The 72,089-nt window shown below is 36.6% G+C and overlaps 3 protein-coding genes and 1 non-coding gene across 4 annotated transcripts; 2 read left to right on the forward strand and 2 right to left on the reverse strand.

Moving 5' to 3' along the window:
• Positions 1-19,109: 19,109 nt before the first annotated feature.
• On the reverse strand, positions 19,110-19,193 carry Trnal-cag (transfer RNA leucine (anticodon CAG)). Its single transcript has one exon. It is a non-coding gene; the product is annotated as a tRNA-Leu (tRNA).
• A 10,261-nt stretch (positions 19,194-29,454) lies between these two features.
• On the reverse strand, positions 29,455-31,965 carry LOC128198489 (uncharacterized). The gene is made up of 3 exons (XM_052884240.1): positions 31,547-31,965; positions 31,300-31,437; positions 29,455-30,315 (listed from the first exon to the last, which is right to left on the reverse strand). The coding sequence occupies exons 1-3, from the start codon at positions 31,775-31,777 to the stop codon at positions 29,986-29,988; spliced, it is 699 nt and encodes a 232-aa protein (XP_052740200.1). The 5' UTR covers positions 31,778-31,965; the 3' UTR covers positions 29,455-29,985.
• A 7,523-nt stretch (positions 31,966-39,488) lies between these two features.
• On the forward strand, positions 39,489-52,296 carry LOC112053930 (uncharacterized). Its single transcript, XM_024093549.2, has 4 exons — positions 39,489-39,644; positions 49,891-49,968; positions 50,053-50,130; positions 51,496-52,296. The coding sequence occupies exons 2-4, from the start codon at positions 49,911-49,913 to the stop codon at positions 51,990-51,992; spliced, it is 633 nt and encodes a 210-aa protein (XP_023949317.2). The 5' UTR covers positions 39,489-39,644; positions 49,891-49,910; the 3' UTR covers positions 51,993-52,296.
• Positions 52,297-53,260: 964 nt separating this feature from the next.
• Positions 53,261-54,994, forward strand: LOC112053929 (dynein intermediate chain 3, ciliary-like). The gene has a single exon (XM_024093548.2). The coding sequence runs from the start codon at positions 53,261-53,263 to the stop codon at positions 54,992-54,994; it is 1,734 nt and encodes a 577-aa protein (XP_023949316.2).
• The last annotated feature ends 17,095 nt before the right edge of the window (positions 54,995-72,089 follow it).

Consider the following 72,089-nt stretch of genomic DNA (forward strand, 5'->3'; position numbering starts at 1 on the left):
GAGTGTTACACTATACTTTTCACTACGATTGCGAGAAAAATAATAATTCAGTACAGTATTCAATGTTAAATATCTTTTTGCAGACGCAGCTCGCAACTCAATAAAATCAAATAAAAAAAATACGCATTCCACAGACAAGAACGCTGGATTTCGTTCCAATTTCAATTTTTTATCAAACAATCAGGGCCTTACATATTATGTACTCGTAGCCAGTGGCGTGTACAACGTTTTTTAACTAGGGTTTTCGCTACAGGTACAAATTGTACAAAATGGAAAATTCCTCCTACAATACAGGTAGTTATCAATTTTCAGGGCATGCATTGCGTTTATACATCTATAAACTGCTCGTACCCATCTATGATGATTCTATTTACGAATAAAACCTGCTTCGTTTTATAGAGGTCATTATTTTAGTATCATTAAAGTATTTACGAATTAAACCTCTTTCGTTTTATAGTAAGCTAGTAACAGATAAAAATTAAAAAAGAATACTTTAGCCCCTAGAGGCTGGAATACTTGTTTGCTGTGGAGTAGTAATTTGACAGTGATTTTGAGCAAGAGTTGTGAAAAAATATAAATATTATAGAAATAATGAAGGATTTCAAAAATCGCAAATATGAGAAACTAATGATTTTAAACTTATTTCGTGGTTGTTCATTATGAATGTTATTAAAACGGGTACATACCACGATAAAACGACGAGATTTTTGAGAAAGAGACTATGAGAAACTATTCCAATAATAGATACTATTCATAATGTAATACAGTTATAATCAATTCGATGGCAGGAAATGAGTTCGTTATCACGTCCAAGCTAAGAATAGCTATTTAGTTAACAGAGAGGAGGCCTTATCAGTTTTCCTCCACATTGATTGAATAATAAATCACGAAAATAGTTCATGTAATGTGGAACGATGATCTCTGCCATTCAGTGGCATAAATTATTTACGTTAATTTATACTGTGATTGCTTCACAAGTCGAACCAAAATAAATACTATAATATAAACTTGATCGCTCTGTTCAGCACTCTCTACCATTTACGTGCTATTTTTCACTATTTCTTGCCCTGTCAACAAAGTGAATGGCCCCGATATTTTTAAACTTTGTCCTCAACCACTTTTACGGTTGGTTTTTAGAGCTTTTCTAATAAAACAACTGTAAAACTATTTTGGTATTTTTGGGGAAAAACAAATTTATGCATTCGCAGATTTGTCAGAATTTTTCTGGCATCGAAACGAAAATTGTATGTCTGCGTGTAATTTGTTTTTTTTTTAGCTAAAAACTCTTATTTCAAATTATGTTAAAACAAAGTTTTTTTACTAAAATTTATCTACTTGTGGAAACCGCATACAAACCGTTTAATAATTTCATTGGTTTAGGACGAAAAAGTTCTATCACTAGCGGACGCTCGCGACTTCGTCCGTAAATTTGGAGTATTGCTTAATAACCTCTTCTATCTTCCAGTTAGAGTCTCATTAAAATTGGTTAAGCTGTTTTAGAGATTAGCCTGGAGAAACAGACAGGCAGACAAAAAATTCAATTCAATTTAAAGAGAATATGTGTGTGAACCGTGATAGCCCAGTGGATATGACCTCTGTCTGGAGGGTGTAGGTTTGAATCCGGTACGGTACATGTATCTCCAACTTCTTAGTTAAGAATGTGCATTTTTAAAAAATAAATTTCACGTGCCTCAAACGATGAAGGAAAAACAACGTGAGGAAATCTGCATTCCTGAAAGTTTTTGTTTTTGAACTCTGCTAATCCGCATTAGGCTATCGTGATGGATTATAAGTCTAACTCCTCTCATTCTGAGAGGAGACTCTTGCCTAGCAGTGAGCCGAATATGGGTTGTTAATGATGATGAAACTTTTGAATGCTGATAGGTATTGTTCAATATCAAGTTTATAATCTATGACGTAGCTATTCAAAACAAATTGTAAAGACCGCAAACAATTTCCTCCATTCAATTAACTAAACAATTATCCGCATTCGGCTCGTTCAAGGTAATTTATCTATTGAAACAAAATATTTTCAGAATTATATAGAAACGGCCGAGAGTACAAAATATCTACCCTTTTGTTTTACTTCCATTATAATATTATTGCTGTAAGAATATTTTCTTTGTTATAGGAATATTTTTGCGGTCCAATAATTCTGCGAAACTGGAAACTTGATGTGAACGAGTTTTCCTAGTTTTCATTATACTGAATTTAATAGGGCGGGGATTAAGTGAACTAGTTTGAATTTTGGTTACAGTTTGGGAGCTTAGGGTTGGCAGGCTTTTGTTAACTTGGGGATAGCGGCAAACTGCACCACAGGAAGATACTCGTTGAAATTATAACATCCATAATAGTTTTGGTTAATATCAACTTTGTTCTTATTTAATATTTTGAGCAAATAAAAACAAAATTATCAGTTGTTACGAGTAGTTAAAGTTATTGTTTACGAAACTTTGCGATTGAGCTTTGTTCATTTGACATTACAGCCAGGCTGATCCTTTTCGCAAAAAATGAGCACACTTAGCCTGAAATGAAAGTTACTAGGGTTCCATACGCGCTTTGTTCTGAGAAGATCCCACAACAAACTCAGCTAGGGATATTTTTAATGAGATAATCGTTGACTCAAATATAGGGTAAGCATTATTTAGGGGTATAAAAATATTATTTTTTTATTCTTTACAAGTTAGCCCTTGACTACAATCTCACCTGATGATGATGAGCAATCTAAGATGGAATCGGGCCAACTTGTTAGGAGGATGAAAATTCACACCCCTTTCGGTTTCTACACGACATCGTACCGGAACGCTAAATCGTTTGGCGGTACGTCTTTGTCGGTAGGTAACTAGCCACGGCTGAAGCCTCCCACCAGCCAGACCTGGACCAATTTAGAAAACCTCAATCGGCCCAGCCGCGGATCGAACCCAGGACCTCCGTCTTGTAAATCCACTGTGCATACTGCGCCACGGAGGCCGTAAAAATGCCGAAATCCTCTCTTCGGCTTCCCAGCTCACTACTTAGCTACTAAATGATTCTTGGAAATTTTCAATTTTATAAACATTGTAAGAAATAGAAGGGAAACTTTTAAAAAAAAAATGTATATTTGCCATATCTTTTTAAATATAGTCTAGTCGGAAAAGACTGTATTAGGAGAGGGTACGACAAAAGACAAACGGGGCGGGGATCGAATCACCACCCCTCGGTGATGAATCCGACCGCTCTTACCTTTGAGCTATTGAGGCTCTTACTTTGATTTTGGGTTTTGGTCTTCTTGGAAAATTTATTACTGTAAACCTCTAATTCAAAGTAAACTGTCAAATATTTTAGTTTTACATTTAAAGTAAAGTACTCGATTATTCTCGAAATAAATTAAGTTTGAGCTTGCAAGGTGAAATGGAGATTTTAAAAGCTTATCACTGTAACGTTATTAAGTAAATAGCGAAGCGGCTAAATCAGAATAAATCTCAGAGGATTTCGTCTATACTGCCGAAATTATCAATCCCAAATTAACACTACCCTGGGAGGAGGCCCTTTAATAAGGTTCAGAAGTAAAACAAAATCGGAGGCCAATTATATCTATACTAATATTATAAAACTAAAGAGTTTGTTTGTTTGTTTGATTGAACGCGCTAATCTCAGGAACTACTGGTCCGATTTGAAAAATCTTTCAGTTTTGGATAGCCCATTTATCGAGAAAAGCTGTAGGCTATTATCCCCGTATTCCTACGGGAACGGAAAACACGCGGGTGAAACCGCGTGGCGTCAGCTAGTTAGTTATAAATAGTTTGATATACTTACATCTTACACGTACAATATAATATTTTAATGTGTTCTACAATTTAATAATGTGGATGATAATGAAAATTATTCCTTTAAAACCCTTTTCAGTTAAATAAATAAAACTAAAATGGTCGTAAAACAATTTTTTGGTAAATGATCAGAAAAAGTTAGTGGTTTTTTTTTTCTAACATTGTAACATGATGGTATATTTTATTTAGAAATCATGCTATAGTTTTATTCTGGTAAATGGTTTTATCACGACAGGGACCAACAAACATACCGTGTGACTCGAGCACTTGCGTCGGTGGGATGTTTTGTCCCACCGTGCGTCGCTTCTTAACCCTACATCCTGTAGTCACAAGTTCTGTACTCTGCTCGGAGTTCTGTCTCTACCACGCGATAGACCCGGCACCCGCACGGTGAATCATGGAATGGTAAAATATTCGTCTCATATTTACAATAGTTACCTAATATCTCAATATTTTTATGGCCGTGAAACAAGGGGTGTAACCTCATTAACTTGCATTTAAATTTTACTCTACTACTCTTTGATAAATAATTAAAAAAATAATTTGCGTCCTCTGATAAACGGCATGGTAAGCCCAAAATATGTGATACTAGCGGACGCCTGAATTGAAAAATTCAAAAAGTTAAATAAGGGTATTGAAGCAACCTTGAATCTGAAGTAGTTTATTTTGATAAGCAATAATAGCAAGATACAAATAAAGAGCCTTTTTTTAAGGCGGCAGTTCTATTATTTTTTTAAAATAAAAGAACACTCACAAGTGTCATTACTATAATAGTTGGGCATATGCTTACGCAATATTTTTTGTAGAAAATGATGTGTTTTACAAAGTTGTAGTAGGTACATTTACATAAACAATTATTTGGATTTTTTTTACATCTCGGGTTACATTATTGAAGTTTCAGGAAAAAGAAGAAAAATCCTGTTTTAAAATAATAGTTTTATTTTGTTTAATCCTTTTAATATTTTTGGACATACTTACAAACATGGCCATAGATTTTTTTAAGAGTCGGTTAAAACATATCCGACAAAAACATGTTCGACACTAGTGTTCAAAACAAAGCTATTCGACTGAAAAGAGAGATTTATCCTATCCCAACGTGGAATGACGACTTGATGGAGAGCTCAGGTGTCCCATAAACTGGACAATATTGGCCATTAGCGGGAAGCTATTGAGTTTCAGCGTGAATCCATCAGTAACACAAAAGGCCTCCATCGGGGAATCGACGCTTAATTCAACGTAAAGTTGACGTGAACAATTAAGCCCGTTAAATTGAATACAGATTAAAATTGAAAACCTGAACCGTGAGCTATTCGTGAAATGGAAATATAGTATATATTTAATAGTATATGATTTACATAAAACAGTTTTAGTCCGGTCAAATTAAACCAAAAAATAAGAGTAAAGTTACCTAAATTCCCACCAAGCTGAAAATCGGTAAGATTGTTTAAAATATCATTAAAAATAAAATCTGAAAGTTCCCCATCTTTCCCCTTTAAGGAAAAAAAATTATTCAAGGTTAAAGGTCAAAAAAATTAGTTTTTTGCGATTTTCAGCAAAACAGTAAGTTTTATCATAAAAATACCTTAGACAAAATTGTAGATCATAAAATTATCTACAAAAAAATTATTAATACTTTTTTTTCTACGAGCCACCGTTTTTGAGATATAACGAAAGTTGTAAAAGTTGTAATCGTCATAATATTTTGGAACTTGCATAAATTTAAACAATGAATTACTTAAATGTTTTTAATACCAAAGACAAGTGGACGCCCGCAGACTTGTACTAGGTATATCTACTATATCTGGGGTCTGTTTTTCATGAAAAGCGATTCTATGACTGGGTATCTTCTCTATTATCATCTATTATTTGTAATCCTTCCGGAGATTCGTCGTCGTCGTTATCAACCCATATACGGCTCACTGCTGAGCTCGAGTCTCCTTTCAGAATGAGAGGGTTTAGGCCAATAGTCCACCACGCTGGCCCAATGCGGATTGGCAGACTTCACACACGCAGAGAATTAAGAAATTTTCTGGTGTGCAGGTTTCCTCACGATGTTTTCCTTCACCGTTTGAGACACGTGATATTTAATTTCTTAAAATGCACACAACTGAAAAGTTGGAGGTGTATGCCCCGGACCGGATTCGAACCCACACCCTCCGGAATCGGAGGCAGAGGTCATATCCACTGGGCTATCACGGTTTTACTTTATTTTACTTGTCCGGAGATTCACTCAAATATAAATACAAAACTTCATCAAAATTGGCCCCGTCGTTTACTAAAAGTTAGGTAACAAGCACGCTTAAAGAAGAATTATAAAAAAAGTTACGGCGAATTGATTATAGCACATTTTTAACCGACTTCAAAAAAAGCAGGATGTTCTCAATTTGACGGGTATCGTTCTTTTTAATGTTTGTTACCTCATAACTTCTTTATTTATATACCAATTTTGAAAATTATTTTTTTGTTTGAGAAGAGTATACTTCCAGATTGGTACCATTTTATTTTCATGAAAAAAATTTCTGTTAAAATTAAAATAACTGAAATACTTACGTCTTTCAAATCGGTTCCATTTTCATGTCAAAAATAGTAGGTAAGTTAAGATGCACTACTTGTGCAATTTAAATACTTTCGCTTAAATTGTTTTAACTTAGATATGTATGTTTGATTAGCCGTGATAGCCCAGTGGATATGACCTCTGCCTCCAATTCCGGAGGGTGTGGGTTCGAATCGGGTCCAGGGCATGCACCTCCAACTTTTCAGTTGTGTGCATTTTAAGAAATTAAATATCACGTATCTCTAACGGTGAAGGAAAACATCGTGAGGAAACTTGCACGCCAGAGAATTTCTTAATTCTCTGCGTGTGTGAAGTCTGCCAATCCGCATTGGGCCAGCGTGGTGGACCATTGGCCTAACCCCTCTCATTCTGAGAGGACACTCGAGCTCAGCCGTGAGCCGAATATGGATTGGTAATAATGATGTTTGATTTTAAACTCTTAGGATTCAAAAGTAAGATTATCTTTTCACAGTTATACGCCTTATAAGTCAATGAATATTCAATCGATCGCAGAAGTTCCAGCATATTTCGATTTAAGGTAATAATTATTCTGTCACAACAATAACTGGCGCATCTATTAGCATTGCAGATACCTACTTACTCGCTCCTGCCTGAACACCTACTGTATCGCAATCCCAGTGTTTCTCAAACTTGTCAGCAGCGATAAGAATAAGTATCCTACTTCCTACTAATAGTATAAACACGAACAGATAGTTTGTATGTTTGGATGTTTGTTACTCTTTAACGCCGCAACTACTGAACCAATTTTTCTGAAATTTGGAATGAAAATAGATTTTACTCTGGATTAACACATACACTCTTTGTCCCGAAAAAATCTATGGTTTACCGAGATTTGCAAAATACTGCTGATTTTGATGGTATGAATGTTTGTTACTCTTTCACGCCGCAACTATTAAACCGAATACAGAAGTAAATGAATAGCTTTAAAAATAAGAATAAATTAATCTTTTTCTTAGAAGAGGAATTTAAATACAAAAATTATGTCAACGCTGCAATGTTACTCAAGGCAATAATTTCTGGATAATTTGGACAGGCGTTTACTTTATCGTATAATATCTCATTTATCTACGTACCTGCGAATATTTTTACATTGTTATATGAAGTCATTCACTTGTGTTCCATCTTCCATTACAAAGCAATACACGCATTCAATATCAAAAGGCCTTTTAATTAACAAAACCACGAAGATAGAGTCCGACAGCAAACAAATTATATTTTAAAATAAGTAAATCAATGCCAAAAAAATCCTTCGAATCATTTTGCCTCGACAAATTGCCTCAACTGGTGACAGTAGGGCTGGCTTATTTTTTGCGCAAAGGATCCTGGCCGTCCAGTGCGGAAATGTAGCCAGTATTCTTGCCACCATTCCACGTAGGCGTGATTTGTATAGTTTTGAGGATAAGATAGCTTAAGTTTCTTATTGTACTTATTCTTTCTCAATAAAAAAGATTATCATAAACTATCCAGAAGTAACAATACAGCTATATATATTTTTTTAAGTAAACCACTTAATTCCATTGAAACCATCATACAGTGAGCCTACGCCTAGGTTAAATATTCAAGAACTAATAGGCTAAAACTAAGAAGAGTAAATCGCGTATACCTTGACAAGTTTGTTGATGATACTCCCATGATATGCGGGCGACGGGAGGAAAGGGCGGGTACAAGGTCGTGCGCGTGGGGGATCGCTACCCCCCACCCGGCCCGCGCAGACCATCGAGAGTGTTACGAACGAATTTGCCAAGCTATACGTGATTTGCTCTTCTTATTTTGTAGTACAATTGTGGGTGGTAAAATTATCATTTGAGAAACGCTGTCCCAGCTGATTGCCAAAGTAAATTAGCCTCGAAACTAATGCTCTTAGAGAAGTTCCGTTGTTATAATATTACCTATTTGCATCAGACTATAAATTCAAGTAATAACTTAGTTTATGTCTTACCTTTAAGATTAATTGATTAATCTACTGTATAAAAAATATATAGCATATGCTCATAGTCTCTATTGTTTGGGTTAGTTAGTTACTAACTAACTTTAATTAACTATATTAACTAAACTAACTAACGTTAATATAAAAAGTGTCTAACTCAAATATCAAACCATAGCCTGCTTTTTATACAGTAGACATAGTAGTAAAAAAAAATTCCAGGATTTTTCAAAAATGTAACCCCTAAATATAAATGAGAAATTTTGTATGAAAATGCATTATTTTCAAAGAAAATGAAATCCTTTGCGCTACAATGTTATAAATACTTTAAAAGCAATGTAACTATTCTATTTTGCGATGGTTATTACGATATTAGAAAACTTGTTATACGCATATTTTCATCAATAAGTCTTTTATTTAGTCACTCACTGTAATAAAATAAATAAAAAAATAACTGTAATAAAAAAATAAAAATCCTCTAGACAGTCCTTAAATTTTCACAAAAAAGTATAAGAGCAATTGAAACTAAATTGTGTAACCATGAAAATTATTCAAGTTCTCCACTTTGGCTTTTCGCGTAATTGACTCAGTCGGTAACCTCGCTCTAAAATCTTTGTTTAGATTGTCGGGAAACTGCCTGGGACTTATAAGGCAAATATTATGAATTACATGACTAAGGAAATATCGTATCATCAATCCTACTAATATTATAAACGCGAAAGTTTGTTTGTTTGTATGGATGTTTGTTTGGATGTTTGTTACTCTATAAAGCCGCTACTGAAGCAATTTGGCTAAAATTTTAAATAGAAATAAATTTTACTCTGGATTAACATATAGGCTACTTTTTATCCCGGAAAATTGTTAAAAAAATTTCGTGTCATTTTAATTGAATATTTGATAATTTCATTTTAATTATAGAAACCCAATAATATGTACTTATTTATTGAGATACAAGCAGACGCCGCGACTTCGTCTGCGTGAATCTCGTAAACTTTCAACTAGCCCTACCCTACCCTTATCCTACCCCTACCCTATCCTACCCAGCCCCTACCCTACCCCTACCCCGTTTTCTAATTATTCTTAATATCAACTTTAAACAATTATTCTTAATATGAACTTTAAATAAAGTTCAAATTGACTACGTTTTAGTTAGAAAACATTTGTATGGGAAAAAAGGGTTTTTTTTTGGTTTTCCCGGCAATTTTAAAAAAGAATTGGCAAAAATGGTCCAGGCGTTGTTGAGTTATGCGCTTACCAACGCATTTTGCGATTCATTTTTTATATTATAGATTGTAGAATACTTGCGTAATACACAGATTGTTGTCAATATACAATATTCATATTGTAGACTACAAAGTCTACTAAGCATAAAGTAGTTTCGTTTTAAAAAATAAGACATCAAATATCTCATTTTAATCCATCTTGTTCTGTACATTTATTTTGCAGTTAAAAAAATTCATTGCTGTGCCTTTGCGCTTGTTAAAACTGTTTACTTCTTGGAAATGTTTTCCAGGTTTTTACAATTCTTTCCAACTCCCCAAGGACGTTGGTTTCCTAAGAAAATTTTCTGCAATATCTTTTTATCTTTTAACGAAGAGCGGGTGACATTTCCTTTGGTATTTTATGTACATCATTTTGCAACTGTATAACGAGACTGCACCTATATATTTCTGTTGTAGATAGAAAGTATAACAAAGACGTTTATACTATTGTGTTTCTACGCAATTGCCTCTTTGACCTAATAGTTGTATTTGACTATGTGAATTCTTTTCATGAGATTTTGTATCGCCATCGCCCGGTTAATGAGTTATTCGTTTTAGTACGAGAACCGGTATAAGGAATATATACCCTCATCTGTTATTTATTTGGGATAAGAAATAAATGATAGAAAATATTTACATTGACAAACTGCAAATAGGTTGCCTAGCGAAATAGTGGCTATTAAATGATATTTTTTTTAATCTACTTCCCTCTTTGCTTAATTAATCGTAAATCATACTCTAGTTAAAAAAATATACCCTACACAATTGAAAACGTAAAGGTTGCCTGCTTTACACTACATCTGTGGGGTTGCCAGATATAAACAGTTAATTAATTTTATGCAAATACCCATCAGTTATTATTTTATTATCAATATTACCGTATTAAGTTGCTTTTGATTTCATGGTTTCCTAGATTTTGTATGAAAATGTATTTAGTCGCAATTTAACTAGGCAACCTATTTGCAATGTGTCAATTTTAATATTTCCTATCATTTATCTCTTACTTATAATAAATCTGTAAAGAGGTCAATTCTGTACATGAAATATATTTCCAAAATAACTATCAAGGGGTGATTAGTCTGATGCCAAAAATGCAATCAGTAAAATTTTTGTCTGTCTGTCTGTCTGTCTGTCTGTACCTTCGATATAGAAACAAAAATTACTCGACGGATTTTAACAAAACCTAATAAAATTGTGCTTCATAGTCCTGGGTAGATTATAGTAAGTATAAGTATACTTTTCATCACGCTACGATCAATAGGAGCAGAGCAGTGAAGGGAAATATTACAGGGAAAGTTTACATCGACTTTTAAGCGGACGAAGTCGCGGGCGTTCGCTAGTCCTAAATAAATAACAGATGAGGGTATATATTCCTTATATCGGATCTTAGACCATCATATTAGTTACAACCCGTAAGTCGTAAATACATGAGAAATGTCCTTTAGTTATACAAAAGAAAGCTATAGTTTAAGAGCGAGTGACCTATATTTGTTCGTTATGCTACTTTAATAATGAGAACAAAACAAGTAACAATGAAAAGCAAATAAAGGAACTCATGTTCCGAGCCAACTCCATTGTTATATTGTAATCCGTCGAGCTTAAACACTAAACAATAAAAGACTCAGTTACCAACAGTCTATGACTTTTAGCATAATGCTAATTTTCTTTTTACGTAATATGACAGAATATTCAACAAATATTTTTTGCAATCTTCGTTTTTATGCGGTTTTACAGCTTCGTTTTTTAAAAAATGGCCATCAACAAAGGAACAAAGAGGTTGGATGTAAATAATTTAAACGATAATAGCTTAAATGAAAATTCAACGTTTATGTAAAACAGGCACATTACTTTTTATTATTATACGTCCATCAGTTGAGATGTAATTTTACATAATTGCTGAACAGACATCGCTTAAAGCTAACGCTTTCATCGCCATCTTTAGACTATTTTTTATTAGACCATTGCAGGGCTGATCTCTCATTAAACAGCAAAATGGAATTGGAGCTTAGACCCACTACGCTATAATCACTCATCATTCATCATCATTATCAACCGATATTCGGCTCACTGCTGAGCTCGAGTCTCCTCTCAGAATAAGAGGGGTTAGGTCAATAGTCCACCACGCTGGCCCAATGCGGATTAGCAGACTTCACACACACAGAGAATTTTCTTAATTCTCTGGTATGCAGGTTTCCTCATGATGTTTTTCTTCACCGTTTGAGACACGTGATATATATTTTTTTAAAATGCACACAACAGAAAAGTTGGAGGTGCATGCCCCGGATCGGATTCGAACCTACACCCTCCGGAATCGGAGGCAGAGGTCATATCCACTAGGCTGTCACGGCTCATAATGACTCGCTATTCACGCTATTTTTATTCAAATACAACACGTCACGTAAATTAAATTAAATTAAAATAAATTAAATTAATTAAATTTCTGACGACCTTTCTGGCACAGCTGGTAGTGCTGTGCTGATCTCAAGTAAGTGGTCCTGGGTTCGATTCTCAGCTCAGTCAGTTTTTTTAAAGAATATTTGCTATATCTTTTAATATTCCCGTTCCCCTCCAACTAGTCGGAATAGATTGTTTTATAAGTGGGAATGTCAATAGAATAGCGGGAGGAAGTCGAATCACGACCTTTCGGTAATGAGTTCGGCTTCTTTATCGCTGAGCTATTGACTTATTGAAGCCTAATGCCGGCTCCACATTAGTGCCCTGAATCTCCGTCATAACAGGCGTGAACATGAATATGGACGGTTTTCGCGGGGTTCACGCACGTTCACATCTGTTTCCCGATCAGAGTCGATATTTTGTCCCCCGACTAAGGCGTTCACGCATGCACATCCACATTCACGGCCTATCTAAATAGTGATATAGTGATACAGCAAGCAAAGTTATTACTACAACAGATTCTACGTCTATTTCGCGGCGGGTTTCAAACGATTGTCAGCATCCCGTGAATGTGGAGGGCATGGACTCGTGCCGTGAATTCATAGCGAGAATTCGCGCGTGAATACACGGCACTAATGTGGAGCAGGCATTAAAGTTTAGGATTTTATATGTGCTTAGACGTACCGCTAAGCGATTTAGCAGTCAGAGGATATGGATAAAATAAACTTGTACCTCTTCCAAGAGGTACAAGTTAGCTTTATCTCGCTTTGTTCTTAGACTGGATGAAGATGCAGTTGATTACACATGATGTTAGTGACGACTTAACATCATGTGTAATCGCAATTAAGGGCTAACTTGTCATTGAATTAAAACAATAAGCGTTTAAAAAACAATCGAAGACTCGAATTAGGAACCGCCTTTTATTTTGAAGTCGGTTAAAAGTAACGGGCAATCGTGCAAGATTCTAATTGCGCAAGTATGACTTGCACATTCCCGTTTCCAATCTATGTCAAGGACGGCAAAAGAATCCCTATTACGTTAATTGGGGTAAGACCTTATCAGTTTTCGGCCTCAGCAACTAATTAACGATTCACCAGAAGTTACTTTTCGGGATGTTAGATAAATATTTTTTTTCTGTGATTGGCTGACATCTCACCGCAATTTCCGTACCAAATATTTTAGTGTACTTAAAATCCTAAATCTTTTAAAGGAAAATATAATTGTCCTTAAAAAGGGTAAGGACAATTAAGGAGCTAATTTCATAAAAAAATCACCGTTCTCATGAAGATTGCGAAAAACTCATTTTTTAACTTCTGACTTTGAGTATTTCTTTTCAGGTATCGAAATAGGTTTCTAACTCACGATCTCGGGGGCGTCCGGACTGATTCACTCAGGTCACGGTTACACCCTCCCGAATGGTCCTCTAAGCCGAGGCCCGAGTCTCATAGACGCCCGTAGAGAGCTGTTCCGTCCTCTATCTTTATTTCAGCCTTCGTGCACAGGCGATACTTCTGCGCCCCCCCCCTTACTTACTCAACAAGAAAAAAAAAAGAGTAAACTCCATTCGTGGGTTGGAGCTGACACACACTTTTTTTTCAATAACATTCGATAAGCCGATCATGCTCGTTGAGAGTAAATATATCGTAAATTGACACGTCAATTTCAGTTTCATGTTAATGAACAGAGTAATGATTTTTCCTCGTATATCGCTTGCCAGAGCCGAAATGGATAGCATAATAAACTGCATGACCGGTCTTTCAGCGCTCTTAACTGGTATTTTTTATGGGCCGCTGTTGGTTATTTATGGGAATACCAATGTTGACCCGATCTCTGAATTTGTTTTTTGTCGGAAATATTGAACAAAACAAACTTAGGTATGTACATATACTAGAAAAAGTATTTTTGTGGCATGCATGTATTGTTTAGTTACAAAACATATGTATAATTATATTTATTATAGGACCGTTTCGTTTACGTAAAATTCTGGTTTTCACGAAATCCTACGGAAACCATGGATTTTTACGGGTAAGTAGCCTAGTCTTACTCGTAATCTTAAAATTTAAATGCAAAAGGTCATTCATTCATCACGAAATCTCAAAAACCGTGTTAAGTAAAAAGCTGAAATTTGGCAGGGAGGTGGTTTATAGTTAGTAAGTATCCACTAAGAACAGATTTAGCTATATCGCCGGATTAAAGAGGTCTAAGAGAGGACGAAGTCGCGGGCGTCCGCTAGTCCAGGGTATAAATGCATTTCCGTTAAAAATTTCAGTCAAATCGGTTCAGTAGGAATATGGTGAAGGAGTAACAATCACACCTACATACATACATACAAACCTTTATAATATAAGTGTGATTCTTTTCTTAAAGTAATTTTTTATGAGTTTTTTCGCCTTTCTCGACAGTCATGGAATAATATTATATTATTCGATTCAAAACAGAACGAAGATTATTTAAAAATAAAACGTGTAAAGAGTGTGTAAAGAGCTCTGCTCGCAAAAATGCAAAAGTGCTAAGAATCCAAAATGAGATTTGCAAATGTCAAAATCAATTCAAAAATTTTTAACTTTTAAATGTCTCTCGGAACAGTACGAATACTCCTATGTACGAGTATTCATAGATATTGCAGTATGCTAGCATTTTCAGTATACATCATATTGTAGTACCTAGACATAATACCCAATCCGATGAGCCGGTATTTCAGCCCTTTCACAGGGTTTTTTATGGGCTGTTATTTTGTATTTATGGAGCGTTGGCAGTGTTGTTTCGTTCGCTCAATTTGTTTTTTTTGTTAAACATTTATTACAAAGCGAATTTGCAATACGTTCAAGATAATAATCAGATTAATTTTGTGGGTTACGATTAATGGTATACGTGAAATGTTCTCTTTGTTTTAGTATATTATACAAATAGCCGACGCCTATGATAATCACAAATAACGTAAAAGAATTTTCAAGTGTACTGTATTCTTTTATAGATAAGATAAGAAGAAGAAGAGAAGATAAGATATCTTTAAGTAATTTAAAGAGCCTCAATAGCTCAATGGTAAGAGCAGTATGTTGGTCTATTGTCGTACCCAATACAGTCTTTCCTGATGGTTGGAGTTTTTTTTTTTATTCTTTACAAGTTAGCCCTTGACTACAATCTCACCCGATGGTAAGTGATGATGCAGTCTAAGATGAAAGCGGGCTAACTTGTAAGGAGGAGGATGATAATCCACACCCATTTCGGTTACTACACGGCATCGCACCGGAACGCTAAATCGCTTGGCGGTACGTCTTTGTCGGTAGAGTGGTAATTAGCCACGGCCGAAGCCTCCCACCAGCCATACCTGGACCAATTAAGAAAACCTCAATCGGCCCAGCCAGGGATCGAACCCAGGACCTCCGTCATTAAATCCACCGCGCATACCACTGCACCACGGAGGCCGTAAAAAAAGTTAAATGGGAATATTGGAAAAATAAAGTTTATATTAAGATTGTATTCTTGATATACTCTTTAACTTATTATGAAGCGAAAGGGTTTGTTTGTATGTCTGTTTAAAGGCTCTAAACTCTAGAATTACCCACCTATTCTTAATCTAAAAATACGTTACAATCATCATTATCACCCAATTAAGTGAATTTTGCACCAAATGAGTATAGGGTAATGAATGAGTAATGGGTAGGGTAGGGGTAAGGTAGGGGTAGAGTAGGGTAGGGGTAGGAGTAGGGTAGTGTAGGATAGGGATAGGAAAGAAGTGCACATAAATCAAAACGACGCTTGACCGGGTTCGCGAGTAAGTAAGTAAAAGATAAAATTGTACCTAATACGTTCACTGCATTACGTTCTTACTATTTGTAGGAGCATAATACAGCGTTCAAGCATCTCTGGTTTGTTATTACAAGCACTCGTAGAAGAGCGTACATAATAAGCTAATGGAATAAGATCGTGAGCATATTCATCGTACAGTGCGGTAAACTCGACGTTATTTCCACGAGGAGATTATCGAGTGCTTAAATATTTAAAACAACACTACGTGCGCTGTAGCATAGTGCGGGTCACAGATGCCTGTATAACGTTGACATCTGTCAGTACCAGTACTATATGGCGTTACGTTATACGCATAACACTTTGCTTAATGTTTTTTTTTTTCAATTTGAATTTAGAACATTCTGGCGGGGTTAAATTTAAGTTACTACAGTAATTAATGATTTAATATAGTACAAATGTAGTACAGCTGAAATACTATGCATGACATAATTTGTAAATCGCATCAACTTTCAAGAGTGAAATGAAACGTTACTGAAACTGTCACCTGCACCATGCTACAGCTCACGTGGTATAGCGTTTATCACTCCGTTGTATTTATTATAGGCCTGTATCATTTTCGGTGCAACGTAGTTTAATATCAATTAAAATTGAATTTAAGCGCTGCGTTTTAAAATTTTGAAGTGATAACTTCATTATGTGAGGGTAAAACGCTTCGTAACGTAACGCGTTACAGCGCCACTCTGTCTGACTTCCCTTTCTTTCACGTATACGGCAGCAGGTTTAAGTTATCGCTTCTGTAGAGCTTCCTGAGACGTATACTTTTTTGCATGGGTTATCAAAATATCATCTAACAAAAAGAAAAAGAAAGATTACTTCTTATTAAAAACTATAACCATATGTTTTGGAAAACTGTTTACCAATCTACATAACCAATAAAGATTGACTTACTTGAAACGGTAAGAGTTCAAATTAAATCTTTTCCTCTACTTGGAAGAAATAAATAGAAATTTTCTTTTGAGGACAGTTGGGTAGTTTCCAAGTAAGGCAGGTGTTGCAAACAGTTGAGGTTTACATTACGGCTCATATTTATTTAAATCTCATCCGCTGCACTCGAATTTTTAAACGAATAATAAGAAACAGGAATGTAATCACAGTCTCTATTATCTATGATCTAGTTACGAAGTATTATGTTTTGTCCACTGATTATAAACTAACGGTATTTACATTTTACGGTGACTTATATCATGATTTATATACAAAACAAAGTCAGGTTAGTAACACCTTTTATAATTATTCAAGAACGGCTGCACCGATTTTCATGATCTTCGTTTTGTTGGATTTGTCGTTGCCAAGAATAGTACTTAATTAAAGAATTGACAGAATTATTTAACTCGACATCTATTTGTTAATAGTATGTAGTTAGTTACCAAATATTTTATCTTATAAACAAATTGGAATGTCCATTTAGACATTCGTTTTTAGGATTCGTATTCATTCTATCAGTTTAGGAATTAACCAATAAACCGTAATCAGGCGATGCATTCCTTTAACGTAGAAATTTAATTAAACTACTTTTGCGAAGCAACCCAAATGATCGCGGTTAGAAATACTTGGAAAACTTCAGCTTAATTTGTTCGTAGCTGATTTTATGATAAAGAAATTGATTAATTAATATACTTTGCGAAAGTTCGAAAGACTTGGTGAAACTTATTAGGGATATTATTTTTCTTATATCTTAGGAGTTTATCATAAACATTTGTTTTTTAACCAAAAATTCGATTTAAATAGGTCGGTAATTATTATTGCCAGTGCCTATGCGTCCTTATTTTACAAAAGTTTTATTTTTTCAGTTTCCAGGTTTCAAAACCTACTCACTTGTCACAAGTCCTGGGACCTGCTCGATGTGTTTCCTCTACCACAAGTACCAGGGTAAATAGTAAAATTAAGTAGTTGATTGTGTAAGCAATTAGGCTATGCGTAAATAGTCGGCAATAGTCTCTGTTATCACCGTGTCGTCACACCGCATCCAAATATGCAATGCAATAAACAGCAACTAAGTATGCAAGGCTTTTGTACAAAAAAAAAGATCAGTTAGCCGATTACCAATGTCAGGTCAACGGTTCTGCCCGTAATTATTTCAATGAGGATACGGATTCTAATAATTTAGTCTACTCTCCGATATACTTAATATTGCCACTTTTAATGAATAAATAATCAATTTGCAGTTCAGATTATGCGGATTTGTAAATTCCTGTCTCTCTGTTTCTTGAAATGTAAAATTGCTAATCAGACGATTCACTGCGTCTCAAAGAGAACCATCGATGAAGTTGAAACATCTAATTCAGTTAGGATCCCAATAGGATACAAATTGAACCTGCAAATACACACACAGTGTTCCTAACGAACGCAAAACTAGATTTCAGCTCGTTTAGAAGCGATATTAAAACAGCTACGAACCGATTTATTACAGTGAAGATTGGCAAGTAACGTTATCATATTTTTAAAATCAGAATAATTCTCAAGTATAAATATGAGTCTTTTATATTAATTTTACATAAATATTTTTTATGGATTTACTTTATGGTCTAAGATCCGGCATTAGAATTATATACCCTCATCTGGTTTTTATTAGTGATAATAAATAAATAATAGATTAAATTGTGGTGGTAATCTATACTAATATTATAAAGCTGAAGAGTTTGTTTGTTTGTTTGATTGAACGCGCTAATCTCAGAAACTACTGGTCCGATTTTAAAAATTCTTTCAGTGTTAGATAGCCCATTTATCAAGGAAGGCTATAGGCTATATTATCCCCGTATTCCTACAGGAACGGGAACCACGCGGGTGAAACCGCGCGGCGTCAGCTAGTTAATTAATAAAATGCAAATGATAGATACATTACCTAATTATTTAAAAATAATTTTAATAGTTTCCAAAAATTCATAGGGTGACCAAGTTATATTTTTGTTTCGGATTTTTTTAAACATTACGGATCAAATTATCAATGTAATTTAATCCGTAATGTTTAACAAAAATCAGGATTTCCAAAAAAATCAGAGGTGTTATTTTATTCGCTCTTGCCATTTTATACCTGTCTCCTACCTATCCACAAAGTTTAAAGTTTATTTGAATTCAAAATTAGAATTTGTGACTCATCCGAGCGATGTGTTTTCAGTAATTGAAAGTATATTTTGTTAGAGAATAAAGTAATCCCAGTAGCAACGTATCCTTTGTTCCAAGTCCAGTAGGTATGTACTATTTCATGATACAAGAAACTTTAAATTAAAATCTACGACAAAGGTATAGGATTTTTCAATTTCGTAAAACTTTTCAACAAAGCAACTCAAACAAAAACTAATTTCAAGTTAACCTTTGAAAATGTAGGATCAAAATGATATTGTCAGAAGTGGGATTCGAACCCACGCCCACAGAAGTGGACTGCGACCTGAACGCAGCGCCTTAGACCGCTCGGCCATCCTGACCTGATAACAAGCGGTCAATATTTGGATATGATTAATACGATGAATATTTTTCGATTTAAAAGTATACTACTATTACTATCATAATATATATTACTATTATAGTAATTTTTTAGAGATTTTTACGAGAGTATAGTACACAGCTCTTCGAAATAGTTCGATGGACGTTGGGGCCCCAAAGTGCTGGAATGGCGACCCTGCACTACTAAGCGCAGTGTTGGTCGACCCCCCACCAGGTAGACTGACGACATCAAGCGAGCCGCAGGCATTCGCTGGATGCAGGTGGCTCAGTATAGTGATGTTTGGAAGTCCCTACAAAAGGCCTATGTCCTGCAGTGGACATCGGCTGTTATGTTGATGATGATGATGATGATGATGATAAACTAACGAGCGCCCGCAACTTCTTCCGCCCTTGGATCTTCTTAAAATCTGTTATTTGCGGACGTCTACTAAATATAAACCAAGTACCTCTTAACTCTTGTAAGTCAAGTGGTTTTCGGTATTTCGTAATAAGTGAACTTCCGCCTACTTATAATATGATACAGATATATCGGTTAGGTACTTTGTTTAAGTTATTTCAGTATATAGAGACGAATATCTTAGCATTACATGGATTCACAGTGCGGGTGCCAGGTCCATCGCATGGTAGAGAGAAAAACTCCGAGCAGAATCCTGAACTTGTGACTACAGGATGTAATGTCTTTAAGTATAGTGGTGAATGGTAAATTGCGCATTCGTTAGTAGGTAATAAACAAACAATAAAAGTAAAGATTTCGGAAAAAAAACTTCCTCACTTTTGAATGTGGGTTAAATTTAATGAGAACGGCAAATTTCTCCCCAATTAGGGGAACTGTTGATTTGGAAAAAATGTTGAATGAGGCTTTTGTTGGTTATACAAACGCTTTTCAGCCCCTACCAGTGCTGGTAGATTCGTGCTGCCAAATTACTTAAGGCTTAATAATTCATATATTATTATAAAAAAAACATTCGGCGTTGTATTAATTTATATGTTTAAAAAATTAATATGTTTAATTTGTTCATATAACCTATTTTATACCCAGAGCCAGGGGTCCCTATTTATAGGAGAGGGGATATGGAGCTTAGATGCACCACGCTGTTCTAATGTGGGTTGATGAGCTTAGGTTGTTAATGTTAAATTCATTAACAATCACTATCAAATGTTAATGGTAATGATCAAGCTCGACGGTTTACAAGCACAAAAAAATCATGTTCATTTTACTGATACTATAATTAAATAAGTGATTCATAAAAAAGTATAATGCGTGGTATAATAAGCTCTTAATTCTAAAATTTACAAGTTAAGCTATGCATATAATGTAGGTTTCTTGAATTTTGTTAAGTAGATCAGAGTGCAGAGGGAGTATAGGCAAAGGCCTCCTTCAGTCTTTTCCACTATGTTCATCACAATGTTATGAACATATGTCATAATCCTGCAATGATTTTCTGCCGTTAGTTTTATATCATCTGCCATACTTGTTTACCCCCAACGCAGGAGGGGTGTTATAAGTTTGAGCTCCCGAACGGATGAAGCGATTTCAATTTAGTTTTTTTGTATTAAAGGTGATGTGCGAGTGTTCTTAGACAATATGTTTGATGAAAATCGGTTGAGCCGTTTAAAAGTTGTAGGGGGGTGAAAGTGGAAAAGAATAACCGAATATCTGCAAATATACTCGAGTGGGGTCTCAAATAAAAGCGAACTAAAAGAGAATATTTCTGACTTGATCGAGAGAGTAATTAATAATATCCTGACATTCGGGTTTTTTTTTAAAATTTCAATTTTATGTTATACTAGCGGTCGCCCGCGACTTCGTCCGCGTGAAAGTCGATGTAAACTTTCAACTACCCAACCCTACCCTACCCTACTCCTATCCTACCCCTACCTTAACATTCCCAACATTTCCCTTCACTGCTCTGCTCCTATTGATTGTAGCGTGATGAAAAGTATACTATAACCTGCCCGGGAGTATGTAGAATATTTGTACCAAGTTTCATTAAAATCCGTCGAGTAGTTTTTGTTTCTATAACGAACATACAGACAGACAGACAAAAATATTTCTGATTGCATTTTTGGCATCAGTATCGACCACTAATCACCCTCAGATAGTTATTTTGGAAATATATCTCATGTACAGAATTGACCTCTCTACTGATTTATTATAAGTATAGAAGATTGCGGGTCAAATAAATAGCTTTAATTAAGCACGCTTCTATAAGATAAGGCTTAGACTGGTAAAAGTGAAGTTAACCGTTAGGGACTTGAGACGTGTCGTGCAAATGACCAAGATTAGCATACATGTGTCGGAGATACGAGGTCTGCCGAATTTAAACGAGTTCCCGGAGAAGCAGTTAGGGGATACGCCTGAAAGTTGTGATATTTCTGATTAAATTTTGAGAATTTTATCAGATTCTGACAAATATCTACAAAAGACTGAATAAGGTCACTAAAGTTAGGTTCGTTCTTTTTAAAATTACATTTTAATACGACTTAGTGCATACTAGCGGACGCCCGCGACTTCGTCCGCGTGGAATTTAGTTTTTCACAAATCCCGCGGAACCATGGATTTTTTCGGGATGAAAGTAGCCTCTGTGTTAATCCAGAGTCAAATCTATTTCCATTCCAAATTTCAGCCAAATCGCTTCAGTAGCCGCAGCGTAAAAGAGGAACAAACATACTTACACACAAACTTTCGCCTTTATAATATTAGTGTGATTAGTATCAAGAAACTTAAAATGGAGCGGCTGCAACTCATCATCATCATCATTATCAACCCATATTCGGCTCACTGCTGAGCTCGAGAGTCCTTTCAGAATGAGAGAGGTTAGGCCAATAGTCCACCAAGCTGGCCCAATGAGGATTGGGAGACCACACACGCAGAGAATTAGAGAAAAATCTCTGGTATACAGGTTTCCTCACGTTTTTTTTCCTTGACAGTTTGAGACACGTGATATTTAATTTCTTAAAATGCACACAACTGAAAAGTTGGAGTTGCATGCCCCGGATCGGATTCGAACCTACACCCTCCGGAATCAGAGGCAGAGGTCAGAGAGATAAATGGATTATTCCTGTATAAATTATATTATTACTATTACTGTATAAAAATAGTTTACATTTATCGCACTTATTCTTTTTTTTCGCTAAAGCCATAATATTTTTGTACTTTCAACATCCATTTAGTAAGTAAATTTTGTCTGAGGATATATAGAAACATCCATCAAACAGCACAAATTCAACGTTAATTAATATTAGTAAGCTTAATACCATGATAATAGCCAAACACACAATTATCTCTAACTAAGGTTAATCCTTCATTATTCTATTTTAGAACTTTATTAATTTCTGATTTTCTCATTAGTTATTTCTGGTAACTATGTAAATATAAAATTAAATAGCCTTATTTATTAGCCTATTGCTGACAAATATGTTTTCACTTGTTATTCAATTAATATCAATTAAAAAATAATAATTATGTTTCAGTTACATATACGTAACCTCTTGACACGTAGTCCTGTTCCAGCATTTTCCATTTTCCTGTCCTCAATATCCACTTCCAAGCTCCTTTTTTACACCATTTTCCCATCTTCTGTGGTGTGGTACAATTTTCCCGTTTTTCTTTTTCCATCTCGAGGAAGCCTTAAGTTAACTATAAGATTGGACAGGTAAATATAGGGAGTGGGAAGCCATTTTTAATTGGGTAATCAATTGAGCTCCCGTTTCAATAGCGTCGAAAAAGGGCGCAGAGCTGTTCATTATTTTCACGGGCCAGTAAATTAACACATTAACATGTTCACCTTTCTGTTCATATAACACTCTTCGCGTGTGTGAATATTGTACCAACCTCCCAGTTTAACGCGACAAAAGTAGAACAATAAAATTACTGGGAAAACGAATTCCGGTTTCAATTATTCAACTTGCTGATGTGAAAAATGGAGAAAAGTGTTCACGATATTAACACTAGTGGTGCATTTATCGATATTTTGACGTGATAACGTCATATAGTTCAATGGAGCCGGCTGCAAATTCGAAAAAAGATGACGTTATACGTCGTTCCCTCGCTCTAGGGTTGCCAACTTTTTTTACAAGAAATAAAGTGTAATTATTCTGGTCTAAGAATATTATTATACAGTATTTTAGAAAAACGAACATTTTCTTTTGAAAAATGCGACCATTCCATCAGTATTTTCTTATAACGTTGTCACGTTCAACTATCGTCAGTAAACCGACTTTACAGACAACCGATTTTTTTTTAAATAATAAAAAAGTAATCAACAAAAAGTTATGTTTTTATTGTACTATCATTAGATTAAGAAATTATCTATGGCAAAAATTAAAGCATTATATGATATCACATGCAAAATAATTTAGATTATAAGTTTCGTATGTACGTACGTACCTATCTATGTATCTGAGTAAGTATGTGTATGTGATTATGTGTATGCGACACCGGTTTAGCACCGCCTTTTATAGTTTATCATACTACGAGTAGATTTAGATGTAGGCAAGAATAATTCCCCCAAGTTATGTTCCTCAATGTAGTCGTGTTAAAACCCTTAATGACAATCACAACCTATATCTAGGTGAAATATCCTCATCAATACAAATTCATCAAGCCCAATCACAAGATAGCTACTGTTCATCACTCAAAAGGTAGCTAGGCGGGGCTCTTACGATTTTTATAAGTTACATGATGAAAATGGGATCACCTAAGAAATATACCCTTTCAAACAAAAAAAAGAATTATTCAAATCGGTCCAAGCGTCTTCGAGTAATCAGGTAACATACATACAACAAAAAAAAAACATATACTCGAATTGAGAACCTCCTCGTTTTTTTGAAGTCGGTTAAAAACTGAAATAAATTAGATTAAACTTAGGGTAGAAGGACATAGGATTTGCATAAACTAATTTGGTTAAAAGGCGAAAAGTCTAGGGACCCGTTGCGGTCTCAACGTCTTTACGTTTATATGCTTGTAAAATATTTATTCAGTCATTCAGCATTCTTGGCGTTGCAACACTCGACTAATATTATAAACGCGAAAGTTTGCATGGTTGTTTGTTACTCTATAACGTCGCAACTATGGTTCAGATTCGGATGAAACTTATATCGAACATACTCGTATGCTAATAGTTGGATTAACATTATAGGCTACTTTTTATCCTGGAAAAATCCATAGTTCCTGAAATTATTAATATTAATAATGTACCTAAATATTACTTAATTAATATTTTAGGTACATTATTAATATTAATAATTTATATTGAAATAACGTCTTCCCATTGATTATGGATAGGTCTCGCTCCACTCGAAGGATAATATCCTTAATTCATGAGCAGACCAACCAACAATAATACTCTAAGCGTCTGCTTTTATTCAGTGGGTTCTTCGTCTTCATTATCAGGCTCTTTTACTAGCACTATAGGGGCAGGCCTCCCTCCATAAGGAAGGGGGAATACAGAGCTTAGAACGACCACTCTACTCCGATGCGGGTTGGCTGGTTGGTTGGTTGGATGGTGTTAAGGTGATTATGTTTGATTTTGTAATCAACATTAACAATATCGTTGATGATAATATCAGTTACCTTACTTTTTTTACAATTTTTACAGACCCAAGACTCAAACCCTGGACATCGTGAGTTGAAACCAACGAAGCATGTGACGACTCTAAGTCTTACATACTATATAGATATAATACAAATTATGCATACTTATTAACTTAATAGGTGCTTAGAAAAAAAAAAAAAAAAATAGATTTTCATCAAAATAAGCTCAGTACATGAGATTAATGATAAATCACTGGAAAAAATATTATTTGGAAATCTTTCATTTTTCATTGGCAGATGACGCCGAGAGCGTGTTTACTACTTTACTGGGAGCATGCGGGCTGACGCCTGTGACGCTTTCAGTATGAATAGCTAGAGCAGCTGGCTGAATGCTTGATGTATTCTACTCGTGCTTTTCCATCGTATGATGGAAGCATAGTACGAAGTCGGTTGTTTGGGCGACCGTAGGGACTTTTATGGAAAATGATGTTGCAGCCAGGAGTGTCTTCTCATGAGGGGAACTCCTTGATGCTTAAGAGCATATATGTGAACCTTTACATAGTTATTGAGTTCTAATGGCATATTATTTATACACAGGGCCGAGTGGCCTATGGTGTGAAATTTGACTTATGAGTCAAAATGATAATGCAGCCAGGAGTGTCTTCGCATGAAGGAACTCCTTAATGCTTAAGAGCATATATGTGAAACTTTACATACTAATGACCTTCTGATGGCTTATTAATTATACACAGGGCCGAGCGGCCTATGGTGTGGAATCTTTTAGATTTCTTTCGAACGCATTACACTCTCTTGAGAGTAATGGATACTCTGAAAGTTAAGACTGCCAGCTAGAGGCTAGGCCTGTTACACTAGTTATACAGTGATGCCTTGTTCTGCTTGATATAAAGATGATAGTGGAAGCTAGGCCTGTATTTATACGGTGTTTACAGTGTGCTTTGCTCTACTAGTCGTCTGACAATCAGTTATCAATCCACTATGTGGAACTCACCCATACACACTTATATACCAATAAACGTATACCCTCACGAAAAGGGGGGGGGTCCTGGTTCTTAAATAAACCTAATCTCACCAAATTCAGGGAGAGGACCACCGTCGTTGTGCGGGAGTTGGAGCCAATGACCATCTTTTATAAAAAAGATGCCACAACTAATCTCACTCGCTCACTCAAGTCTCACTCGCTCACCAAAAGCACTATTAACCTCTGTGAGTTTGTTAGAACTACAGAACCAGCAATGAGAGTAATACTGACGTTCAGGGTAAACCTGAATGTTGTGTTGGTACTCGCTGTCAATGTGGTCTTATATGATTCACGAAGGCGTAACTATTTAAACGACCTTATCAACGTACTCAGCGTTCGTGTTTTGATAAACCACGAAGAGTTCGTGTATCGATATACTACGCAGAGTTCATGTATTGATAAACCACGAAGAGTTCGTGTATCAATTATACTTTAGGGAATCCGTGATACGAGAACTGTTACCTCTGAGACTTTAAAAGTATTTGTGTTATTATGGACATAACGTTGATTACTGGGTTCTAATCAATAGACGATCACACATGCCAATTAAAATATTTTAACCTTTGGAAGATCAACACTTGGAAAAATGTATGTTTTATGCTCTTATATTTATATGAGGCATTTTGAAACAGTTACAAGCAGTTCATTCATTAGGTAAAATTATAACTCAAAATAAGATTGAGAACTGACACGTTGAGGAATAGTTCCACCTTTATTCTACGTGAAATTTTAGCCTACATTTAGAAACTGCTACGATATCTAACACAATTATAAAGCTATTAAACTAAAATTGTGGTCGCAGGGATAGTAGTAGGAGAGCCCGGAATGCTAAGTTTGCAGTTATTAAAGCGTGATTGAAATCGATTAGATTTGGTAGATTAGATGATAGAAAGAATAAATGGTTATATACTTTTGTCGCTTTCAGCGGTGAAAAAAAAACTGCAGACTTTAAAGACACTGTTTATTACTTCAGCTTACCGAAATAGTCAGAAAACATGAGCGATTATTCAGGAGATTAGTTCATTTAAAATAGGTAAAATATTAACCGCGCTCGTGGCTCGACAACAGAAATATAAGAGTTTTATTTTGTAACTTTAGAACCCTTCCATTCCTTTACGTTAAGCTCAAACCGTCAGATTTTCGACTTCTTTAGCTATCAACTCACCTACCTTATCATAATCTGACGTGCTGGTTGAGTATTTCTAAAGTAATTTTTTTTTTGGTTGCCCTAAACGTACCAATATTAAGGGCTCATACTTGGTGGAGGTAATCAACAACGTGCAAGGTATACATATACACCCTTATGTTCATCTGCCGCGGTTGAGTAACTGCAAAAATCTCTCGTCGGCTCCTCTACTATGGAGAATCGTTTGACAACGGGACAGATGGTGCCAAAATAGTTTTCGATTTGACATTGTCTGCTTAATGCGACGCGAGCAAGAAAGTCACAAGTTATATTAGACGCGCCAGATGATGCCCGTGTGCTGCTGGGAAAGTTTTGGGGTCCAACAACTGTGGATCTATATTTCATTGCTTTATATTATGTGGATGCCATATTTTAGTAGAAGGGCTTTTTGTGTCAGAGTTCGTGCGGTGTAGGCGGCTTGCAGGAAGCTTTTGACTAAGGTAGGCATTATATTTACAAATTGTACAAAATGGAAATTTTCCTCTCCAGTCAGTGGTGTGCATATGGTTGATCAGGGTATGCACCATTAAGACAAGTTAACCAAATTGGGCAAATGTACATTGGATAAACAATAACAAAACATTTGTTAGAGTATGCAGTACATTAATGCTTGTTTCGTACAAGCATTAATGTACTGCATACTCAGGCTCAGAATGAGTCCTTGAATAGTCAGTGTTTTTTGCCTATATAGAATACATGCCATTCTTATATTTTCTGCTGCCATGCAGAAATTTTGTATGACAAGACAAAAAGTTTGGAAGAAATAGGTATGTGGATAAAATAGGTTGATGATTAGATGTTTAATTCTTTAATATTATTCTGATAAATAGTAAAAGTACAATATTGATTGCAGCTGCTCATACCTATTGTTTGTTACCTATAGCACAGTAGATATAATAAGCCTATAGTAATTGTTACCTACAGTAAAAGTATTGTTACCTATAGTAATAATCAATCTTTATCTATCAAACAAAGGGAATAATTTGTGAAAATCAACCAAAATTCTTACAAACTTACATTTTTTCTGACTAAGAACGAATATGGATTACTTAAAGGTATTTTCTGTCTCATCGAGTATTTTTGCATTGATTGATTGCACAAGATCTAAAACCTTTGAATAAGATACCAAATACTTAGTATTATAACTTGTGCGCATTAAGTTGACACCTGGCTACCAAACACAGTACAAACATCATTCGAGCCAGGTGTAAAGTTAATCTGCACGAGCTGTAAGTATGTATGAATTAAGGAAAGAGAAACAGTTTGTTCCAGGAATTCGAAAAATCTTTTATCCTATTTTTCCTTAATCGGATTTGGATGATAACTGATCACATTTGGCACATATGAAAATAGTTTTCATAAAAAGATTTTCCGATTTTCCCGGCATCCATGACCATGTGACACATTGAAAGTACATAGAGATCTTCGATGTGACATATGACTGTACTTATCCCTCGAAACTGCTACGGTTTCCGACATCAGAATGAGGATTGAAATAATGAAATTGTAATATATACCTTTTCGATATCGGCTATACATTGGAACGCAATGGCTCGCAAAAAAGCAATTTGCGACATGATTTGATAAAGCTGTTCTCATAATTTTCTACATCAATTTATGATTCTATAATCTCCTTATAACAATAATAACGTTTTAATGGAAATTTATACACACTGGTGAGCGCCCGATACTTGAAATTTTACCGAAATATTTTTTTTTATGAAGACAGTCTTTAAATCGAATGATTGTTTGGCAAAGTAGGTATTTTTAATATCTTTTTCTTCTTCTGTAAGTCCTTTAACACATGGTGGTGCATATAATAGAATTAATAATAGAATTTGTGACAGATTTTGTTTTTGCAGGGGCTAAGCAGCGTCATTGTATTTAGGGGCCCTACTCACACATCTGCCGCAGGGGCAATCTAGGGTGCACGGCGGTTGTGGCGATATCGGGAGTATCTCTACACACTTGCCTGCCGTGCAGTGTTCCAGAATAAGCCGAGCTGAGCACACGTATTGAGAATGGCACCCATATTATCGACCACTTAAAAGATTGGAGTAGCCTTGGCGCTTTCTGTGGTGCTACCCCCAAAAAAAAGGAAAAGGAGATACTGGGTGAAGAAATGGCTACAGAAAAGAAGTGAGTTATGCCACATGAATATTATAAAAGAACTGGAAGTAGATGACTTCAATAACTTTTTACGGATGGATTTTGACTCTTTTGAAGAGCTTTTTGCAATGGTGGCACCATTTATAGAAAAAAAAAATACATTGATGCGGAATGCCGTAAGCGCTAGAGAACGATTAATTGCTACACTTCGGTTTTTGGCCAGTGGACAAACCTACGAGGATTTGAAATTTAGTTGTATCATATCACCACAATTGATGTCAACAATGATTCCTGAGACTTGTTGGGCAATTTACAAATGTCTGAAACATTATATAAAGGTAAGTACCTGCATGTTATAAATTTATTTCCCGAAATTCTCGATAAACTATTTTATTTTGTACTCAACCAAGATTCAACAACAAAAAAAAAACAATCACAGTCTGTGAAATATTTTTTATTAATACTGTTACAAGTTATAGGTACTCAGTTTCCCAGGATAGGACATTATTATTTTAATTATTTTTTGTGTTGAAATATAAGAAAATCTTTAACTTTACTGAAACTACCTTCCACAAAATTATTATTATTACTAAAATTAGTGTTAGGGAAATCAATGGTAACATCATCATATTGAACCTCAGAAAGTTCTGAGGATTGCGTAGGAGTAGGAACAGATGCATAGGCTTGATGTCGTGGGGATGGAGTAGGAGCAGATGCGTAAGATTGATGTTGTGGGGATGGAGTAGGAGCAGATGCGTAGGATTGATGTTGTGGGGATGGAGTAAGAGCAGATGCGTAGGATTGATGTTGTGGGGATGGAGTAGGAGCAGATGCGTAGGAGTGATGTTGTGGAGATGGAGTAAGAGTATTAATAGGTACTGAATGAATGTACGGATTATGATATTAGTTTTTCAAAGTGATTGACGATTCTTCTGTTAGTTTTCCAAGTTGCCCATAGAAAATGACTTCAGACATTAATTTTTTTGCAACCACTTGCTGGTGTTTACCTAAATTTTTCAATTGAATACCATAGCCCATTCCTATGACTTCCCATTCATCTGTAGTGGTAAGAAGTTGTTGAGCAGTATCAAATAGTTTCTCTTGTTTTTTTTGCAAGATTAATCGCTTTTTTCTTGGGGCAGGTTCTTCTTCCGTTATGTCTAGCTGACTTGGACGTTTTGGGTTGAGTGATTGACTACCAGATGGTTCATCTAATTCCAAACTCTGTGAAACCTAAAATATTAAATTTGTCAATTGATTTTTGTTTCAGATGCCCACATCGGAAACTGAGTGGAAGAACACAGCAAAAATGTTTGAAGATAAATGGAATTTCAGTCACTGTGTTGGAGCAATGGACGGAAAACACGTAGCTATAGAAAAGCCCCCTGGTAGTGGCTCGTGTTTTTTCAATTACAAACAGTTTTTAGTGTAGTACTTTTTGCCATTGTAAATGCAAATTATGAGTTTATGTATGTACACACTGGCATAAATGGAAGCGTCTCTGATGGTGGTGTAATACAACATACAAAATTTCATGAAAAACTAATGAAAAGCCAGTTAAACCTACCACCAGCTTCAACGTTACCAAATAGTTATATTACAGTGCCCTATGTATTTGTAGGAGACAGTGCATTTTCCCTCAACAGACACGTGATGAAGCCCTATCCATTCAAGAATATAAACCATGAACAAAGAATATTTAATTATAGGTTATCTAGGGCAAGACGAGTAGTAGAAAATGCTTTTGGGATACTGGCAACACGTTTTAGGATATTTCGCCGGAAAATAAGTGTAAATGTTGAGAACGTCGATGTTATTGTTCTAGCGTGTTGCGCTTTACACAATTTTTTAAGAAGAAAATCAAAAATCTATTTGACAAATTCATGTACAGACTCTGAAAATACAAACGATCGAACTTATCGACCAGGTGATTGGCGGGCAGAATCATTCGAATTAGTATCAGTTGCGCAAAGAAATGAAAAACAGCGCAACGATGAAGGAAACTATGTTAGAAGTCAATTTTTATCGTATTTTAATGGACAAGGCAGTGTTGATTTTCAAGAAGACATGTTACGAGTAATATGAGAGCATTAAAATAATTTTATTGATGAAATATTTAAGTAAGTACTTATGTACATATACTTATTATTGGGAAATAATTCTAATAAATATGTATAATGCCAAGTAATTTTATTCTTGTTTTATTTAAAGTATTACCTCGTCAGAGTCCATGGTATCTACTCCCGTGCGAGAAGGTTCAGTAGTCTCTTCAATAAAAGTAAAAAGATTGTAATACCAAAGAGATGGTTTGTACACATCATCGCTGCCAGATCCTGTTTGTTTTGAAGAAATAACCTAAAAAAGATAACACATTGAAATAAAATACAAATACCTACTAATAAAAATAAATACAAATTTTCAAAACGCAATTTTGAATAATCATTACTTAATTATAAATACGTACCTTTTTTAACTCCCGAAAAAAGGATGTCCGCATATTTTCAAATTTTTTTTTGAAAGCCGGCAGCTCCATGTTTGTTTTTAGTTCGCCAAAAATTTCAAACATTAGTGTGAATGTTTGCTGCCTCATGTCGCGGTTAAAATAATATTTATGATGTTTATCCCACATGTGAGGTCGGTCTTTATACACTTCTATAATTCGCGTCCAAACTTCGCGTTCATTGTCGGCCGCCATTTTGATTCTACGCTGTTTGTACGTGCACTCCGTGTGACAGCTGCTGACAAACTGACTGAGAAATTGCCCCAATCGCGCTACACACGCACCGACGGCAGGGACGACTTAGGGATCAAGGATAGTCTCGCGCCCCTGCCGCCCTGCCGCAGGGCCATCCTCCCAAATTGCCCCGGCATGCCTACATACATCACAATTAAGGGTGCAATTAAGGGTCATCCCCACTCCTACACCCTAGATTGCCCCTGCGGCAGATGTGTGAGTAGGGCCTTTTATTAAGTTCATCTTCGGTGAAATTATTGGCACTTACGGCTCAACTTATGCTTCAAATTGATGTGCGCTGTCAGTTTGTATATTCATTAATGTGTTCTTAGAAAAAGTGCTCTACAGTGATGATTTGCTGAATGCGATGAATCAGGTGAGCCTTCTTATTCTTAATAATAATGCCTTAAACGAAGACGTGATAGCTCAGTGGATATGACATCTGCCCCCGATTCCGGAGGGTGTGGGTTCGAATCCGGTACTGGGATGCACCTCCAATTTTTCAGTTGTGTGCATTTTAAGAAATTAAATATCACGTGTTTCAAACGGTGAAGGAAAACATCGTGAGGAAACCTGCATAGCAGAGAATTTTCTTAATTCTCTGCTTGTGTGAAGTCTGCCAATCCGCATTAGGCCAGCGTGGTGGACTATTGGCCTAACCCCTCTCATACTGAGAGGAGACTCGAGCTCAGCAGTGAGCCGATTATGGGTTGATAATGATGATGATGAATGCCTTAAACTATAAGTACTTAAAAATATTAATCACATAAGTACCTCGAAGACCTCGTTCAGCCGTTCCTGCTATTTAGGTATCCTAATATTATAGATGCGAAAGTAAGCCTGTTTGTCTGTTACCTTTTTACGGCAATACCGCTTAACCGATTTGGATAAAATTTGGTGTAGAAATAAATTGGACTTTAGAGCAGAACATAGGATACTTTTTATCCCGGAAAAGTCAAAGTTTCCCACGGGATTTGTAAAAAATACAATGTCACGCGAATGAAGTCGCAAACGTCCGTTATTATTTATATACTTATAGTGGCGTTAGCAAGCAATAAGCCCGCCAACTTTCACTAAAGTAGTTTGGTGTACAAGCCCCCTATATTGCAGTAGGCCTTTTAAAATAGGTTGAGTTATAAAATAACAGCTTTCCTTAGTATCGCTGCACACGGGCCACACGCGACAGCCACAAACGCCGCCACAAGAAGCAAGAAGGGGCCACAAAAGTAGCCGAAGCACGCGACAGCCACTTGTGGCCGATGGTCGACACTTGCGGTCGGTGGCTGCTACTTTTCGACTCTAACAGGTTTTTTTTTTATTCTTTACAAGTTAGCCCTTGACTACAATCTCACCTGATGGTAAGTGATGATGCAGTCTAAGATGGAAGCGGGCTAACTTGTTAGGAGGAGGGTGAAAATCCACACCCCTTTCGGTTTCTACACGGCATCGTACCGGAACGCTAAATCGCTTGGCGGTACGTCTTTGCCGGTAGGGTGGTAACTAGCCACGGCCGAAGCCTCCCACCAGCCAGACCTGGACAAATTAAGAAAATCTCAATCTGCCCAGCCGGGGATCGAATCCAGGACCTCCATTTTGTAAATCCACCGCGCATACCAATGCGCCACGGAGGCCGTCACAAAAAGGTAAGGTCAAAAAGGTTTACTGAGAGAGAGAGAGTGCGGAATCGCGCAAGTGGCGTGTGTCGGCGTTTAGTGGTCGGTGCGGGCCACAAGAAGCGAGCAGCGACGATTGTAGCGTGTGGCGACCACCGGCGTCAACCGTGTGCGGCGAGTCCATATAAAATGTATGAAAACTACAGGAAATATGCCGGTAGCGGCATTTTGTGGTTGTGGCCGGTAATAATTATGCCTCTTGGCCCCTTGTATAATTATTTAAATGGTCAAAAGTAATTTCCTCGCATATCTATACTAATATTATAAAGTTGAAGAATTTGTTTGATTGAACGCGCTAATCTCAGGAACTACTAGTCCGATTTCAAAAATTATTTCAGTGTTAGATAGCCCATTTATCGAGGAAGGCTATAAGCTATATATTATCTCCGTATTTTTACGGGAACAGGAACCACGCGAGTGAAACCGCGCGGCGTCAGCTATTTATAAATATGAAATTAAACAAAATATAAAAATTAAATTCAGGGTTTGCCCTCTGTGACATTTTGTTTGACTGTAAATAGAATGAGAATTGACATTTTGTGAGTGAAAAAAAATCAGAGGGTGTTTTATACCTAACTACCTTATGACCTTTTATCCCGGAACAATACACCCCGCGGCTAAAAATAGTACCCCCACGTGAAAGAGACTGCGAAGGCTTACTTCAGTTATCTATAATGTCTTTTAGCATGTCACGCAGCGACCGTCTCAATTACACGCTCTGCTGGTAATATCCATTCTTTAGTAATTTTATAAAAATATTTAATGTTCTTAACACGTATTAGATTTTGTTGGTTACGTTGAACTTCCTGAAGTTTTATGAAAACTATAATATCCAATCGCAGTTCTTGTTAAGATTTTTGGCTGGTGGGAGGCTTCGGCTGTGGATAATTAGATACCTTACCGGCAAAGTGGTACTGCCAAGCGATTCATCGCCATCACGACGTTTCGGTATGATGTCGTGTACAAACCGAAAGAGGTGTAGATTTTAGTCCTCCTTAATTAATTTCCCGAGGAAGTCGCGGGCATAAAGTAGTCGTATCATAAAAATTAGAAGGTGGTGAAACCGGCCATTAATATTTTTTTCTTAAAATACGAAGTTTTAAATTGTTGCCAGCTATAAATAACACAGCACAGCGTACAAAGGCGCATAAAAAAACTCAAACCTCATTAATAACCATCACTTTTTTCTCGCGAAGCAGAATCCCATGGGCTATAGATACTTGAATAAATAAAGATGATGCGTCATGAAGAGTGTTTTATAAGCAATTTGTTGGTTATTAATCTTCTGTATTTTGTAAGAAATATAAAAAACAAGCGTACGCTTTATTAGTGAAATTCGCAATGTTTTTCAAATCAGTACTACCGAAAAAGATAACAACGAAGCCCATTATCTACTAGACCTGCAGGCTTATTCATTATCTTTGACGTATGCTAGTTGACATATACAAAATTGAGATTATATGTAACAAATGTCAACCGGTACCTACTTTTTTTTTTTTTTTTTTTTTAATGCAAATAGGCTCGCGTTTGACCATGATCTAACCTGATGGTAAGTGTAGATACAGTCTAAGATGGGACACGCTTGCCTAGAAGGTGCCTATTCACTCTTGTTTTGAAGATACCCAAGTTATAATATTCAGGAAACACAGACTTGGGAAGGGTATTCCAAACCTTAGCCGTGCGTATGAGAAAAGAAGACGCAAAGCGTTTTGTACGGGTCCTAGGGACATCTACAATATAGGGATGAAAACCCACCCGATGTCTTGCGGTGCGATGGTAAAAAGGCGAAGGTGGTATGACATCGAATAGCTCCTGAGCACATTCTCCAAAATATATCCTATAAAACACCGATAAACTGGCAACTTTCCGCCGATGCTCAAGGGTCTGGAGTTTGGTCAAAAGCGGTGAATCTGTGCCAATGAGTCTCCTGGCTCGGCGATCCACAGCATCCAAAGCAGCCAATTGGTATTTGGCTGAGCCGTCAAAAAGATGGCTGCAGTACTCCATGCAAGACCGGACTTGGGCCTGATATAGAGTAAGTAATTGCTGTGAGGAGAAGTACTGCTTAACCTTACGGAGTATTCCAAGTTTTTTGGCCGCGGTTTTGGCTTTAGATTCTATGGACCGCCCAAAGTTGATGTTAGCCGAAATATCGACACCCAGGAGATCGATGTGGTCAGTGATAGGCAAGGATACATTTCTGAATGTAGGTGTAAATGGAAAAGGAGTCCGTTTTGCCGTCAGTAGACATGCCTGCGTTTTGGTTGCATTGAACTGAACTAAATTAGCGTCGCCCCATTCGGAGACTTCCTTTAGGGTAGAGTTCAATCGAGAAACCATTGCCTCCCTGAGTTCGTTAGTTTCAGTTCCACCGGCGCGCGGTCCGGATAAATATCTTTCCGTTACCGTACTGTCATCTGCATAACCAAGGGTTCCAGGTTTCAGCAGGTCATTAATATGCAGTAAAAAAAGAGTAGCGGAAAGTACCGACCCTTGAGGAACTCCAGCGTTAATAGCCATTAGATCCGATGAGCAGCCATCAGTAACCACTCGGAAGGATCGTTCACTCAAAAAGTCGGATATCCAGTCACACAAGCTCGGTGGAAGTCCATACGCTGGAAGCTTACTAATAAGGCTATCGTGCCAGACCCTGTCAAATGCCTTAGATATGTCGAGAGAGACAGCAAGTGCCTCTCCGTGCTTATCAATTGCCTCACCCCAAACATGAGTTGCATACACGAGCAAGTCACCAGCAGACCTATTTTGGCGAAAACCATACTGGCTGTCTGAGAGAAGATCATGACACTCAAGGTATGCTAAGAGCCTGGTATTTATTATTCTTTCCATGCTCTTACACAAGATTGAGGTGATTGAGATAGGCCTATAGTTTGATGGGTCGGCACGACTTCCTTTCTTTGGTACGGGTTGTACATTTGCAATCTTCCAGGATTTAGGAACTCGAGATGTTCTCAGAGATAGGCGATACAGACGTGTCAAGATAGGAGCTAATTCGGGTGCACAATAACGCAGAACTATTGCCGGGATACCATCAGGACCGCTGGCTTTATGTACGTCTAGAGACCGGATTACTCTTAGAACCTCCTTTTGATGGATATGCACCTCCGACATTACAGAGTCACATATAGGGAGGTTAGGGGGACAAGAATTCCCAGCGTCCAAGACTGAATTGCTAGCAAAATGAGAGGCCAGAAGGTTTGCCTTTTCAGTTGCAGTAAAAACCAGTGATCCGTCAGGTTTCAGCAGAGGCGGCAACGATGGTCGACAAAAGTTCGTTTCTACAGATTTGGCTAAAGACCAAAAAGCTTTGGTACCACTAGGATAGGTGGCTAATTTATTGCCAATGCGTTTTGTACGTGAGAAACGAGCTTTTTTTAACACCTTTTTGTAAGACTTGGCAGCAGCATTGAACTCTCGTTTTTTCAATTTCAAATCCGGAGCCATTTGACAACGAGCTTGTGCCCAGGTCACAAATGCCGATTGTTTAAGGGCCTCGGCTGAGGCACAATCAGCATTGTACCACTTTGGGGTCTTACCATCAAGGGACACATCAGAAAATGGAATAAAATATTCCATTGCCTGATGTATCACCTCGGATATTGCTCTTTCACAGCTCGACGGATCATCGGAAGAGAAGCAAATCTGGTGCCAGGGATAAGAAGCAAAAAAATGACGCATCTCATCCCAATTAGCTGACTTAAATTTCCAGATCCGTCTTAAGCAGCCAGGGTTGGAAACGGTGGGATGGTGGCTGGAAATTGACCTTACCACACAATGATCAGAAGTGCCAAGTGGCGATGATACTGATATCGAGAATTGATCTGGGTCGGTAGTCAGCACTAAGTCAAGACAATTGGGTGTATGTCCGTCAACATCAGGTATTCTAGTCGCTTCCTGGACTAGTTGGGAGAGATCTAGGGATAAGGCAAAATTATACGCTTCCCTTCCAGCATGGTCCGTTTTCTCAAACGGGAATAGCCAATCTTTATGATGCGCATTGAAATCTCCCAAAAAAACCATGTTAGCACCTGGATACCGTTGAAGAACAATATCGGCCGAATCGCTGAGGTATTCGAAAAGCTTAGTCGTCTCACTATCACCATCATGAGAGCGATAGACACAAGCATATATCGTTTGCTGGGTACCAGTGTCTAGTAAACACCACAAGACTGAGTAATTGGGTATCTCAAGATTACGTAGGCGCCGGCAGCAGACATCATTACGTACATACATGCAAACTCCGGCATGAGGTTTGAAATGACACTCTAGGGAGTAGCCAGGATAATGCAAGTATGAACTGTCTGCTGGATTTCCAATTTGCGTCTCCGTAAGAAACATCAAGTGCGGCCTTTCAGTCTCCAGATGGTGATGGACTGCTAGGAGATTAGAGTGCAATCCTCGTATGTTCGTGAGGTGCACTTTGAGTGAGAGGTGGTGCAGCCGCTGTTTAAACTTATATTTCTTCTTTTTTTGTTTCATTAATAGTAAAAACGGGGTGAATAGGCAGGACGATGGCAGTTGTACGAGGCGCTCTGCTTCTAGACTTCACTGTTTACAAGGGGATAGCACTGATGGAAGGCTCGACTGGAGGCTGCGGGGACGCCCGAACCCCCTTAGAACTCGTCATCGGGACCTCTCTCCGGTCGCCAACCGGCACAATGAAAGCCATTCCAAGATTTTTCGCTAAAAGGTGGCGGGGCAGCCTCTCGTAGGTGGCTAGCCTACAATTGGGCCCCCTACTGCCTGCGGTCGGCCAGCGGTGCACCGTGCTTCGGATCCCGCTAGCCTCCAAATCGAGACGTCCAGTGCATCCACCAAGCAAATCAGGAAACTTGTCATGAAAAACATAGCGCAACTGTACATACCCAACCTCAACTAAATAGCTACTGTAAGCAACGCTCCGGAACGCGAAGAATCACTTGGCGGAGCGGCTTTGCTCACATGGTGGTATCACAAGCCTCGGCCGGAGCCTACCACCTAAAAAGTTGCTGTTCGATTAGCACCACCCAGGGGTCACGTGTAGGGTTACGAGTATTAGAATAACTAATTTAGGTACATCCTACGGACGTGAACAGCTCCAACCCCCAAAACTGGTGGATATCATACAGTAGGTAGATGACATTTCCCAATTGATTTGATGTTTATTTTAATAGGTTGTTAATAAAGACCAAAATAGTGAATAGAAATGAAATTTTTACCATAAGCAGCGCAACCGGAAATGCCGCTATCTGGGACTTTGACATTCCGCCGCTATTGCTCGACATTTTGTCTATTTCTCTTGGTCTTATGCTTACAGACCAGCCAATTTAGAAAAACCTGAGCTGAAAATCGATGACAAGACTTTCCTGGTATAAAACAACGCATAAAAAGCTACACTAAACAGTTCGGAAACATTTTCCGTCATTAAAAAACGAATAACATCTTCAATAATATATTTTCAAAATAGATACCCATCCTTTAATATTATATAGAAAAAGAAAAGCAAAACCGATATCTGTGTTTGCAACGTACCTAGTAAATTCAAAATAAGGAAACAGCTTTCATTACATATATATATTCACACTCAATATGGCTACTCAATACCTATTGATTAACTGGTGGTTTGACAGGGATGTTAGATATTATAACATTGAAGGTGTCACCCTATAGAATTTCAGTTTCAAAGGCCCGGCTTACCTGCAGACATGCAATACAAGCTAAGCCATGGTGGCTACAGGGGGTTTATCGAGGGTGGAATGAAAGTGGATGAAAAGCGTTAGCCATGTAAGTAAACATTTTGTACCTCGTCTGTATTTTAAATGCTTATGTATACAATACCCGTTTTGTTGCAAATATGTGATTCCATATTCATTGAAACCAGCAATGTACGCAGCGAGCTGTGAAAATGTAGGTAAAGCTTCCACGCTAGGATGTCGTGTTACGGGATGGGAAATATCGAGTTCTTCAATAGAAAAGCTTTCAGTGTTATATCGGCTCGCGGACGAGGTGGACGTGTTTACCGGAATTGTGCGAACACGGAAACTACGTAACGGTAGAAAGTTTCGTGAATATTTGAAGTTGCTTTTAATTTTTCACTTTAATTTGATACCGATGTTTCCGCTGCTGTGAAACGACTTTGCGTGTGTTTATAAAATAAGGTAAAAGAAATTCCAATTTTTAAAAATTTTATATATTTTCATATTAAGCAGATACTTACCACATCCTTCCAATTGCTACGATTCTTGCTTGCTTCTTCCATTATTTATGTATATACCTATAATAATTATACATCTTTTATGATTTTTATAACTGTAACTCTAAATCTGAAGGACTTTCCATACAAACTTTCAGACCCTATTTCACGTCCTTATCTTTTCGTTTTAGCTCTGATTTATTAGAATACCAAATTTTATCTTGATTGGACCAGCCGTTTAATGAGAAGGTTACAGATAGACTTACTTTTACATTTATAATATTAGCAAGTATAGATACAAATAATTTTATAAAATGTAACTACAACAAAAACTGTAAAATTTATATTTTATAAAATAATAATATTTGTATTTCAATGGAATTCAACTTGTATGTATATAATAAACACGCGTTAAATATATCACTAACTGCTTAGAAGCTTAAACAAAAGTGCTACATTTTCACACTTATAGTCAATAGTCAATATTAATTTATTTCAATTAGGCTTAGTTTTCAGGCATTTTTGAAACTTCAGGTATTAGTATTTGTCAACTCAATGTTAGTTATGGTCAACAACGAACGTTATTTAAACAAATAATACCTAAATATCGTCTACAATGTCAGTTTGTGTGTGCAGGAAGTGTTAAAACTATATATTCATAAATACATTTTTTTTTTATCTTGGATAGGCTTGCGCTTGACTACAATCATGCCTGATGGTGAGCAATGATGAGGTCTAAGATGAAACGCGCTTGCCTAGAAGATGCCTTCACTCTTGCCTTGAAGGTGCACAAATTGTAGGTGTCAGGAAACACAGACGCCGGAAGGGCATTCCACATCTTAGCCGTTCTGATTTTATAATGGAATTGAAGACAAAATTGTGCATGTGTGCTCTCAGTATTGTAGCCTATTATTCGGATCACTTTTTGCGGTAATTTTGTAGGGATGTAAACGATCTATAGTATAAAATTATCAATATCAGGCGCATTATAATGTTGCTGTCCTTCCGTATTTTTAAACGAATTAGTTTTTCGTATTCCTTGGTTTATTTTCTCCAATTTTCCCATCTACCTAATTGAAAAAGGAAATGTGGGTGCGATAATCCGTCACGACCGGTGAGAGATCAAGCGTAGGACCCGATGGCTTTACGTGCGCTCGGCTGATGTATAACGAGATAAAAAGTATCATACGTGTTAATCTATGGTATAAACTATGTGTGTTAGATTAACTTTATTAATGACCTCTTTGGCGCAGTTTGTAAGGTTTTTGTTTCAATAAAATAAATAATTGGGCTCAGGTAGTGGCCTGAAGTATTCATTAGGCATTACGAGTATACAAACAAACTGTACAAAATGGTAGGCAGTGTATTTTTCAGATCCAAGTCACTGAGCTCAGGTCTGGTCTGGTGGTAAGCATTAGCCGTGGATAGCTTACACTTTACCTAAAATCATCATTATATTTTAAGTAGCGTCCGGTCCGGTACTAACTGTACTAGCCGACTAGGTAGTCCGGTCGGCTAGTACTAACTGTACTAGCCGACCGGACAAACGTTGTTTTGCATTATAAACATTTGGGGGTAGACCACCCATACTTAGGGATATGAAACATGCATACACTGCCAAAATCATTACCCTTCATTTTGGTTGCGCCGTAGTCGGATAAAAATAGCTAACAACCTCAATCACAACACACAAAAAAAATCATAAATATCGATCAAACCATTTCAGGGGAGTACGGAATTTGTGAAAAACTACCCGTTATAATTACGCTAATATTATTAACGCGACAATTTTTGTGCAAGTATATACATACAGTGTTTGTTACTTCTTTAACCTGCCACTTCTAAACTGATTTGACTGAAATTAGGAACTGAAATTCTGAAAAAATATCTACAGTTACCTTAAGATTTGATTTGAATTAGTGCATAACCAAAAATTGTTAATTCACCCGGACGAAGTCACGAAGATTGGCTGGTATTCAAAGAATCTGAGTACTACATTTCATCCTAACTACCAGAATGTTTGTAAAGACCAGATAAATCTTTCGTAATATCACATTTTGACGCTAACTACCAATTACTATTATTTATTAGTATGATACCGTATCAGTAAGAAAATTATCAGTAGGTATAAGTTGGAGTTTTGCAAATAAGTAAAATTCAAATACAAGTGAGAAAGTACAAGTATACATAGTAAGATTTGAGAATACCTTAAAGCCTTTGTAATGTAAGGTTGTACGAGTAGCTTGCACTAATCGAAAACTTCATTAGTTAGATTCAGTAGATTAAAGCTTTTAATTGAAATTCTTGTCGATTTGGTGAGCAAGTCATGCTTAAAGACCTTGGCCTCTCTAGGAGTGCTGCGTTCTATATTAGAACGAGTATCCAAAGCTGCTTTAATAGGATCTTACCAAATTTGGCTAGGCAGGGAGAACAACACGAGGAGAGAACGGGGAATGTTGATCGATCGTCAAGGAATTTCTTAACCCTACATCCTGTAGTCACAAGTTCAGGACTCGCACTTGTACGGTGAATCCATGGAATGTTAAGATATTCGTCTCTAGAAAAATTTTAAGATTTTAAAATGCAAGGATAAATAAAAGCGTACACGGATAGTCGTAATTATTTAAATTACTTCGTATGTTTTTATTTTTTACTTAAATAAATATTAGACAGTTCGGCTCCTATAAGTGGACTCGTCAACACCTTGAAGTTATGGGAAATACTGCCGAGCAACCTGTATATACACTGATATCGTTTTGCTACTTTGACTATAGTCAGCAAAATTATATCAATAACTAGCTAACGCCGCGCGGTTTCACTCGCGTGATTCCCATTCCTGTTGGAATACGGGGATAATATATAGCCTATAGCCTTCCTCGATAAATGGGCTATCTAACACTGAAAGATTTTTTCAAATCAGACCAGTCGTTCCTGAGATTAGCGCGTTCAATCAAACGAACAAACTCTTCAGCTTTATAATATTAGTATAGATTGTTAAAGCCATTACCAGACGTAGGTTTTAGAAATTACATTAATTAATAATTCGGACAGCACCATTTGTTGGGAATGATACTGTGTTTATCGATACATTTTAAATCTTCATACAGATAATATATAGTTATTATTCAATTATGGACCCTATTATTAAATGGATAAAACTCGTGTTCAAACGTTTGCATCTGAATTAATCCTTTGTTTTGAATTTGTTCGACATATAAATTTATGTGATTGGTACGCGATTTTCCCAATGATATGGACGTACACAATGAAAGGTTTTATGAATAAAATATTAGTATAAATAGAACGAAAGCCTGTGACAGTCAGACATACTTCATTGTATGTAAGCTGAAAGTTTTTTAGCCTATGCTCCTACCATAGGTAAGTACGGTAGCCAATTATGGAATTTGGACCATTTGGCTTTAGAAGGTAGCAGGTTTCAGTGGGCCACATATACGCTAATTGTCCAAATATAAAGCGTATTTTTTTATATTTTCTACGATATCATGAGGAATCATGTCTTCGTTCGCCCATTAGCTTCGTAGCAAAACCATTATGCTTAAAAAATCGTAAATGGTGTTTTACGAAAGCTTGCCAAAGTGATTGGGGATACGATTAAAAGAATTTGATGCTTAGGAAAATCCTTAATTAAATATGCGTTTTACTTTAACGGTTGAAAAACCTACAATCTTCCAGAGCCTGCCAATATCAATGATTCGCTACCATATTTACCTACTTCATCAAATGAGGCATGTGTGGCTATTGCATGCGCTCAATCCAAAAGCTTTTGTGTTCAAAATGTCTATACCATTTAATTATTTAGAGAGTTTCAGTTTACTGTCGGTCTATTTAATTTGTTATTGATATCATACATCATGTTTACAACGTAAAATAATTAGATTTACGGAAGAATATTGTGTTGAAACATTATATATGTATGCTTTTTATGATTATTTTGAAACTAATTAATATTAATAAAGACACACTGGATTATTTAGAAGAAAAAACCAACCGTGTTTAAATTGTATTGTCAAACTTTCCTTAGAAATGGTCTAATATTTCAAAATATAAATTAAGTGCAACCGGACGCCCGCGACTTCGACCGCGTGGAATTCAGTTTTTTACAAATCCCACGGGAATTATGGATTTTTTCGGAATGAAAAGTAGCCTGTGTGTTAATACAGAGTAAAATCCATTTCCATTGCAAATTTCAGCCAAATCACTTCAGTAGCCGAAGTAGGAACAAACATACGTTTAGGAGGCAAAATAACGTTTGCTAGGCTATAGCTAGTAAATTATAGGTACCTAATACTTTTTCGACCGCTATCATAGTGAAAAAAACTGTAATTTAGTATATAATCGAAATTATTTGTACAAAATGGCAATGAAAGTCATATTATATAAGACAGAACTACGAAGCACGCAATAAATAATTGAATCAACTATCTTTATTACTAAATTGCGTTTATTTTTTTCCTAACCGTTGCATTTTCTATGTAAACACTTAGCAATAATGTCTTCGCCAAACTTTGAGAGCGCTTACATCTGGTGTATTGTCTGCCGTCTGTAGCGACATAAAGCGGAGAAAAGCCGAGAGTTTAGGTTTTATTCGTTCACATTTTAAGCCGGGTCCAGACGTGTGTAACGTGTAAAGTAATCCACCGTGTAATGTAATGCGAATTTTACGTGTGGACAGAACTACGAGCATTACATGTAACACTCGCGCTGGCGTTCGGGCTGCGCGAACACAGAGGCGCTCGCAGTGCTCGCAACTACTCCATTGAGAAAATTTCCCTAGAGTGACATGCGTATAATGTATTTATTAGTATATTTTGATATGTATTTTATTCATTATTGTAAGTATTTGTGTAATATTGTTTATGTATTATTAACTAATACTATGGTTATTTTTATTTTACGCCACCTGCTGATGTTCTTAAGTTTTCCTAAACCGAAGGTTGCCTGGAAGAAATCGCTACTTAGCGATAAGGCCGCCTTTTGTATGCTGATCTCTTCCTAATTTGTTTTTATTTCACTTGTATTTGTCTTTGTTGTGCAAATAAAGTATATCTATCTATCTATTCGTAAAATACGTAGCAAACAAGACACTATTACGCTTGTAGCCCGTATCATGTTGCATACTGGTTCGGGTTAAGTAATAGAATGGTGCATCCTAAGTAACGTACTTCGACTCTCGACTCGATTTCGTTTGTCGCAATCATATTAAGAAGACGTACGAGTAAGGTGTTATGCTACTTATGGAGCATGGCGTTGCTTCTATACGTTACAGTATGCTGTACCATTACTCAGTATACGGGATCTTTCTTACGTATGCTGCATCCGTAGTAAGTGGTAAATTAAAAGCCACTGACGCACGTAGTTCATTTACGTAGCTTATTTTTCTCAGTGTGGAAACCGCTCTTGAAATAGATTCGCGTTTACAATTCGCTTTGAGTTCCTGTGCCGTCTACACTGTTGACACTAAATTACACGTAATCTTACATTACGCGTTACACACATTTGGACCCGGCTTAACACGAACACACTTGTTGCAAACAACTGATTTTTTTTTCTTTTTTTTATTCTTTACAAGTTAGCCCTTGACTACAATCTCACCTGATGGTAAGTGATGATGCAGTCTAAGATGGAAGCGGGCTAACTTGTTAGGAGGAGGATGAAAATCCACACTCCTTTCGGTTTCAACACGGCATCGTACCGGAACGCTAAATCGCTTGGCGGTACGTCTTTGTCGGTAGGGTGGTAACTAGCCACGGCCGAAGCCTCCCACCAGTTAGACCTGGACAAATTAAGAAAATCTCAATCTGCCCAGCCGGGGATCGAACCCAGGACCTCCGTCTTGTAAATCCACCGCACATACCACTGCGCCACGGAGGCCGTCAATTTATTGTGTGAGTGCGAATAATTTAATTGTGCAATTTTTTAAGCTTTTCATTACATGAATCTTATCTCTAAAGTAACACTTCTTGCCGCCTCCACTTGAGCCGTGAGCGGCTCATCTTAAATACGGCCAAACAGATTGGCTGAAAATTGGTGGGAAGGTAGCTTAAAACCAGGAGACGGACACAGGGTACTTAGGGTAGGGTTAGGGTAAGAGTAGGTTTGGGGTAGGGTATGAATGGTAGGGGTGAGTAGTCAAAGCGAAGCTTGACCGCTAGTCATTAATAACCCATGTTCGACTCACTGTTGAGCACGAATCTCCTCTCAGAATGAGCTTTAGAGAGAGAGCGTTTAGGCTAATAATAGTTCACCACCCTGGCCCAAGGCGTATTGGCAGACTTCACACACGTAGAGAATTGAGAAAATATATACACCTATTGAATACTTGTTTAAATTCAATATCAAAACGTTCGTTAAAATATTCCGTTATTTGCAACAAATATTGAAAGTGCTGATTGTGTCTGCGACAGGAAGTTGATTGAAGCGGAAATGTAAATGTGAACTAGACACTGCATTTGCTATTACCTTGATTTAGCTGAGAAGGGAAAAGTCTATATGATTTATTTCAAAAAAGAATTATCAATAGTCTGACTGGCTGTGATTCTTATAGGCCTACCGCATTTTAGGTAGGCTGAAAAGTATTCTAAATATGACTGATATTTTCCTTTCCTCTTCAGCTAACGCTTGTGTAGGGGTAGTTACGACAATTTTGGCTGGTGGGAGGCTTCGGCCGTGGCTAAATACCACCCTACCGAAAGGGGAGTGTGTTTTCATCCTCCTTCTAACAAGCCTGATTTCATCTTAGATTTCATCATCACTTACCATCAGGTGAGATTGTATAGCTTGGCAACTTCGTTCGTAACACTCCCGATGTTCCGCCCGGAGCGGGGAGCGTGTAGCGATGAATGAAAACACACGGCTGATGCACGTCACTTCCCCGCACGCAGTATTTCACACCCGCGCAGTCTTTTCCCCTGTCGCCCGCATATCATGGGAGTGTAATCAACGAACTTGTCAGACAGTAAAGGGCTAACTTATAAAGAATAATAAATAAAAAAAAAATAATAATTTGACATACAATGCAGTACGTAGTTGAGATACCAGTTAAGCTTTAACTAGATATCGAATGAAAAAAGGCGCTGAATGGAAAACCATGCGATAGTAACAGCAAAAAGCCTTAGGTATAAAAACGTGTACAGAATTTTCTAAAAGCAAACGTGATTTTAGCACAGTATCACGCCGGCCGGCAAACGGAAGCTATAAACGAAGAATAGACTGATATAAAAGAAAAACGATTACGATTTTTTTGCAAAGCAATGCTTGTCCGGCGTTTGAAAAATGAAAAGAAAGCAAATTTAAATTTTATAGCATATCTACCTACTATAAGCTACCGACCTACCTAAAAGCACGATTTTTTTATATTTGTTATTAATATACCTTACCTTATCAGCTGATAGACGTCCACTGATGGACATAGGCCTCTTGCATGGACCTCCAAGTCTCGGTCTCGAGCCTCGAGCCGCCAGAATCCAGAGCCTCCCTGCAACCCGCTTGATATCCGCAGTTGTAAGGTATGCAGGTTTTCACACGATGTTTTTTCTTCACCGTTTAAGACACGTGATTTTCAATTGCTTAAAATGCACACAACTGAAAAGTTGGAGGACTGGATTCGAATCCACGCTCTCCGGAATCGGAGGCATATTTCATATCCACTGGGCTATCACGGCTCTACTATATAACTAATAGCGTAATGAAAACATTTACGATTTTAATTGGTACAGACTAAAGTATCAGCAAAATAATTAGTTTTTTTGTGATGTTATGTAATTGTATTTGATTACAACTCAATTTAATTTGGGGCTTCAAATTAATGAGGGATTATTAAAGCATTTTCTTCAACGGAACGGCAACATCTGGAAAACATTTTATGTTTTAATATTAAAGTTAAGCTCCGCATTAGAAGCTCCAATAAATAACTGGTGTAAAATTATTACTTATGATACAAACATATAATGATTTAATGTCATCTATACTAATATTATAAAGCTGAAGAGTTTGTTTATTTGGTTAAACGCGCTAATCTCAGGAACTACTAGTCCGATTTCAAAAATTCTGTCATTGTTAGATAGCCCATTGATCGAGGAAGGTTATAGGTATTTACTTAGTCGAGGGTACTACAACATTGATGAGTTCCTTAATGATAAAGATGCTTGGAGCCCGTTGGATCAGCTTCCACCTTCACACAGGAAGTAAAACTATAAGAAATGTAAACAGTAATTGTTATCAATTGTAAATTATAATACTGTACGACTTTTTCAAAAGAGCAACTGTTGAGTTTCTTGCCGGTATCTTCTCAGCCTGCCTTCCGAACCGGTGGTAGAATCTTTACAAATAGTCAACTGACGTGTCAAAAGTGCTTGTAAACTGAGCCTACTTGAAATAAATGATTTTTGATTTGATTTGATTTGGCTATATTTATCCCCGTATTTTTACGGAAACGGGAACCACGTGGGTGAAACCGCACGGCGTCAGCTTGTCTTTCTTATGTCACTAGCCGCACCCCGCGGTTTCACCCTCGTAGTTCCCATATCCTTGAGAATACGAAATAAAATATAGCCTATGATACTTATAAATAACGTGGCGTACTTGTGGTAAAAGTGGCTCCCCTACTATTACAGTTTTTATAAAATGACGTCATCATCATCATCATCATCATATCAGCCGATGGACGTCCACTGCAGGACATAGGCCTTTTGTAGGGACTTCCAAACATCACGATACTGAGCCGCCTGCATCCAGCGAATCCCTGCGACTCGCTTGATGTCGTCAGTCCACCTGGTGGGGGGTCGGCCAACACTGCGCTTACTAATGCGGGGTCGCCATTCCAGCACCTTGGGACCCCAACGTCCATCGGCTCTTCGAACTATGTGCCCCGCCCATTGCCACTTCAGCTTCGCAACTCGTTGAGCTATGTCGGTGACTTTGGTTCTTATAAAATGACGTATTTCACTTAATTTCGTAATTCTCACTCAATAAATTCAACAAGGATATCCATTTCAATCCAATAACAAATTTGTAGTATAGGTAAATGAGAAGCAACATCTGCTACCTATCTACATAGATTAGTTAGGAAACTAATTGCTATCCGTACCTTCTATGTTCGCTTAATACTGTCTATAACTTAACAAGGACTGATCACTACAATCAAATTATATAAGCCTGACTGAACTGTCTTTTGACTGACTGAGATTTGGTCTGTTGGTAGGCATCCGTCGTATGTTCACCACAATCAAATTATACAAGCCTGACTGAACTGTCTTTTGACTGACTGAGATTTGGTCTGTTGGTAGGCATCCGTCGTATATTCACTACAATCAAATTATAGAAGCCTGACTGAACTGTCTTTTGACTGACTGAGATTTGGTCAGTTGGTAGGCATCACCCTTGGCTACGCATCACCCTTTTGGCAAAGTCATACGGCCAGGCGATTAAGCGTTTCGCAGGGTAGTAATGACCCTGCGGTACTGATGATCAAATAATGAGTGATTTCGCTTCGCTTCTACATCGCTTTTCATCGTAATTTATTTTTTGTGATGATCTTACATAGTTACATCAATGAAATGACCTTGACTAAGCCATTTCAGGGATTTTTGGTTTTTACATACTTAATTATTTCAACGTATATCATGCTTTTACTGATCGAAAAATCGCTTGGCCTATTGCAAATCCAAAAAGCCGATGAAAGACAATGTAGTGACCAATGATAGTTATAGACTATAGATAGGTTACGTCCCTACAAAATCACTGCAAATAGTGATCGGAATTTAACTACACCACTGAGCGCATGCATGCACAATTTTGTCTATAATTCCATTATATATTTATGTATAATTATGTAGTTTTTACACTTCCTGAACACACAAGTCAACATTGTAGACGATATTTAGGTATTGTTTAAATAACGTTCGTTGTTTATTTGACTAAATGAAATTAAGTCAATTTTTCACATTTATCCGCCTGAGTTATGATGCGCAAGTGCTCCATGTTTAATATAAAATATCATTAATAGTGACTCATTTTTTAAAAAGTACACCTAGAGACATATTAACCCTGCAGGAATGATTTCGTAATCCTTCCTACCAAAATACCTGCAATCTTAATCTGTGACGTCACTTAACATTGGCGAGATCGCAGTAAAGCGTTACCTTGTCTAATGTTTATGAATAATAAATAAATATATTCTCTTCTTGTTCCAGTTCGCATTCAAAGACTTGAAATGGATTGCAGCTCGGTGCAGAATACATTCTTGTTTATTTTGCTCGCTTTATTAGTAGGTATGTGTGAGATAGGGAATTATTTGACTTTGAAAACATTGAAGTAATTTAAAGTAAAAGCTAATATTATTTTACTATTTTCAGGTCAAGGTGATGGTAGATGGAAGAAATCTAATCGAGAAATGCTTCAGCATGATGTGAAACTATTTAAGAAAATGACTGGTATGTATTTTTATAACTTTAAGTAAGTAAGTAAGTCTTAAGTCTTCCACTTCACTTACCACCATAAAATCATGACATAACTTGACGTTTCAAAAGTGCTTGTAAACTAAGCATGATTGAAATAAATGAATTTTGAATTTTAATTTCAATTTTCACATATAAAATTAATGTGTATCATTTATAGTGTATTTTACTACTAGCGAGAGACATACCAACGAAATTTCTCTTTAACCTTAGCGTCTTTAACCCAACTTAAACTATAGCAAATTTCGCATTAGAATGGGTATAAAAAGCTGCTTTAGAAATGAAAATTTGGCTAGACAAGGGAGCAACATGAGTATTGACCTTCGTCGTCAAGGGGTTCTTGAAACCGGTAGCCCTAAAACACCCATCTCACAAGTCCTCCATGGAGGGATTTCCTCAAAGTTTTTCTCTATTCCACGCGATGGACCCGTCGACCGAATAGTGAATCCATGGAATGCCAAGATAATATTATTGTCTCTCTCAATTATAAGTACGGCAATCTTAGTTTATCTTATAGAATCAAAACTCTTTTTTACGGCATTTGGGATAAAATGAACTATAAAACGAAGCTGTTAAAATACAAATCTAAACACTAATGTTTTTTACAATGGTTTGGAAAATATACTAAAGATTATAAAACAAAATTAAAAACCCAATATTTTTGCACTATTATTCCACACTAGCCCATTGAAAATGACGCTACATCAACACGTTAATACGTTGTACATATCTCTTGGCAGCTGACTGACTTTACTACACCTCTGTGGGCCGCGGACATTGATTGCTTTACGCTTTTGCGTAGTTTAGGCCTAGTATGTGTTATGTGAAATTTAAGAAATTAAATATTACGTGTCTCAAACGGCGAAGGAAAAACATCGTGAGGAAACCTGCATAACTGAGAATTTTCTTAATTTTCCATGTGTGTGAAGTCTAACAATCTGCGTTTGCCCAGCGTAGTGGACTAAGGCCTAACCCTTCTCTTGAAATTCTCAGAGAAAGTTACTTAGTTGCTCAGCAATGAGCCGAATGTGGGTTGTTAATGGTTGATGATGAAGCCTAGTATTAACAATATTTATAACTAAAGTTTGATTCATGATAGACAATGACTAGGTAGTCGAAAGGACTCAGTATACATCTAGAACATTTCGTTAAATTTGTTGGGTACACACTTTCAAAACATTGCCAATAAGTTCTCATATAGGAATTAATGCATTCAATCTGTTTAACCGAATGTAAAGGCGAATGCTTTATATTTCTAATTATGTAGAAAGAAGTAAGTAAAAAAACCGTATAGTGCCTCTGGAAGATATTATTATATTTACACTAAATATTTTGTTACAGAAAGAATAAAAGAAGAACTTGGGGCATCTTACGAAGACTTCTCTGATGAACATTTTGCGGATTATTTTATCGAAGAGATAGATTATTTGCAAAGCAAAATTGAGAGAAACTTGAAAAGGAAAACAACAGAAACACGTAAAGAATTTGACTATCCAAATGTTGATTACTCAAATAATGTAAATTATCCACCGCACCACTTCACTGAAGACGCTTTGCAAAATATACAAGCTTCAGCGAAAAATGTAACACTTGAAAATAGAAATTTCGAATGGCCTAGCTTTGAAGACATTTTGACTGAAATGGGTAAGAAATACGATTGGAAAAATGATAGATGGATCAAAGTTAAAGCTAAAATAAAGGATAAAAATTACACTAAGCCCACGAACTCTAAAAATAATATAGTACACATAAAACACAATTTTAGATATAAAATTGTGAAATTAAATAGGGCAAAGAGTAAAAGAAATATCGTGGTCGCAGTTACAGCTGTTAGATAGATTATTATGAACGTTCGTAAATTGCTTAAGCTTATTGTCGGTTCTGTATTTTATAAACTATAAGGGACCAATCAGACAAAAACTGATGATTTATTTTAATGAAATAATTAATAACTGTACGGGCTATATATAAGTATGTGTTTGGCTTAAACCAGTATAATGTTAGTAATTAGTTACACAATAATAAAAAATACAAACCGTTTGTGACAAAAAGTTAGGAAGTCTTTTGTTGTTGATATTAATTATACAATACTTAGTGTTTCTTGGATAATCGAACCATTGTTAAAATCAATAAAGATAAGCTCAAGCAAATTTGTTTTTTTTTTCATTTACAATTCCCTAATTTTATACATAATTATGAGATATATATATATGAAGCCTTGATAGCCCAGTGGATATGACCTCTGCCTCCGATTCCGGAGGGCATGGGTTCGAATCCGGTCCGGGGCATGCACCTCCAACTTTTCAGTTGTGTGCATTTTAAGAAATTAAATATCACGTGTCTTAAAAAACGGTGAAGGAAAACGTCGTGAGGAAACCGGCATACCAGAGAATTTTCTTAATTCCTTGTGCGTGTGACGTCTGCCAATCCGCATTGGGCCAGCGTGGTGGACTATTGGCCTGACCCCTCTCATTCTGAAAGCTGAATATGGGTTGAAAATGATGATGATGATGAGATATATTTATCTATAGTAATATTATAAATAGGTAAAGTTTGTGAGGTTTTAGGGGGTAAAATCTGGATCTACTAAACTGATTTTGAAAATTCTTTTACTAATAGAAAGCCACATTATTTGTGAATGTCACAGGCTATATTTTATCCCCTTACTCGCACGGGAACGGGAACTACATGGGTGAAACCACGGAGCGTCTGCTAGTATAATATATTTGCATAAATCAACTAAATATTCATATGAGCCGATAACAGTAAATAAGCAGTATGCAAAAATAAACATTGATTTTTGTCAATCACTTTATTAATGCTCCTGAATTTAGTGATTACTGAACCACTTTCGTACGGGTTTTTCAGGTGGATAGAACTGAGTAGAGCAATAGAGATTTAAGATATAATAAAAATATAGATAGTTAAAAACACTATACTTACATATATACAACCTTAAAATTAAGAATCAGTCTACTAATTTAAAAAAAAAAATTATACTTCAAAACTTACTGACATCTTTTCAAGTTTGAGGCTTTGCTATTATAAAAAAAAATAATAATAATTGAAATAGGGATATATCTAACAATACATATCGTTCTACGTGATGGAGCCTGGTTTTACTTATGTTTACTTTAATAAAAGGAAAAATTTTGGTAGACAACCCATGTTTTCTGAAGTTCCTGTTACATTGATAGACTCCATTCATCCTGATAAGAGTGAACAAAATTTATATTGTTTACGTAACCCTGTGAATCATGAAACTCAAACTAGTAATAATTGTTCAAATCATTATGTAAATACTAAAATTACAACATATTGCGACCAAGGAGTTGAACATGTCGAAGGCGGATGGCCAAAGGATGTTAGTTTGAATGACGAAGAAGCAACATTCCGATATCGCAGACGCACTGAACGTGAAGAAATGTATTGTAATGCAATTATGAATACATATTCCCAGTTTGAACATTATATTCAACAAAATAATGCTATCAATATGTATAACATGTATTTTAAAGAAATAGATTCACAACATCCAGTGGAAAAATATTCAATTCGAACAGGAAAAGTATCAACCGATAAAGACAAACGCCCAGTTGCTTCAATTTGTTGGACTTGTGAAGATGATTCTAAGCTTGTGGCTGCATATTGTAATAAAAAATACCCAATAACTGGCGACGTTAATAAAAACTTTGAATGTTTTGTTTGGGATATTGAGTATCCAAAAGAGCCATATGAATATTTCAAACCTCCGTCTGCATGCTGGCAAATAGTTTGCTCACCATCATTTCCAAAAGTAATTTTTGGTGGTCTTCAAGATGGTAGAGTAAGTATTTTTGATATTCGTGAACAGAATGAACCAGTAGTATTAAGTCCTATGCATTTGGCTCACCGGGACCCTGTAAGTACGCTACAGTTTATGCATTCTCGTCTAAATACAGAATTTTTTAGTGGCTCTAGTGATGGAAAATGTATGTGGTGGGATATTCGAAATATGTCCCAACCGACCGACGAACTTATTATGTCTGTGCGATATCCTTCGATTGATAAAGCTAGTCTAGCTGATTCAGAAGGAGTAAGTGCATTACAGTTTGACAGAAGTTTTCCAACAAAATTTCTCTGTGGAACTGATACAGGTTTGGTAATAAATGTCAATCGAAAAGGTAAATCTCATGCAGAAATAATGAGTGCCGTATTAAATGCTCACATTGGACCTGTTCGAGCAGTACATCGTAGTCCTTGTTCGGCTAAAATATTCATAACTTGTGGTGACTGGACGACTAATGTTTGGAGTGACGATGTGCGTACTGCACCTATTATATGTGGAAAGGCACAACGTAATCAGATTTCTGATGTAATATGGGCTCCACATAGAGTTTCAGGATACATGTCAGTAAGTATTGATGGCAGATTTAGATACTGGGATCTTCTACGAAAACATCATGAACCTGTTTTGGCTGTGAAAATCTCTAAATACCCTCTATCGAAAGTAATAATGAATGAAAACAATCACCTCATCGCTGTCGGCGACATGAATGGAACTTTAAAACTCATAAGACTATCTGAAAACCTGGTTTGGTCTGAAGAAAAAGATAAGTCGTTGATGATGCAGTGTTTCGAACGCGAAACTCGACGTGAACATATTCTTGAGACAAGGGTTAAAGAAATACGACTAAAACAGAAAGCAGAAGAAGAAGCTGAATTTGAATTAGTAGACGAGGATATTATAATACGCAACGCAGAAATTGATTATTTAAGAACTATAACAGAAGAAAAACAAAAATGCGATACTTTCACCGACAGGTCTGGAGACAGAAGTCACAAAATGCCTGCACGATAGTTTTGATTTGTTAAGTGTCCATTATTAGTACATAATAATTTATGGAGTACAATTAAATTTTTTTTACACACATATTTCGTAATATGTATATCTTGCTGTTTAAAGCTTTTGTTTATTTTTTCTCATAAAATATACGTGTATCTACCTATTTTCTATCATAGCTGATCTAAAGTAACATCTTCTTATACGAGTATCTAAGCGAGTAAAAAGTCTGTTTGTCGCCTATAGCTTTCTTGCGATTGGTTGGTTGCGTAACTGTCAAAGCTTAACTGGGTCCGCTAGTACTGTATGTATATGTTAAGTATGTATATTCAAAATTAAAGTTTACTTAAAATAAGTATGTAGTTTAATTTGCCCTTACCGATGTACATAATTATACTTTCATATTTATATGATATGTGATGAATTAAGTCGTGTCTGTCTTTATACTTCTCACGACTAACCACTATTAAAATAAAATAAAATAAAATCTGTTAATTTTAGGCCTTGTTGATCCATAGTTGTCAGCACCTATAAAGAAAAAACAATATATTTTTTTTAATTATTATTATTAATTAAATAAGAAATACAAAAAAACTATTGGTTAACACCAACTTTGATGAATTTAAGTATAGAGATAAAATGGAAAAAAAGGCTTTCGTTTTTTTAAACTGTACGTTTGGAACCCTAAAAACAAAATGGCACATGTCTTATCCAGGCATCGATGTATAACATAATTAACATTCCCCTAATTAACTAAACAAAACAAAACTTTGACGACCGCTAGTTAATAGCTAATTATTATGTAGGGTATATTATTATAGGTATTCTAGCGGTCGGTAGCTGAGGTTGGGCCTTCTCAGAAGGACGGTCGCTTCTAATTGGATATGTCTTGTTTTAGAAAACAATACGCAACCACTTTTTAGTCCAATCTTCATATTTATAACAATATGGGCCGGTATTACATTCTGGAAAAGACTGAGCTATCAGTCTTTTCCAGTAAGCACTAGTAAGCGCAGTGTTGGCCGACTCCCCATCAGGTGGACTGACGACATCAAGCGAGTCGCAGGGATTCGCTGGATGCAGATGGCTCAGTATCGTGATGTTTGGAAGTCCCTACAAAAGGCCTATGTCCTGCAGTGGACGTCTATCGGCTGATATGATGATGATGATGATATAGTGGTGGTAGCTTAAAATATTTGAAAGAAATATTCAAAGTTAGCCAAAAACCGCATAAAAATTACTTAAATTTTCACGGTTCAACAAATAAGCAGACAATATTTTCAAAACAAATATTTTCGAGTTTTTGGAGGTTTTTACGGTTTCGAACGTACGTACCTAGTAGAAAAACGGAAGACAGTGGGCAGGCCACATAGATCAAAGAGCCAATGTACGTTGGGGTTCCAAGGTGCTGGAATGGCGACCACGCACCGGAAAGCACATGTTGGTCGATCCTCCACTAGGTGGACCGAAGACATCAAACGGGTTGCAGGGAGCCGCTGGATGCTGGCAGCTCGAGACCGTTTTGTTTGGAAGTCCATGCAAGAGGCCTATGTCCAGCAGTGGGCGTCCATCGGCTGACAATGATGATATAGCTATACTGCATTATTTTATAAAGAGACTTACCGTAGTGGTGTTAAGTTATTAAATCAAGTCAAACTTGTTTGCTGAAAAGTTGGGAATTTTAGTACAATTTAACAAGTAATAAAGTTTATACATGAAACTTGTCGAAGTCTACCTAATTAGGCCACTTCGCTTTAGCCATTTACTGAGACTTACAACTTTTCCTTTAACTGGTGAAGGAAAATGAGAATATTATTCACCATTTTGCAAAATATAACTACCTTCTTACCAATTTTTTTGTTACTGTCCTACAGCTTGGAAGAGGCTATATAGAAAGTTGATAAACGAAGTTAGAACCTGTATATTATTTCGACTATGTAAGTCTCGAATTCTTCACTATTTCTGTCTAACACGGTACTTTAGACAAAGACAGAGGTAAACGAATTCGAAACTCAAACTGTCGAGTTAGAAAAACATTGGTACTGCTGGTAGTAATGCAAACGTTGCTAACTTTTGCGTCAAAGGAGCTGTCTAGTAAGAAGTACAGAAATATAGGAGAGAGGATATGTAGCTTAGACCCACCACACTGCTTTAAAACATAAAAGGTTCATCATTATCACCCTATTTTAACGGTAGGTAGTTATAATGCAGAGGCTGGTCTTCCTAGTAAGTTAAGAGAGGCTTTTAAACGACATGCTAATTTGCGGGCAGTCATAAATGTTTGACTAGTTTTATCGATTACTATCTAATGATATTAATAGGGCTTAATTTGTTCTCCGAGGCACGGAGGAATAAACTGTGCTAAGAATTTGCACAATCAATTTCTAGGAAGAAAAAATAGTCTGAGCCCAATCAAGGACCCGAACCAAAGACCTCGTGTTTCAAAGTCACTGAACTAATGAGACAGTTATAATATTTAAATAAACTAAATAAAATCTTTTAAGTAAGTATAAATTAAACAGCATACGTGTCAAATCGTATGAATTTCATTGAATGTGAAATATTTACAGAGAGCACAGAATGGCAATTCAAATGCGTCGCCATTTTGAATCAACACTGGCTTGCCAAATGTATTCTATTGCTTTTGCTACGGATCCGGACAGTCGCGTATGGACGTTATCTGCGGTGCACAATAGGCGTACATTTTCCACTGCTTTTAACTTTATGTACCTACCTTATGTGATAAAATGTTTTACAAGATTTTTATTGGTTACTTAGTACGTAAAGGTAATATAATATACATCTTCCATAATTACTTAAAATAAATCTGTATAGAGGTCAATTCTGTACATGAAATATATTTCCAAAATAACTATCAAATGGTGATTAGTGATCGATACTGACGCCAAAAATGCAATCAGTAAAATTTTTGTCTGTCTATATGTTCGTTATAGACTACTCGACGGATTTTAACGAAACTTGGTACAATTATTTTTCATAGTCGTGGGCAGGTTATAGTATATTTTCATCATTATCATCAACATCCGACAGCGGCTGTTAATTTAACATTATCACCAACTCGCATTGGATCAACGTGGTGGGTCTAAGGTCCATATCTCTTCTCCTGGAGGAGCGAGCCGTAAAATAGGTTTGAATAGAAATAATTAAAAATAAAATAACGAAACCTTCTATAAGCAGAACCAGATACCAGATTCTAAATCAAGACTAAAATGGACGTCTGACGTCATCAATGTCCAAACTTTGTCTACTCTCATCGCTATTTTGTAGTTCCAGATCGATGGAACCACTGCGGTTTTAATTCCGTACCGAAACCGTGATAGCTGAATATTCTATTAATTCCTATTCAAGTTATGCACATCTGATCTAATTTTATCATTATCAGCAGATGGGAGTCAACTGCTAGACATAGGCTTCTTAGGTCTCGAGCATTTAGGGGTGTAAGGAGGAGGCTAGTACATCGATGTACTATTAAAAAGTGGTTGCACAATCAGCGACCAAAAATCGTCCCCACTCAATGAGTTTCAAACACAACTTCTTGGCACTCAATTCAAGTATTAGCATTTGCAAATTCAACCTTAAACTCAATCCTTAAGGTTGAATTTGCTATAAATTTGGGATTTTATTAAATATTGGACTATATTTAGAGGCCTTTAAGTATAATTTTCTTTACCAATAATTCTAAAACTGTCAAAGCAAAATTGGCCAGTTTTTAAGTGAAATTTTCTACATGATTGTGCGTCCGTTTATTATAAGAGGTCAATGGGCTAGTACCAACCTCCCCAACAGCTAACCTCACCTGCTCGTGGTGCACCCTGCAGACTGACTGACGAACCTTTATTCAACTTTAATATTACGTAAGTCAAAAGTAACGATTTTGATTGCCCAGAAACTTCTACTTAAGTAAACTTCTTCAACCGTTTTATTAAGCCAAACTATTCCATTATCATCAAGACGTTATAGGTTTATATGAGAAAATTTTGATTGAATTCCATTAGACTACCGCATAAGAGGCAAACATTCAGATAATGGACTTGCAATGCAAACGCATCGCCCCACATCACCCTCTCAATATTGACTCTTTGAATGCGGGTTCGTTTAGTCACTCCAACAGTTGGTATAGAAATGACGTAACGTGAAGGATAATAATATTTATCTAAGTTTAAAAGGAGATTGTCGTTTTCAGACATTAGATATACAGGGTGTCCCATAATTAATGGATAATACGCAATTTGGAAGATATACCTACCACTTATTTATCTAAAACTAATTTGAATAGTTTTCCAAAAATTCCTAGGATGACCAAGTTTTAGATAATTAGGTGGTCTATCTAACATTTGCGTTCATTTGTTATCAGCCCATATTCGGCTCACTGCTGAGCTCGAGTCTCCTCTCAGAATGAAAGGGGTTAGGCCAATAGTCCACCACGCTGGCCCAATGTGGTTTGACAGACTTCACACACTCAGAGAATTAAGAAAATTGTCTGGTATATAGGTTTCGTCACGATGTTTTCCTTCACCGTTTGAGACACGTGATATTTAATTTCTTTTACAATTTGCCTATTATCCGTTAATTACGGGACACCCTGTATACAGTAATTCTTAGTATATTTTAAGATGTATATATAAAATGTTCAGCGGACACCAGCGGACAAAAAATATAATTAATTATTAATCACAGTATTGACCACGAATTATCCTGTGAAAAACTCCCAGATAATAAAGAAATGTTCAATACATGAAAGTCTCTGTTATTGTTTATTGTAAACTAGCGGACGCCCGTGACTGTTTCCGTGGACTACGTTTTATTTCTTTTAAGTGTAAGAAGCTACTAATAAACGTTAATTAAATTATCAACCAATGTTAATGTACCTTATTCGGATTCGCGCTTTCAATAGTCGTTGATGAAAATTGTAATAAAATTCCCCGATTAAAATGTTTTTTTAAATGTAACATCGTTATGACCTACCTTTGACATTACAACGTTGAAAAATCTATCCTATTCATTGAGTTATTGGCTTTCTTCTCAAAATATTCCTTAAACAAACACAATGCATACAAACAAATACACAAACTCTATCACTTTATTATTATTATATTAGTGTAGAAAATAGAGTAAGTAAGAGTAGTCGGCAAAATTGCAGTAGTGGTGAGTCCACTCCACTCATATTTTGAAAAAAAAATCGTGAACATCTTTCTTTTAGAGAGAGAAGTCTTATTTCGCGTCATCGTGCTTCAACAGTCTGAAAGTGGTGGAAAGTAGTTTACAAAGTCTCAGTTCCGCCAAACACCTGGCGTATTCTGACCTGCGAAAGTGCCTCTCCAGTTTCCGAGACGGAGTTTAGCAATTTGAGCGCCCTTTGTTTTATTTTTTGTATAAAAAAGTAATGCTTATCTCGCGTCCTTAGTAAAACTGTCGCATTTTTGTCATTATTTATCTTCTTGCACTGTTCTTTCAGTACTAGAACATTATACTCTTTTAGAATTAGATATAAGAAGTATTTTATTCAGTTAAATTCAGGCCCACTTTATAAGAAGTGAAAGAAAGCATAATACCTACAATCTACATAAATATTAGAGGTTTGGAAAAATGTCTTTTAAAATTTGCAATTAAATACTTTGGTAATTATGTCGAAGATTGTAGAGGTATTCAGCTGTCTTAATATAATGCACATACAATATGAACAATAACAACAAATTACACAAAATAATCGGTTTTTAGCCTGTTTAAAATTAAGATTAGAGTCGTAAAAAAACAAAAACTAATTTTGTATAATAATAAGTCATAATTAGAGTTATTTACAAGAAGAAATATAAGTATGTTGATTTATTTAATGAAAGTTTATCACTTAATATATTATAATTTATCACCTAGAAATATTTACTTAATAAAATGAATACATTGGCATTTTCTCCTGGTAACCATATTAGTTATAAGCAATTTCAACCACTATATTTGGCCATTAAGCATAAAATACGCACGAGTTATCTCACTGATACAGGCCACTAATTGTGTCTTAGTCAAGTGTAACTTCCAAATTTAAAGCCAACCTAGCCACAATTAATTGTTAGTAGGGTGGTTTCATGTATCAATTTACAAGTAGATAAAATTAGTTGTCTATTTGTAGACAATGGAACATGATTTGTCGTCAGTGTTTTGTTCTGTGTTTTTTATTCATCATATCAGCCGATGGACGTCCACATAGGTCTTTTGTAGGGAATTCCAATCACGATCCTGAGCCGCCTGCGTCCAGTGTAATTTTCAGTATGGCAAGGAAAATATAAAAAGTTACGCGTCATGCTTGGACGGTTGAGAGTCTGTTATACTTGGGCCTTTGAAACCTGCTTCTTCCAAAGCATGGGCTGAAAAACCTCCAGCGTTTACAAAATAAGAAATGTCTGCTATCTCATTTCTAAAAATAAATCGTCAAAATACAAATTGAAAGCGAAATAACATGACTTATCAACTTAAAAGTTTTCTAATTTATTCATGGTCGAGGTGATGGAATGTCGCCTAAAGTCCGTAGCATAAATTTTGCTGATTTGCCGCCTCTGAAAATATTTTTAGCCTTGGCAGCATATCCAATTTTATGTCATCAAAACTTTTTAACATGTATAGGTAGGTCACTTATATTTTTCAATTTATGTTTGCCTTGACATATTTTCAGGCCACGAGTTTATTGATATGTTTCACATATTTTTTTTTATATAGGTACATTCTTTTATACCATAAGTAAGTAGGTAGATTCGTCGTCGTCGTCATCAACCCATATTCGGCTCACTGCTGAGCTCGAGTCTCCTCTCAGAATGAGAGGGATAAGGCCAATAGTCCACCACGCTGGCCCAATGCGGATTGGCAGACTTCACACACGCAGAGAATTAAGATAATTCTCTGGTATGCAGGTTTCCTCACGATGTTTTCCTTCACCGATTGAGACACGTGATATTTAATTTCTTAAAATGCACACAACTGAAAAGTTGGAGGTGCATGCCTCGGACCGGATTCGAACCCACACCCTCCGGAATCGGAGGCAGAGGTCATATCCACTGGGCTATCACGGCTCCTTAGTAGGTAGATTAGAAAGTAATAACTACATAGTATAAAACAAAGTCGCTTTCTCTGTCCCTATGTATGCTTAAATCTTTAAAACTACGCAACGGATTTTGATGCGGTTTTTTTTAATTGATAGTGTGATTGAAGAGGAAGATTCATATGTATAATAACAGCCATGGTGAAATCTATACACACAACTATAAAATACCATCATGGTTCAAAATTCAGAAACATATTATTATGAAGCATGTAGAATAGAAGAGGCGACCTTATCACTTTGTAATTTTTCGTACAAATTATCAATTAGTAATCAACGTTGAGTTCTCAAGGTGCTGGAACTCCCTCACCGGAAAACGCAGTGTTGGTTGACCTCTCACTAGATGGACCGATGACATCAAGTGAGTCGCAAGGGGCCGTTGGATGCTGGTGGCTCGCCAGTCACAAAAAAAACCCATGTCCAGCAATGGTCGTCCATCGGTTGATAATGATGTATACGAGTATGATGAATGCACAACGTAAAGAATTGTAGGTGGAGTATTATCTTAAGTTCGTAAACAATCATCATCATCTCCTTACCCTTATCCTACTTAAGTGGGGTCGGAAAAATATGTCAATCTTTTCCATTCGTCTCTATTACTCGTCAACTTATCATCCACTCCTTTTACACACATGTCCTTTTTCACACAATCCAACCATCTCTTCTTTGGCCATCCTCTCCTCTTATGACCTTCCACTTGCACATTCAACATTTTTCTAGTAATATGACTTTCCTCTCTACGCATTACATGTCCATACCAAGCTAACCTTCTACTCCTCAATTTTTCTGTCACTTGCGCCACCTTCAGACGTCCTCTTATATACTCATTCCTTATTTTATCTATCTGTTACTGTATTTTACTGTAATAAGTGTATAAACTAGAGTTTCTTATGCTACACACACACCTGAAATAAATTCCATTATTTTTTGTCACACAGAAAAAAGTGCGAGTTAAGGCGACTGTCTCATCCCGCTTGTCGTAAGTAAAGCCTTGAGTGAGATAAATGACGCGCGTTTCGTTGCGCGATCTTGTGAGATCAAATTTAATGAGATAATGTTCGTATACAAACACAATGACACACCTATGTACTACAGTGTGTGCATCTATGCTATACATCAGACACACGTATACAGGGTGTCCCGTAAATAACACTACAAATTGATAGCCGACATCAAGACCTACTCAAATAACGCAACATATGTTAGTCGAAATTTCTTAGTTATATTGATTTTTGTACAAAATACAAATCGCTACCTCCAGTGCAATTTAGCCGTACTATGTGCTGAAAAATAATTTTGATTATATCATCAACATCACTATATCAGCCAATAGATATCCACTGCAGAAATAGGCCTTTTGGGAACTTCCATACATCACGATACTGAGCCACCAGCGAATCCCTGCGACTCGCTTGATGGGAGTGGGGGTACACTTATTTTTGAATGTTTAATTTGAATTACTTTTTTTTTTATTCTTTACAAGTTAGCCCTTGATTACAATCTCACCTGATGGTAAGTGATGATGCGATGGAAGCGTTTTGTAGGGAATTCCAAACATTACGAAACTGAGCTGCCTGCATCCAGCGAATCCCTGCGACTCGCTTGATGTCTTCAGTCCACCTGGTTGGGGGTCGACCACAGACATTTTACACTTGGTAATTGTTTTTGAATGTTTAATTTGAATTATTTTACTCGTACTAAAAGCATCGTTATTTGTGAGTGTCAATAGGCTATATTTTATCACTACTTGTTTAAAACCGCGAGGCGTCGGCTAATAAAGTATAAAGATACTTGGACAATTCAGGATAGTGACTGTTCAAACGTTCCTTCCTACTTCTTTCTTCTTCTATTTTGCTACCTCCTAAAGCCATCACGGTCCAAACTCTATAATTATCTCTGGTAAGAGCATGGGTAAGATATCACGATCCAAACTATATTAACCTGTGGTAGAAGCATGGGATGACAAACTTGCTGACTTCACAAAATGAGGTAGCTATGGCTCCAGCAGGCTCTTTTCTATCAAGCGAACGCCAAACTCTATAATTATCTGTGGTAAGAGCATGGGATGACAAACTTGCTGACTTCACAAAATGAGGTAGCTATGGCTCCTCTATCAAGCGGACGTATAAAAACCTTAAGTGAACGAATAAAATAAAAATGTAAGAGATAATAATATTATGAAACTTGAAAAATTGAGCCCCTGCCAGAATTAAGCTCTGAGTGAAATTAATGAGCTCCATTGTGTACCGTGACCTTGTTAGACTACTTACGTAATACGATAACATTTCCTGTATGAAACTATTACCGCTTTTACTGTAGTTAGGTATTCCATAACGGCCTCTTTGATCCAGTTGTTAGCCTTTATGGTTTCGGATCACGAAGTCTTGGCTTCAAGCTCTGGCTGTGAGATACTGAGTTTTTTTTTACAAAATTTTAAATTAGCTCGGAGTTGGGAAGTTCGTGGTGCCTCGGAGAGCACGTTAAGCCGTCGGTCCAGGTCATTCATCATCATCATTATTAACCCATATTCAGCTCACTGCTGAGCAAGAGTCTCCTCTCAGAATGGGAGGCCATTAGTCCACCACGCCCAATGCGGATTGGCAGACTTCACACACGAAGAGAATTAAAAAAATTCTCTGGTATGCAGGTTTCCTCACGATGTTTTCATTCACCGTTTGAGGCACGTGATATTTAATTTCTTAAAATGCACACAACTGAAAAGTTGGAGGTGCATGCCCTGGACCGGATTCGAACCCACACTCTCCGGAATCGGAGGCAAAGGTCATATCCACTGGGCTACCACAGCTTTTACCAGGTCATTATCATTAATATTTGACAGCTGCCGTCAAAGAAAGCCTATCACCCTAAGCCCGCCAAACCGCATCGGAGCAGTGTGGTGGGTCTAAGCTCCATATCCTCTCTCGTATAAGAAGAGCGCCCTGGCGTTAAGGTAACCTAATAATGATATGATGATGATGATGAAAGAACTATTACTGTAATTACGATGCTATTAGTTGATATTCACACCTATGTATTATCATACATGTTTTGCAAACCGTAGCACATTGCTACAAAGCTTCGTAGCAATTTACTACGGTACGTTTAAAATTTCGAATCTAGATAGTTTCGTTCTTACGTCCGTCTACGGACGCGTGTATTCCGTACTACTTAACCCAGTATTGGTGGTTTAACAGGTATTTTGTTACCTTAATGCTATTTCTATCGGTTACAGTAATACTAGGAATAGTTCATAATAGATTGATTAAAATCATTATCTTTGCCGTAGTCCAATAAATGATGACCAATGAATGAATTTACTTTTAGTTTTTAATGGATTGATATAATACAGGAGTGGTTTAAAAATCGAAAATTAGGGTAATCCCAAAATATCAAGCGAAAAGTTAAAATCGATCAAAAAGGAATAACTTTCATTATCTATACTAATATTATAAGGCTGATAAGTTTGTTTGTTTGCTTGAACGCGCTAATCTCAGAAGCTACTGGTCCGATTTGAAAAATTCTTCCAGTGTTAGATAGCCCATTTATCGAGGAAGGCTATAAGCTACATATTATCAACGTATTCTTACGGGAATAGGAACTAAGAGGATGAAACCGCGCGGCTTCAGCTAGTAAAATATAAAATAAAATATATCTAGTAAAATCTACGAGTATAACTATCGTTGCTGTTGGGTTGTTGATCTGCCCCCTACCCAAGTGGCACGTCGATTCTTTTTCTAATATCGCAAACGCTTCGAAAACTAGAAAAATGTATGGGAATGACAGATCTTGATCACGTGACCTGTCAATAGCAAATATCATTCCCATACATTTTTCTAGTTTTCGAAGCGTTTACGACGGTAGAAAGAGAATCGTCGTGCCACTTGGCTATAGGAGCTGGATAATTAATAATTATGTTATTATATGTTAGAACAGGTTTCTTATAATTCTCATACCTACTGTACCGTGTGCGTGTCAAAGTAAAACAAATCACATCAAGAAAAAAGAAAGAAAGAAAAAAGCTTTATTAGTGAATTATGCCACACAACACAATTTGTTCTATAACAATATCCTGCGATGTGTGGCACAACCCAGTAAACGGATCCAACTCAGCATAATGCTACATACTCTTTAAATAAAAAGAGCATGCAGCGCTGGTTTTCAGTTGGAACCGTTGACCAGATGCCGCCACAAACACAGCACACAACAACCTTATTAACTAAAATAAACAATAATAATAACTTAAACTTAAAATAGTACATTACAATTAACTAAAATAAAAAGGGAAAGACAATAAAATACCATACTAAAAAATAACAACGTGAGAAGAAAAAATATTAAAAATAAAATTATATCATATATACAAAGGTATTTACAAATTTATGCAATTCTTATACAGAATTTACAGTTATTTACCTATAAGAAAGAAAACTCCGCCACATGATGTTGGAATTCAATCTGCTTTTCAAGTAGAAATCTCTTTAGCAGTTTTTTAAATGCGAATTTAGACTTAAGATTTTACATTTTTACATCACACTATCACATTATCACACTAATATTATAAATGCGAAAGTTTGTGTGTAAGTGTGAAAGTGAGTAAGTATATTTGTTCTTCTTTTACGCTGCGGCTATTAAAGCGATTTGGCTGAAATTTGGAATGGAAATGGATTTTACTCTGAATTAACACATAGGCGGAAAAATCTATGGTACCCGCGGGATTTGTGAAAAACTGAATTCCACGCGGATGAAGTCGCGGGGGTTCGCTAGTAAAAAATAAAAATAGAGTACCTGTTACATTAGATCTTAAATTCTTCACACGTAGAATAACAATACAAGAGATAAGGCAACTGTCACATTTCTCCTGCCAGAAGTAATCTCCGAGTCAGATTAATGATTATTTTCTGTGAGACACTGGCCTTGGCCCTTATTCACTATTACATTCATATCTCAGCATATCTCACACTTGTGAGCGTAATTTTGACATTTCTTGTATAAAGATACGTAATTATGTCAAATTCTCTCTTGACTTGAATATTTTACGCTACCTTGAATAATGCTGGGATATTCTCAAGAGAACTTAACTAATGTAAGTCTACAGATCATTTATTTTTTGCTCTACGTGAAACATATACTTAAAATGTTACTTACTTAAAAAAAACCTATTCTGTTTCCGTTGCTGGCGAGCGCGCACGTCGCCGCCTGCTGCTCCTCGGTTGCGCACCTTTCACTTTTCAGGCGTAAATATTGAGACGTATATAGCGTATACTGCGGGGCAACATACACCTATTTAGACAGTCGATCTGAAAGAGTAAATTCCATTCGTGCATCGGAGCTGACACACAGTTTTTTTAATATAATCGTCATATCAGCCGATGGACGTCCACTGCAGCACATAGGCCTTTTGTAGGGACTTCCAATTTATTTTGTTGGTCCATCTACAAAGAATTACCCGATACTGACCACGCTGGGCATGCGGGCTGGTCAGCGCAGGGCCAGATTTCTCGCACCGGTGTCGCTACTGATAAGCAGCTGTTAAGCCGTGATAGCCTAGTGGATATGACCTCTGCCTCCGATTCTGGAGAGCGTAGGTTCGAATCCGATCCGGGGCATGCACTTCCAACTTTTTTGTTGTGTGCATTTTAAGAAATTAAATATCACATGTCTCAATCGGTGAAGGAAAACATCGTGAGGAAACCTGCAAACCAGAGAATTAAGAAAATTCTCTGCGTGTGTGAAGTCTGCCAATCCGCATTGGGCCAGCGTGGTGGACTATTTGCCTAGCCCCTCTCATTCTGAGAGGAGACTCGAGCTCAGCAGTGAGCCGAATATGGGTTTATAATGATGATATCGCTGCTGCCCGACACCGGCCTGTGCCATTTAAAAATCTAGCCATTGTGAATGGATATACCGCCATTTGTCGGTCGCCAGAGCCTCGTCGTCCATCTGCAGGGTGCACCACGAGCAGGTGAAGCTGGCAGTTGGGGAGACTGACTGGTACTAGCCTCCCCCTTACACCCCCTTTTAATATAATACCTACCAAAAGAGTTTCTGTGAAAATTTCTAGTACATATCCGTGGAAATTAATCGCCGCAGTGCACTTTCAACAAATGGATACACATGGCGTACAGCTGAGATGCTCTACAAGCTTGCTTTTAGCATTCACAAACTTTTGAGAGTGATATAGGAGTTCTTGTGTTACTTTGAAGCTCGTAGTTCCAACTTTTAGAACATTTTATGATGAAATCTCTTATTTTAAGTAGATGCTTAGTTTCAGATGGTTTATTTATTGATTTTTTTTTATTTATTATTTCTGAGATTTCGTTTCACGCTATCAACCAATATTCGGCTCACTGCTGAGCTCGAGTCTCCTCTCAAAATGAGAGGGGTTAGGTCAATAGTCCACCACGCTGGCCCAACACGGATTAGCAGACTTCACACACGCAGAGAACTAAGATAATGCTCTGGTATTCAGGTTTCCTCACAATGTTTTGAGACACGTGATATTTAATTCCTTAAAATGCACACAACTGAAAAGTTGGATTGCATGCCCTGGACCGGATTCGAACCCACACCTTCTAGAATCGGAGGCAAAGGTCAAATCCACTAGGCTATCACATCTCTCTTTTCTTTTTTTTGAGATTTCGTTTACTTATAGACAAAAAATATTGCAAATCAATTTAATAAATTGCGGTAAATCTGTGTAGGTATATAGTTAAAATTATTTTACGAGAGAAAAACAAACCACTTTTTTTGAAAAACGCGTTAAGTAACGAAAACTGTTGTCAATTCAAAAACAGAAATTGCAATCACTTTATGTAGGTATAACACGAGTAGGTGAAAATCGTCGAAACAGACCGAATATAGAACTTCTTATTTTGAAGTCGGTTTAAAATATCATACTATATACTTACATAATATATTTGAAATCTAAAATCTCATCTTTTTTTGGAAATTGTTTGAAAATATATCAATGGAATCATGAGATCGAAATACCCCACAGCGTATCAGTCAAATTAGAACGAACGCCAGTTTATCTTTACACGAAAAGTTTAGGGCCACTTTTGACTCCATAAATATCTTTACGATTATGATAAATTACATAAACAATTAAAATTTTAAGCGGTCAACACATTTCAGTGAGTTGCATAGCTAAAGTAGCAAATGGAGTGGGTATAAATATAGCAAGGAAAGGCCGATGGTCGAATGACCCCAAGTTACTGAAATGGCATTCCTGCACTGAAATACGGTTACTAGACCCCCATTATGTGCACACACGCTATCAACTGAGTTTAGAACAAAAGGATACATATCACTAAAACAGGTTAGGTTATTGTTGTTTGTTGTACGTAAATCTCTCTTTTTATCGATTTTTTTTATTTGAACCACAAAACTGGTTACATCTACAACTGGTTAGTGGTTTCAATATTAAATAACATACAAAAATTGGTGTGATCACAGCATGCTTTTAATAAAATTATTATGATAACCACTTAAAACGACAACAGTACACGAGACAACAATATAAGTGCAAAAATCACTAAACTAATCCTTTTTGACGGCCTCCGTCGCGCGGTGGTATGCGCATTGGATTTACAAAACGGAGGTCCTGGGTTCGATCCCCGGCTTGGCAGATTGAGTTTTTCTTAATTTGCCCAGGTCTGACTGGTGGGAGGCTTCGGCCGTGGCTAGTTACCACCCTACCGGCAAAGAAGTACCGCCAAGCGATTTAGCGTTCGGTACGATGCCGTGTAGAAACCGAAAGGGGAGTGGATTTTCATCCTCCTCCTAACAAATTAGTCCGCTTCCATCTTAGACTGCATCATCACTTACCATCAGGTGAGATTGTAGTCAAGGGCTAACTTGTAAAGAATAAAAAAAAATAAAAAAAATTATCATTAATTAAACTTGATGAGTTTTTCAAAAGGGATCACATAACTACAAGAAAAATCAGCATTCAAACTGTGAGCGTTTCAGAGTGAGCATATTCTACAAACAGGCGCGAGCTGACCGGCTCTTGTTCGACAGAAGCTGCTGTCATGCTAAAATTATTTATTATTTTTAATTAGGTGTCAGTATAAAATGAGTTGGTCCATTTCAGATCCACTCTTGTACCCCGTATCATTAAAATAAAAAAAAAGGATTTAAAAGGAATAAATAAAATTAAAACACACGTTTTTGGGTTTTAACAAGATGATGCCCATAAAGCAACTATGAAATGACAATTGCTAGCAAACGTCAAATCGACTACTGCATTGAAAATGCCATTATTACCTATATGAGTGTTGCATTTATTAGGAGAGAATGAATATTATTTCGAAAGAATTAAATTAAATTAAAAGAATTGAATTAAAGTAAATTCGTAGACTTGTGTAATCAAAAATAGTTAAAAAAGATAATTTTTTTTATTTCCGCCAGGGTACTAGGACTGATCCTGGGCTCCATACAATTTGAGACTATCTCCTTTGATCCATGACAAAATGTGTCTGTGACCTAGTATATAAGTTAATCGTAAAAATTAAGTTAATTTATTTATTTAACATTCCAAGATTCATTCATAGTTCAAGCGCAGCATGTACTGTACCTTGGAGAGTAGTAAAGTTTACTTAACTTAAGTTAGAATGAACTTCTTGGAAAACTTCCCGCAGTAAACTTTCATAAAACTTGTCTTTCTTTTCAACTTTTACAAATTACTTCACAGTAAATTAGAAGATTCTTTTTTATTCTTTACAAGCCCTTGACTACAATCTCACCTCATGAGAAGTGATGATGCAATCTAAGATAGGAACGGGCTAATTTTTTAGGAGGAGGATGAAAAGCCACACTCCTTTCGGTTTCTACACGACATCGTACCGGAACGCTAAATCGCTTGGCGTTACGTCTTTGCTGGTAGGGTAGTAATTAGTCACGGCTGAAGCCTCCCACCAGCCAGACCTTGACCAATTAAGATAACCTCAATCGGGTCAGCCCGGGATCGAACCATCTTATAAAAATAAAAAGTTAGAAGTTCACAAGAAGTAGGATATATTATAATGAAATTACAAGGAAACCATAACAGTTAAGTAGCAATTGCAAGAGAAATAGTCGACCAACTAAAAAAAAGGTAATTGGAAATCGAAAATTATACACTAATTCCGTTGTTAATTAAAAAGATAAAATTGTCAGTAATATAGATCTGAGTTTATTAAAAATCGAAATTTGAAATTTGGTACGGAAAGGTAAAAAGAAAATTAAAAAAAAATATATTTTTTGGCGTTCCTTCACTACATGCAAAGTGAGGATGATTTTTTTATCGGCGGTCGGTGTGGGATATAGTTATCAGCATTATATAAGCGATTGATCTGCTAACTTTATCTATGGAACCCTACACTGAGCGTGGCCCGACACGGACATGGCCGATTTTTTATGTAACTAACAGGACAGCAAAAATACTTTTCTTTATAGCAGTAATATTAAAGTTATCCCAGTGAAAAATGTAAAAGAATTTTTAACGAACCCAAGTTATTCTTGAAATAACCACCCCAACGTTTTCTCCCTAGATTTATAACTTTTAGCACTCAGCTCGACACAGCAGTATTTTGGTGTTACCAAATGTTCGTACGTAATACTCGTGCTTAATGCTGGTATTTGAATGGTGGTGCATTTATTTATCACTGTAAATGGTTACTTTTATTTTATTCACGAGGAAAATATATGTGGAAAACATTTTCTCTCCTTGATTTATAAAAGGCCTGTTATAATAAAACTAGAACTTTTTTCACGTTTTTTAAGTGCCAAGCTTCGTCGAGCCTCAGACTATAAAAGATCGGTCAGCCAGATAAAACAAAAAATATAAACTTAGATAATACAGCTGATTTTATCTTTATCTGGTCTCTTTGGCCTAATTAAAAAAAAACTAGATTACAATGATTTCACTTTTAACAAAGTTTGTGTGTACCCATGTTGTTTGTAACTCCTTCAAGTTGTAACTACTGAAGCGATTTGGCTGAAATTTGGTATGGGGAAAGTACA

The sequence above is a fragment of the Bicyclus anynana genome, chromosome 11, assembly GCF_947172395.1.
Source record: "Bicyclus anynana chromosome 11, ilBicAnyn1.1, whole genome shotgun sequence".
NCBI classification, from domain to species: domain Eukaryota; kingdom Metazoa; phylum Arthropoda; class Insecta; order Lepidoptera; family Nymphalidae; genus Bicyclus; species Bicyclus anynana.

What these genes read in the sequence shown, in the direction of transcription:
- LOC112053929 (XM_024093548.2), top strand. Translation starts at nt 53,261, where the DNA reads ATGGAGCCTGGTTTTACTTATGTTTACTTTAATAAAAGGAAAAATTTT.
- LOC112053930 (XM_024093549.2), top strand. Translation starts at nt 49,911, where the DNA reads ATGGATTGCAGCTCGGTGCAGAATACATTCTTGTTTATTTTGCTCGCT. An exon ending in TTTGCTCGCTTTATTAGTAG is followed by an intron (nt 49,969 to 50,052) that starts GTATGTGTGAGA and finishes TACTATTTTCAG; the next exon opens with GTCAAGGTGATGGTAGATGG. An exon ending in ACTATTTAAGAAAATGACTG is followed by an intron (nt 50,131 to 51,495) that starts GTATGTATTTTT and finishes ATTTTGTTACAG; the next exon opens with AAAGAATAAAAGAAGAACTT.
- LOC128198489 (XM_052884240.1), bottom strand. Translation starts at nt 31,777, where the DNA reads ATGGCGGCCGACAATGAACGCGAAGTTTGGACGCGAATTATAGAAGTG. An exon ending in TTTTTCGGGAGTTAAAAAAG is followed by an intron (nt 31,438 to 31,546) that starts GTACGTATTTAT and finishes TATCTTTTTTAG; the next exon opens with GTTATTTCTTCAAAACAAAC. An exon ending in ATACCATGGACTCTGACGAG is followed by an intron (nt 30,316 to 31,299) that starts GTAATACTTTAA and finishes TTAATATTTTAG; the next exon opens with GTTTCACAGAGTTTGGAATT.